Source organism: Neoarius graeffei, chromosome 7 (genome assembly GCF_027579695.1).
Source record: "Neoarius graeffei isolate fNeoGra1 chromosome 7, fNeoGra1.pri, whole genome shotgun sequence".
NCBI lineage: Eukaryota > Metazoa > Chordata > Actinopteri > Siluriformes > Ariidae > Neoarius > Neoarius graeffei.
Genome location: NC_083575.1, coordinates 78,208,086 through 78,271,042, shown reverse-complemented (window position 1 = coordinate 78,271,042; position 62,957 = coordinate 78,208,086). Strand labels below are relative to the sequence as shown.

General features: G+C 42.0%; 2 protein-coding genes across 4 annotated transcripts; both read right to left on the bottom strand.

Moving 5' to 3' along the window:
• Positions 1 to 24,606: 24,606 nt before the first annotated feature.
• On the bottom strand, positions 24,607 to 34,437 carry LOC132888928 (GTPase IMAP family member 4-like). Its single transcript, XM_060925018.1, has 2 exons — positions 34,276 to 34,437; positions 24,607 to 25,469 (listed from the first exon to the last, which is right to left on the bottom strand). The coding sequence occupies exons 1-2, from the start codon at positions 34,298 to 34,300 to the stop codon at positions 24,607 to 24,609; spliced, it is 888 nt and encodes a 295-aa protein (XP_060781001.1). The 5' UTR covers positions 34,301 to 34,437.
• A 3,415-nt stretch (positions 34,438 to 37,852) lies between these two features.
• On the bottom strand, positions 37,853 to 62,624 carry LOC132889695 (GTPase IMAP family member 9-like). Of its 3 annotated transcripts, XM_060926447.1 has the most exons (5): positions 45,317 to 45,372; positions 45,055 to 45,143; positions 40,944 to 40,985; positions 39,488 to 39,524; positions 37,853 to 39,409 (listed from the first exon to the last, which is right to left on the bottom strand). In XM_060926447.1, the coding sequence occupies exons 1-5, from the start codon at positions 45,321 to 45,323 to the stop codon at positions 38,565 to 38,567; spliced, it is 1,020 nt and encodes a 339-aa protein (XP_060782430.1). In that variant the 5' UTR covers positions 45,324 to 45,372; the 3' UTR covers positions 37,853 to 38,564. The 3 variants fall into 3 exon arrangements, with proteins under 3 accessions (XP_060782430.1, XP_060782431.1, XP_060782429.1); XM_060926448.1 differs by lacking the exon at positions 40,944 to 40,985; XM_060926446.1 differs by lacking the exons at positions 37,853 to 39,409; positions 39,488 to 39,524; positions 40,944 to 40,985; positions 45,055 to 45,143; positions 45,317 to 45,372 and adding exons at positions 58,733 to 59,704; positions 59,780 to 59,816; positions 62,111 to 62,214; positions 62,410 to 62,624.
• Positions 62,625 to 62,957: the final 333 nt, after the last annotated feature.

Genomic DNA, 62,957 nt, shown 5'->3' with positions numbered 1-62,957 from the left:
AAGTCTCTGGATGTTGTGGGGCTGTCTTGGCTGACACGCCTCTGCAGCATCGCGTGGCAGTTGGGGACAGTGCTTCTGGAGTGGCAGACCGGGGTGGTGGTCCCTCTTTTTAAGAAAGGGGACTGGAGAGTGTGCTCCAATTATAGGGGAATCACACTTCTCAGCCTCCCCGGGAAGGTTTACTCCAGGGTACTGGAGAGAAGAATTCGTCCAATAGTCAAACCTCGGATCCAGGAGGAACAATGCGGTTTTCGTCCTGGTCGTGGAACACTGGACCAGCTCTATACCCTTCATAGGGTGCTTGAGGGTTAATGGGAGTTTGCCCAACCAGTCCACATGTGCTTTGTGGATCTGGAGAAGGCATTCGACCGTGTCCCTCATGGCATCCTGTGGGGGGTGCTTCGGGTGTATGGGGTTCGGGGCTCTTTGCTAAGGGCTGTCCGGTCCCTGTATGAATGGAGCAGGAGTCTGGTTCACATTGCCGGCAGTAAGCCAGACCTGTTCCCAGTGCATGTTGGACTCCGGCAGGGCTGCCCTTTGTCACCGGTTCTGTTCATAATTTTTATGGACAGAATTTCTAGGTGCAGCCAGGGGCCGGAAGGAATCCTGTTCGGGAACCACAGGATTTCATCTCTGCTTTTTGCGGATGATGTTGTCCTGTTGGCTTCTTCAAACCAGGACCTTCAGCATGCACTGGGGCGGTTTGCAGTCGAGTGTGAAGCGGCTGGGATGAGAATCAGCACCTCCAAGTCCGAGGCCACGGTTCTCGACCGGAAAAGGGTGGCTTGCCCTCTTCAGGTTGGTGGAGAAGTCCTGCCTCAAGTGGAGGAGTTTAAGTATCTCAGGATCTTGTTCACGAGTGGGGGAAGGATGGAGCGTGAGATCAGCAAGCGGATCGGTGCAGCCTCCGCAGTGATGCAGTCGCTTTACCGGTCCGTCATGGTGAAGGAGCTGAGCCAAAAGGCGAAGCTCTCGATTTACCGGTTGAGCTACATTCCGACTCTCACCTATGGTCATGTGCTTTGGGTAATGACCGAAAAAACAAGATCGCGGATACAAGCGGCCGAAATGAGTTTCCTTCGCAGGGTGGCTGGGCGCTCCCTTAGAAATAGGGTGAGAAGCACAGTCACTCGGGAGGAGCTCAGAGTAGAGCCGCTGCTCCTCCACATCGAGAGGAATCAGCTGAGGTGGCTCGGGCATCTCTTTCGGATGCCTCCTGGACGCCTCCCTGGGGAGGTATTCCAGGCATGTCCCCCCGGGAGGAGGCCCTGGGGAAGACCCAGGACACGCTGGAGGGACTATGTCTCTCGGCTGGCCTGGGAACGACTCGGTGTTCTTCCCGAGGAGCTGGCCGAGGTGTCTGGGGAGAGGGAAGTTTGGGCTTCCATGCTCAGACTGCTGCCTCCGCGACCCGGCCCCGAATAAGCGGAAGCAAATGAGATGAGATGAGATGAGATGAGATGAGATGAGAGATGATTTTGTATCTTGTGGCTTTATTTACTTGTGCACACAGTTAACTGTCAGGTGATATGAAAATAAAATGCTGACTAATAGAATGCACTTGAGAAAGTAAGCGCTAGTTTATATCCTTATTTGACAGCAGATTATAAACTCTCTCTTCCTTTCTCAAGCATATCGTTTTCTTCAGCATTTTGCAAAATATGACAATTGTTAATTTAAACCAAACTTTCAGTAATTAATGTGCTAAGTACAACTAGGGCTATTAATGCAGACTCTAAATGTTTCTCATTGTTTGCTCTCTTTTCATTCATTTTTACCTCACCTGGGACGGAGTCCACCAGGGGGCGAGGTATTGTTTTCGGTGAAGTTTGTTTCTTTCTTTGTTTGTTAATGAGATAACGGGAAAACGGCTGGACCAATCTTCCTGAAACTTTCAGGATAGATGGGTATTGGTCTTAAATAGAACCTCTAACATTTCGGGGATCATCCGGTCATGGTCAAGGTTTTTGTGGCTACTACTTCATATAGAAGTGGTCACCACTAGGTTATCGTGCTGTAAGAATGTAAGAGTGTAACAATCGCGCAGTACAATGTGAGAGCAGTACGGTGTGTTCTGATTGGCTGAGAGCAGCAGAGAATCAGAACCAGAACCATGTTTATTGGCCGAGTATGTCCACACACAAGGTCAAAATCAAGGTCAAAGTCACCAAAAAGGTCAAAATTGTTTTTTCATGACATCTTCCTTCACATTCATCATAAGTGCTATCGGGCGAGGTTTGTTTTGCCTGGCAACACTTGTTTTTATTGTATTAGTATTTTTATTGTGTCTTTTGCTTTTTTGTTGCAAAGGAAAATGCTGCTTCCTTATACTGTATCTTCAGTGCATATTTTCATTTGTTGAATTTTTGAAGGAATAATGGTGCAGTATTCTTGACAATTCATCTTTCCAATATAATGTAACATTATGGGTAATTTTATGTTATAGTTGTGTAGTCATAAACAGTACAAATTAATATACAATCACAGTATATGTAAATGCATTGATACTGTACATTAGTAAATGCTGTGTCTAAACTGGCCCTAAACAGCTCATAGAAAATCTGAAATGACATGGTGTTGGTAAAAAAAAAATGCATGAGCTCCAGTGGATATAAAAATGTGTACACTCCCCATTAAAATGACAGGTTTTTCTGATGTGAAAAAAATTAGACCACGATAAATAATTTAAAAACTTTTCGCACCTTCAGTGTGACCTATAACCTGTACAATTCAATTGAAAAAACAAACAAATTTTGTTGGGTGTGTGTGTGTGTGGGGGGGGGGGGGGGGGGGGGACAAAAAATTAAAAAGTACAATAAGCTGTTTGCATAAGTGTGCACACCCTTAAACATACTTTATTGCAGCACCTTTTGATTTAATTACAGCATTCAGTCTTTTTGGGTTCACACCTGCTATTAATTAAAATGACTGATTCACCCCAAATAAAGTTCAGACATTTACTCAGTTGCATCCTCCAGCAAAAGCCAGGGTTCACAGAGAGCTTACAAAGCATCAAAGGGATCTCACTGTTGAAAGGTATCAGTCAGGAGAAGGGTACAAAAACATTTCCATGGCATTAGATATACCATTGTCTTCAAGATATACCATATCTTGAAGACAATCAAGAAGTGGACAAAATGTGGGACAACAGTGACATTACCAAGAACTGGACGTCCCTCCAAAATTGATGAAAAGACAAGATGAAAACTGGTCAGGGAGGCTGCCAAGAGGCCTACAGCAACACTGAAGGAGCTGCAGGAATTTCTGGCAAGTACTGGTTGTGTACTACATGTGACAACAATCTCCTGTATTCTCCATATGTCTGGACTATGAGGTAGGGTCAAAGAAAAACATCCAGGCCTGGCTAAATTATGAAAAAAAAAAACCCACCAACTCTCCCAAAAGCATGTGGGAAAATGTGTTCTGGTCTGAGGAACCCAAGGTTGAACTTTCTGGCCACAATTCCAAAAGGTATATTTGGCGCAAAAACACTGCACATCACCAAAAGAACACCATACCCACGGTGAAGCATGGTGGTGGCGGCATCATGTTTTGGGGTTGTTTTTCTTCAGCTGGAACAGGGGCTTTAGTCAACGTGGAGGGAATTATGAACAGTTCTAAATACCAGTCAATTTTGGCCCAAAACCTTCAGGTGTCTGCTAAAAAGCTGAAGAGGAATTTCATCTTCTGCATGTTAATGACCCTTAAAAAAAAGTTGTAGAATGGCCCAGCCAGAGCCCAGACCTAAATCCAATTGAAAATCTGTGGGGTGACCTGAAAAGGGCTGTGCACAAGAGATGCCCTCGCAATCTGACAGATGGAGTGCTTTTGCAAGAAAGGGTGGGCAAATATTGTCAAGTCTAGATGTGGCAAGCTGGTAGACTCCTACCCAAAAAAGACTGAATGATGTAATTAAATCAAAAGGTGCTTCAACAAAGTATTAGTTTAAGGATGTGCACACTTATGCAACCAGCTTATTGTATTTTTTTTTTATGTTTTTCCTCCTAACAGATTTGTTAGGTTTTTCTGATGTAAAAAACAAAAACAAAAACCGAGACCATGATAAATAATTTCAAAACTTTTCCCACCTTTAATGTGACCTATAACCTGTACAATTCAATTGAAAAACAATCATTTTAACAGGGTGTGTACACTTTTTATATCCACTGTATTTTAGTTATCCATTTTAAGACAAAATTAGTTACTAGTACAAGTTTAAATAGACACCTTTCTGAGTTTCCATTGTGCTCATGTTAATGCCGAGATAAAGGATTTCTCTGTGCTGAACTGATGTCGTTGTGGTAGTCGTTTGAAGCTGCTGTAGTAGCTAGTGTTTAAATAGGGCTGGGTATCGATTCAAATTTCAAGAATTGATTCGATTCCGATTCTGAAGCTTCAGCATCGGAATCGGATTCCAATGCTGAAGCTTCGATCTCAATTCGATTTGATCCGATCCAATATTGATTCGGGTTAGTGTTATTAGAACCATTTTTGACTGTGTAGTTAAGCAACGTTATATTGACATTCAACAGCAAATTAATCAAGTATTGGTAGTTAATGATGGCTGTAAGACTGGTGAAATTAATAGGGGCGATTTGGGCGACGCACTCCCAAACGGGGAGATTTTTTTTTATCTACTCCTATTGAGGTTTTTCACCTGACGTCACAGGGTCACGTGACGCCCCGGTGTCCGCCATTTTGAAGGTCAAGCTAGCTAATGTCAACAACATACTAGCTAGTATGTTACTGTAGCAATGTTTACGTTCAGTCATTTGGATGACTGTTAAAACCTTTCAGTCTCAAGTTTTTCCTTTACTGTATTTACTAGTTTACTGTAATTATGATCCGGCAGCTATTTATACCGGATCCAGTGTAAATAGCTGCTGGAGCGCGCTCCGGCTTGCTCCCCCTCAAATTAAGCAGCGCGCTCCGGCTTGCTCCCGGAGTGCTCCGGCCGAGGTTCCGGAGCGCGCTCCGGCTTGCTCCCCCTCAAATTAAGCAGCGCGCTCCGGCTTGCTCCCGGAGCAAGCCGGAGCTCACTGCTTAATTTGAGGGGGAGCAAGCCGGAGCGTGCTCCAGCAGCTATTTACACTGGATCCGGTGTAAATAGCTGCCGGATCATAATTACAGTAAACCAGTAAATACAGTAAAGGAAAAACTTGAGACTGAAAGGTTTTAACAGTCATCCAAATGACTGAACGTAAACATTGCTACAGTAACATACTAGCTAGTATGTTGTTGACATTAGCTAGTGCTAACAGCTAGCTGCTAGTACACTGCTACAACACAGACACTGACCCTAATAATACAGTTCTTGGTCATTGCCTGGTAACAGCAAATTTATAACGGGCCATGTCTCAACAGACTAAGAAGTTATTTCAATGACATTTAATAACATTTTGTTTATCCTGAGGACCGAAAGTAAATGAAAATGTGAACAAACCTTAGCTGTAATAAGATGGCGACCACCGGCTCCAGGGACGACCCGCTGATGTAGGCATGTTACCCAGCCTGACACAAAATATTTGTAGGCATCCAAACTCTTATACGCTTTCAGATCAATACCTGTGTATGGCGATGGGTTTTTAACGACATAGGTATACAGATCATGTGGGCCGAAGTCAGGTAAAGACGAGGGCTTCGTGTACTTCCGTACGTCAGTGAACAATCCTGGTGGAAGCAGGTAAACGTCGTTCTCTAAGCCTGCTAACCTCAATTTTTGCAAATACCTCTCCCTCTGCTTGCCCTGTAAATGCCCTACATCGCTGGATAGTGAAGGTGTTTTCTGCATCTCGCTCCTTTTTCTTTTATGTTTTTCGTTTGTTGCCTTCCTCGCATTCAAACTGATTCGAGCCGTGACGTCCAAAATGGCAGCCTCACATGACTTGGTCACGTGGGTGAAAAACCTCAATTACCACGGCAACAGTAATGTCATCATCCAATCAGGCTAAGGTCGCGCCTGGTGTAGCCACGCCCTTTTGGTGCGATTTCTGTCAGGTTCAGATTTGCCCTAAAATCTCCCATTGACAGTAATGGTACGTATGTTTTTTTTTTCGAAAAAACCATGCTCCCAATGCATTTTCTATTAGGTTTTATGTGCTAGCACAAGCAGCGTGCTTTCGTCATACGCCTGTTGCGCGGGAAATGTGTGAACATTTTATGAAGAAGATGGCGAGTGTTGAGTGCAACAATACGATAGCGTCTCTGAAAGAAGTTCCCTTTAGTCGTCATACCAATGAGGAGAAAACGGCAATTCAAACAGCTAGGACCTCCTAGACCGGATTTAAACATCAAGCAAGTGTCTTACGAAGGGGGAGAAGACCTACTCAAGAGGTTTTAACAAGAACTGGTACCACCGGGGCGGCACGGTGGTGTAGTGGTTAGCACTGTCGCCTCACAGCAAGAAGGTCGGGTTCGAAGCCCCGTGGCCGGCGAGGGCCTTTCTGTGCGGAGTTTGCATGTTCTCCCCGTGTCCGCGTGGGTTTCCTCCGGGTGCTCCGGTTTCCCCCACAGTCCAAAGACATGCAGGTTAGGTTAACTGGTGACTCTAAATTGACCATAGGTGTGAATGTGAGTGTGAATGGGTTGTCTGTGTCTATGTGTCAGCCCTGTGATGACCTGGCGACTTGTCCAGGGTGTGCCCTGCCTTTCGCCTGCAGTCAGCTGGGATAGGCTCCAGCTTGCCTGCGACCCTGTAGAAGGATAAAGCGGCTAGAGATAATGAGATGAGATGAGATGGTACCACCGGAAAACTTGGCTAGCTGGCTGGGATGTAGTCAATGCTCTTTTTTGCTACCCTTGCGTTCTCTTCCACCCTGGAAGTAGCACAGCAGAGGGTACAGCGTGGACCATAAACGGAGTTACAGATATGCATCATCTCTCCGAGAAAGTGAAGAAGCATGAGAATTCAAAGATTCACATGGACAGCTGTCTGAAAATTTTCAGCCTTTGGGAGAGTAAACATTGCCACACAGCTGGATGAGGGGTATCAGCTAGCAATTCGTCGTCACAATGATGAGCAAGAACCGACACATACTCAATCGGCTCATTCAGTGTGTGAAGTTTTGCGGGGTTTTCGAGTTAGCGTTGCGAGGCACAGACGAAACAGAGGGCTCCACCAATCCTGGTATTTTTCGCGGTTTTGTCGATTTTGTGGCACAATTGGACGAAGTGTTTGATGAACACCTGAAAACTGCAAGCGTCTTCAAGGGCACATCAAAGACTATCCAAAATGAGCTAAAGCCTTTTGTGTTCATTGACATACTTAATAATACTTTAAATTTCCTTTCTAAGGCATGGCTTTCTGGAGGAATTCTTGGGAAAAAAAAACTGCAGAATTTATTAGAATTATTTATTATTTGTTGTTAAAATGGTGCAATTCCATATTTAAAAAAACCACATATTTAAGCTGCACATGTTTATTTGATGGTTATGCTTTTCTTCATCTTTTTCAAAACTTAAATAAACACTTGTTTTGGATTTATATCCTGCCACTTTAATTGCATTCTTTAGAATGAAGAAATTAGAATATGTTTATAATTAAGAATTTATGTGTCTACTTATTATAGAATACTGGAATAATATGAGAAAATAAATGAGTAATGTAATATTAATTGATTGTGATGCCAAATGTTTTGCTTTGAAGGCTTCACAATGAATCTTCCCTAGTTTGCCACCTTTAACTTGTTCAGTGTTCCCACCTAGTGGAGAGAAGAGATATTGTCTATATTGATATCTGAATTTACCAGGCAAAAACAAGTTCGGCCAATTGACTTGCTACCTACTGTAGGTCAATTTACTTCAGTCCTGTGGACATTTATGGTCTGTGTAGACATAACGGGGGAAAATTGCCCCCCCCCCCCCCCAAAAAAAAAAAAATCAGGAGCCGCCACTGGAGTTGAACCACTCTCTAAAGTCTTCTCCAGCACATTCCAAAGACTTTCAATCAGGTTAAGGTCAGTACTCTGGGGTGGCCAATTCATGTGTGAAAATGATTTCCTCATTGCTCCCTGAACCACTCTTTCACAATTTGAGTCTGATGAATCATGCATTATTGGATAGTTCAATAGCAATTATGAGCATCTTTCCTTAGGTTGTGACAATCTAAAACTACCGTGGATCGATATCGATTAGTTCTTACTGTATGTCGATAATATTGGATTGTAACTATATAGTAATGATGTAAAGTGCTGTCCACCAGGCACCCAGCAGAGTCATACCATAATAAATGTCATGGTGTTGTTTCTGGCATGCAGTGTCAAAGAAAGGAATACGGTAAGTACATATTCATAACTGTGATGTGTATCTCATTACTGGTGTCACTGTCACTAGACAATGCAGCAATTTACTGACGCAAAATACACTACACTACACAATTTAATGGTTCATATGCTATAATATTATTATTCTATTCAGGTTTATTTTGTGCCCTTGCAAATATTTTGCTCATACACTCATCAGGAGCTCTGCTTTTAGACATTGACAATATACAGTCATGTGAAAAAGAAAGTACACCCTCTTTCAAGTCTAGGTTTTAAGTGTCAGTACATATAAAAAAAATAATCTGATCCTTACCAGGTCTTAAAATTAGGCAAATACAACCTCAGATGACCAATAACACATGACATATTTGCCCTGTCATTATTTATTTAACACAAAGTAAGCCAAAAATGCAGTAGCAGTGGTGTGAAAAATTACCGTAAGTACAACCCCGATTCCAAAAAAGTTGGGACAAAGTACAAATTGTAAATAAAAACGGAATGCAATGATGTGGAAGTTTCAAAATTCCATATTTTATTCAGAATAGAACATAGATGACATATCAAATGTTTTAAACTGAGAAAATGTATCATTAAAGAGAAAATTTAGGTGATTTTAATTTCATGACAACAACACATCTCAAAAAAGTTGGGACAAGCCATGTTTACCACTATGAGACATCCCCTTTTCTCTTTACAACAGTCTGTAAACGTCTGGGGACTGAGGAGACAAGTTGCTCAAGTTTAGGGATAGGAATGTTAACCCATTCTTGTCTAATGTAGGATTCTAGTTGCTCAACTGTCTTAGGTCTTTTTTGTCGTATCTTCCGTTTTATGATGCGCTAAATGTTTTCTATGGGTGAAAGATTTGGACTGCAGGCTGGCCAGTTCAGTGCCCGGACCCTTCTTCTACACAGCCATGATGCTGTAATTGATGCAGTATGTGGTTTGGCATTGTCATGTTGGAAAATGCAAGGTCTTCCCTGAAAGAGACGTCGTCTGGATGGGAGCAAATGTTGCTTTAGACCCTGGATATACCTTTCAGCATTGATGGTGTCTTTCCAGATGTGTAAGCTGCCCATGCCACATGCACTAATGCAACCCCATACCATCAGAGATGCAGGCTTCTGAACTGAGCGCTGATAACAACTTGGGTCGTCCTTCTCCCCTTTAGTCCAAATGACACGGCGTCCCTGATTTCCATAAAGAACTTCACATTTTGATTCGTCTGACCACAGAACAGTTTTCCACTTTGCCACAGTCCATTTTAAATGAGCCTTGGCCCAGAGAAGACGTCTGCGCTTCTGGATCATGTTTAGATACGGCTTCTTCTTTGAACTATAGAGTTTTAGCTGGCAACGGCGGATGGCACGGTGAATTGTGTTCACAGATAATGTTCTCTGGAAATATTCCTGAGCCCATTTTGTGATTTCCAATACAGACGCATGCCTGTATGTGATGCAGTGCCATCTAAGGTCCCGAAGATCATGGGCACCCAGTATGGTTTTCCGGCCTTGACCCTTACGCACAGAGATTCTTCCAGGTTCTCTGAATCTTTTGATGATATTATGCACTGTAGATGATGATATGTTCAAACTCTTTGCAATTTTACACTGTCAAACTCCTTTCTGATATTGCTCCACTATTTGTCGGTGCAGAATTAGGGGGATTGGTGATCCTCTTCCCATCTTTACTTCTGAGAGCCGCTGCCACTCCAAGATGCTCTTTTTATGCCCAGTCATGTTAATGACCTATTGCCAATTGACCTAATGAGTTGCAATTTGGTCCTCCAGCTGTTCCTTTTTTGTACCTTTAACTTTTCCAGCCTCTTATTGCCCCTGTCCCAACTTTTTTGAGATGTGTTGATGTCATGAAATTTCAAATGAGCCAATATTTGGCATGAAGTTTCAAAATGTCTCACTTTCGACATTTGATATGTTGTCTATGTTCTACTGTGAATACAATGTCAGTTTTTGAGATTTGTAAATTATTGCATTCCATTTTTATTTATAATTTGTACTTTGTCCCAACTTTTTTGGAATCGGGGTTGTACACCCTTACTGCTTCCATAGAAATTATGAAGGCAGTTAGCAGCCAGGTGTTGCTGATCAAATGAATTTGATTAATTGATCATCAGCAAGTGTGGCCACCTCTTAAAAAGCAGAAGTTTTGGCAGGTTGCTGGTCTGGGGCACTCAGGTGTATGTTAACACAATGCCAAGGAGGAAAGACATCAGCAATGATCTTAGAGAAGCAACTGTTGCTGCACATCAGTCTGGGAAGGGTTATAAGGCCATTTCCAAACAATTTGAAATCCATCATTCTACTATGAGAAAGATTATTCAGAAGTGGAAAACATTCAAGACAGTTGCCAATCTTCCCAGGACTGGACATTCCAGCAAATTTACTCCAAGGTCAGACCATGCAATGCTCAGAGAAATTGCAAAAAACCCAAGAACTACATCTAAGACTCTACAGGCCACAGTTAGCATGTTAAAGTTCATGACAGTACAATTAGAAGAAGACTGCGCAAGTATGGCTTGTTTGGAAGGGTTGCCAGAAGAAAGCCTCTTCTATCTAAAATAACATGGCAGCACAGCTTAGGTTTGCAAAGATGTATCTGAACGAGCCACAAGCCTTCTGGAACAATGCCCTTTGGACAGATGAGACCAAAGTAGAAATGTTTGGCTATAATGCACAGTGCCATGTTTGGCAAAAACCAAACACAGCATATCAGTGCAAACACCTCATACCAACCATCAAACACGGTGGTGGAGGGGTGATGATTTGGGCTTGTTTTGCAGCCACAGGGCCTGGGCACCTTGCAGTCATTGAGTCAACCATGAACTCCTCTGTATACCAAAGTATTCTAGAGGCAAATGTGAGGCCATCTGTCCAACAGCTAAAGCTTGGCTGCAATTGGGTCATGCAACAGGACAATGATCCCAAGCACATCAGCAAATCTACAGCAGAATGACTGAAATAGAAAAGAATCAAGGTGTTGGAAAGGCCAAGTCAAAGTCCAGACCTCAACCCAATTGAAAGGCTGTGGCGAGACCTGAAGAGAGCTGTGCATAAACAAATGCCCTCAAGCATGAATGAACTGAAGCAATGTTGTAAAGAACAGTGGGTCAAAATTCCTCCACAACGATGTGAGACTGATAAAGTCATACAGAAAACGATTGCTTCAAGTTATTGCTGCAAAAGGTGGTTCTACAAGCTATTGAATAATGGGGTGTAGTTACTTTTTCACAGATGGATTCTGCATTTTCACTTAATTTTTGTTAAATAAATAATGACATGGTGGAATCTGTTGTGTGTTGCTTTACACCTGAGGTTAGATTTGCATAATTTTTGCATAATAATTACTCTGTGGACACTTTACCGAGCTTTAGTTCCTTGTTTATGTTCTTGGTTACCTGATCTCTGTGTTCTTGTGATAGCCTGTTTGTGCCTCACGTGACCTTTTACTTGTTTACTGTGTTTGATTTCTGCTCGCCGATTTGGATTGTCTGCCTCTTTTCACTATTCTTAATAAAACCTATTCTACACTTACATCAATCTCCTACCCAAACCCCGACATTATAATTGTAGACAAATAAAAGAATGTTCTTCAGTAAGTTCAGGATTCATGTCTCAGGGTTGATTTGGAAAGCTGGCAATTACTTTCAATTTCACTTATATTTTGAAAGGGCAAAGATTTCTCAGGACTTTGTTTATAGCCAAAGCTAAAGACTATGAGTCACAATGATATGAATCATTTACAGTCATATGATTTTCTGGTGAACCAACCAAAGTTCAAGTTATTTCAAAATCCAGAGTAAATAAAAGAGAATTTCCTGTAAGAGGTTGTCATTTTCCTGATTTCACCCATCATGCTTACCTACTGTCTGATAATAGTCACATCAGTTGGGTTTTATCCATTCATCCATTATCCGTAACCGCTTATCCTACCTGTGCAGCATTGCCAGCAAGCTGGAGCCTATCCCAGCTGACTATGGGCAAGAGGCAGGGTATATCCTAGACAAGTCACCAGGTCATCACAGGGCTGACACATATGGCCCTTTTCCACTACACTTTTTCAGCTCACTTCAGCTCACTTCAGCTCACTTCAGCCTGACACGGCCCGCGTTTCGACTACCTCAGAACAGCACGACTCAGCTCGCTTCAGCCCTACTCAGCTCCCAAAACTCGCACGGTTTTGGAGTGAGGCTGAAGCGAGCCAAACCGAGCCGAGTGGGGCTAGGGGCGTGAGGAGACACTCCCCTGTGCACTGATTGGTGAGGAGGAGTGTCCTCACATGCCCACACACGCCCCGCGAGCACGCTGGGATCTGTAAACACCGTAAACCCGGAAGAAGAAGAATTACGAATTACGAGAATTTCTGAAGCCTTATGCACCTCACCTCATCTATACGCTCTTGCCAGTATCTGTTGGCGTTGTCGGTGACAACAAGCCACAGCACCAAGACCAGCAACACTAACGACTCCATGTTTATTGTTTACTATCCGGGTCGTGAGGCTACCGCTTAAAAGGTCACTGATGTCACTGTTTGCGCCGCCTAACGACATCACGTGACGTCCACCCACTTTCGCTAACTCCACCCAATGTGTCCACCCACTTCCAGCCAGCACGGTTGTAGTCGAAATGCAACTCCAACAGCCCGACTCAGCCCAACTCAGCACGGCACGGCTCAGGCCAACTCAGCCGCGTTGGTAGTGGAAAAGCGGCAATAGAGACAAACAACCATTCACACCTATGGTTAATTTAGAGCCACCAATTAGCCTAACATGCATGTCTTTGGGGGAAACCAGAGCACCCAGAGGAAACCCACGCAGACGGGGGGGAACATGCAAACTCCACATAGAACAGTGCCTGTTGGCCACTGGGCTCAAACCCAGAACCTTCTTGCCGTGAGGCACCAATGCTAACTACTACACCACCAGGCCACCTTAGGTTTTATTCATAGTGTATAATATGTTTATAATTTTAGGATTTATATTCATTAATCATTATAAGTGTGTTATGTGCTACATGTGTGTCATCACCATTTCAGAATTAATCCAGAATTGCTTCCACAATAAATGACAAAATTCAAGTTAATAATGTTTTTCAACCTACCTATAAGGAGCATAATATTTTATTTATTTTTTAAATATAGCTTTTAATATTTTCTTTTAATGCTTTATAGCTATGTATAGGTTGTTATTAGTCATAATGGTTGTGCAGTACAATGGTTAAGGGAAGCCATGATGAGGCCTATCTAAAACAGCTTTGGGATCAAAAGGTTGCTGGTTTGATTCCCTGAACCAGCAGGACTGGCTGAAGTGCCCTTGAGCAAGGCACCTAACCCCCAACTGCTTTGGCAAGAGTGGTGGCGTATCTTGTGTCTGATTAGCCAAAGAAAAACTGATGATGTGATTACTGGTTCGGGTAGGAGCATGGCCAAAACTAAAAAACTTGTGTAGTATTGCACATGCCATTATAATAAATAGTGATGCATTACATTGAATCAAAAGGCAGTGTACAAATTAACTGTTAATAAAATAATTCTTCAAACTTTGGATAATTTCAATAAAGCTATTTATTTCTTCTTTGCTAATGTGCCCTTTATATATAAATTCATGTAAATTTATATATACTCGCATATTTATTCAAGGTATAAATATGTATTTAATGTATTACTTTGCTTAATTTTGTTTTCTCAGTTTCTTTTTTCATTGTCAAACTTGTCTTGTTCCAACGATTATTGGCACCCTTTTGTAAAGGTTAGTAAAAAAAACGGGGGGGGGGGGGGGGGGGGGGGGGGGGTTGGAACAATCCACCTTCTGGTGAAGTGGCTTCATCTCACACTCAAAAAAAATGAGAAAAATCCAACTTTTAGTTGAAATTAATTTATTTAGAGAAAAAAAAGTCCCTCATCAAGGGACTTCAACAAGGGACCCATCAACATTTGATGAGGGTGCCAATAATTGTAGAGGGCACTGTATATTACTCTACATTTTACAGTAATTTACTGGCAACCTGGTTGCTAAGATTTAAACACACAACCTTCCAATCTGTAACCCAAAGCCTTAACCACTGACCTAGTTGTGGTGTTACAGATTACGTGTTCAAATCCCAGAACTTCCAAACTGCCATGATTGGGTCCATCAGCTCAGTGTGTCCTGCATCAGCCAAAAGAACAATTGGACTAGATTATATGTTATTTTATACTCTGCAAGACATTACATTACTTTACTGTAATGTAATATCTTGTTTACTGTTTTACAGTTGTTTACAGTAATCTACTAGAAATCCAAGTTCCCAATAAATTGCTGTGTTAATTTGTTTACAGTTTACTGATGATGGCAAGCCATCCTGGCCCAGATGCAGCAAAACAGGCCCAAACCATGATACTACCACCACCATGTTTCACAGATGGGATAAGGTTCTTATGCTGGAACGCAATGTTTTCCTTTGTCCAAACATAACACATCTCATTTAAACCAAAAAGTTCTATTTTGGTCTCATCCATCCACAAAACATTTTTCCAATAGCCTTCTGGCTTGTCCACATGATCTTTAGCAAACTGCAGATGAGAAGCGATGTTCTTTTTGGAGAGCAGTGGCTTTCTCCTTGCAACCCTGCCATGCACACCATTGTTGTTCAGTGTTCTCCTGATGGTGGACTCATGAACATTAACATTAGCCAATGCGAGAGAGGCCTTCAGTTGCTGAGAAGTTACCCTGGGGTCCTTTGTGACCTTGCTGACTATTACATGCCTTGCTCTTGGAGTGATCTTTGTTGGTCAACCACTCCTGGGGAAGGTAACAATGGTCTTGAATTTCCTCCATTTGTACACAATCTGTCTGACTGTGGATTGGTGGAGTCCAAATTCTTTAGAGATGGTTTTGTAACCTTTTCCAGCTTGATGAGCATCAACAATGCTTTTTCTGAGGTCCTCAGAGATCTCCTTTGTTCGTGCCATGATACACTTCCACAAACACGTGTTGTGAAGATCAGACTTTGATATATCCCTGTTCTTTAAATAAAACAGGGTGCCCACTCACACCTAATTGTCATCCCATTGATTGAAAACACCCGACTCTAATTTCACCTTCAAATTAACTGCTAATCCTAGAGGTTCACATACTTTTGCCACTCACAGATATGTAATATTGGATCATTTTCCTCAATAAATAAATGACCAAGTATAATATTTTTGTTTCACTTGTTTAACTGGGTTCTCTTTATATACTTTTAGGACTTGTGTGAAAATCTGATGATGTTTTAGGTTATATTTATGCAGAAATATAGATAATTCTAAAGGGTTCACAAACTTTCAAGCACAACTGTAACATGCTAACTGTGGCCTGTAGAGTCCTAGATGTAGCTTTTATTTATTTTTATTTTTGCAATTTCTCTGAGCATTACATGGTCTGACTTTGGAATAAATTTGCTGGGATGTCCACTCCTAGGAAGATTGGCAACTGCCTTGAATGTTGTCCACATCTGAATAATCTTTCTCACAATAGAATGATGGATTTCAAATTGTTTGGAAATGGCCTTATAACCCTTCCCAGACTGATGTGCAGCAACAATTGCTTCTCTAAGATCATTGCTGATGTCTTTCCTCCTTGGCATTGTGTTAACATACACCTGAGTGCCCCAGACCAGCAACCTGCCAAAACCTCTGCTTTTTAATAGAATGCCATACTTGCTGATGATCAGTTAATCAAATTCATTTGATCAGCAACACCTGGCTGCCAGGGCCGTAACCAGGATTTTTCAAATACCGAGGTCAAACATTGCGATACATCTTATTTGCCAAAAAAAAAAAAATGTCCTAATATGGTTACTTTTCATACATTTTGGAAACGAGTCAAAATCACAAGCCCAACAAGATGAACATGTAGGTGAACATGTTTATTTTAACAGTTTCAAAACTGCACGATCACAAAAGTATTTTGTGTGTGTGCATGAGTGAGTGAGTGAGTGAGTGAGTGAGTGTGAGTGAGTGAGTTAGTGTGAGTGAGAATGAGTGAGTGAGTGAGTGAGTGAGTGAGTGAGTGAGAATGAGAGTGAGAGAGTTAGTGTGAGTGAGAATGAGTGAGAGAGAGAGAGTGTGAGTGAGTGAGAGTGTGAGTGAGTGAGTGAGTGAGTGAGTGAGTGAGAATGAGAGTGAGTGAGAGAGTGTGAGTGAGTGAGTTAGTGTGAGTGAGAATGAGTGAGTGAGAGAGTGTGAGTGAGTGAGAATGAGAGTGTGAGTGAGTGAGTGTGAGTGAGAATGAGTGAGAGAGTGAGTGAGTGAGTGAGTGAGTGAGTGAGTGAGTGAGAATGAGAGTGAGTGAGTTAGTGTGAGTGAGAATGAGTGAGAGAGTGAGTGAGTGAGTGAGTGAGAATGAGAGTGAGTGAGTTAGTGTGAGTGAGAATGAGTGAGAGAGAGAGTGAGTGAGTGAGTGAGTGAGTGAGTGAGAATGAGAGTGAGTGAGTTAGTGTGAGTGAGAATGAGTGAGTGAGTGAGTGAGTGAGTGAGTGAGTGAGAATGAGAGTGAGAGAGTTAGTGTGAGTGAGAATGAGTGAGAGAGAGAGTGTAAGTGAGTGAGTGAGTGAGAATGAGAGTGAGAATGAGTGAGAGAGAGAGTGTGAGTGAGTGAGAGAGAGTGTGTGAGTGAGTGAGTGAGTGTGAGTGAGTGAGTGAGTGAGTGAGTGAGTGAGAGAGAGTGTGAGTGAGTGAGAGAGTGTGAGTGAGTGAGTTAGTGTGTGAGTGAGTGAGAATGAGTGAGTGTGAGTGAGTGAGAGTGACAGCGCAATCTAGCCGAGCCTGAATGGACTTCAATTGCTTTTTAAAAAATATATGCCCTTTTCAATAGCAAAATACTAGACGGTTATTGGACAAAACCGACTAAAACGCTACATTCGGAGACTGAGCCTCACTGGGGATGGGAGTCAATAAGAGGGGCGGGACAAGACTTCCCGAGAGGAGGCTCATCTCCAGCTGGTGATCGGAGGAGGAGCTGTGAACGCGGCTGGGCTGCTCATGATTGACAGAAAGCAGTCAGAGGTGGTACATCATGTTGGAAATAAAATGTGAACATAAGTTTGCTACCCGTTTTCATTTCCGTTCGAAAATACAACCAATGATCAAAACAATAGTGTCTTGGGTTCACGTTAGCCTATAGCCTGGTAAGTTAGCAAAATAGCTCAAGTCTCGTCAGTACCCAATAACTTCATAAACAACAGGTCACGACTGTCCAGCCTTTTCTGATCTGAAACGCACCAAATCAAATCGAGAGAGAGAATAAAAGAGTTTGTGCCGCCTGGAAAACGAAAATCCTATCTAGCTAAGTGGCTTCGACTGTTGTTGCTTGAAATGCTAATTAAAATTACACTGTTAATGATCATGAGCATTCCGGCACATAACTGTCAGTGACTGGCAAAATTAACTCACCTTCTTCCCTCTTTCCTTTTCTCTCACTTGCTGACTTTCCAAAGCTGAGTTTGGTTTGTTTTAGTGTAGTAGACTTCTTCATCTTATGTCAATTTTCAGATTCCACGACTAATTGACAAACTGACTGGCTGCGGAGTCGGACCTTGATGAGAACACTTCTCAGCTCTTGTGTATCCCGTGGTGCTTAGCTGACTATCGCGAGGCTGCCTAATATGAAATGTTTCCAATGTCGGATATTTCAGCTTCGTTTAAAAATGATTATGTGGACTTTATTTTTAGACAAACAAATGAGAACAAGCTGAATTTAGAATTTTCCACCGATCAAAGTCAGAACGATTTTCATCATATATTAATTTCACATTTCTGAGTGAAAAAAAAAACGTGGAAAAAAAATGCCGAGGACATGACCTCGGTGTCCTCAATGGTAGTTACGGCCCTGCTGGCTGCTAACTGCCTTCATAATTTCTATGGACATAGTCAGGGTGTACTTAATTTTTCACACACTGCTACTGCATTTTTTGCTTACTTTGTGTTAAATAAATAATGACAGGGTGAATATGTCATCTGAGGTTGTATTTGCCTAATTTTAAGACCTGGTAAGGACCAGATGATTTTTTATTATGTCCTGACACTTAAAACCTAGACTTGAAAGAGAGTGTACTTTCTTTTTCACATGGCTGTATAGTGCAAGATGGACTTTTCTAGTAGCTCTTTTGAAGTAGCTGACCCACCTCTATGGGATCCTTGTTGTTGTGTGAGGTCCTTGTCCTCAGTATTGTTAATATTGTGTCTCTAGTTACACATTTTGAAGAATTTTGCCAGCTCTGAGTTCTTTATCGGTATGTTTCTCTCACCTAGCTTGCCTCCTTGAGTGAAGAGGCATCTTCCCCAAATACCTTCAGAAATATTTTCACTCTCTTCTTGTCTTCCTCAGGTAACTTTCCAGGCTAAACCATGACCAGGAAGACATGTAGACCAGGAGAAGAGAGAGCTTGATCTTATCAAGCAGAGATGATTGTTAGAGAATATTTCTAGTGTAAAACATCAGTACAGTAAAATCATAAAGTCCCAGTATGTTGATCACTGCAAATTTTCCTCTCACTTACAGGGTGACTTTACAACAGGCTGTTTTCACTGATTAAGCCGTATATCACAATCGAAAGCCTCTTCCCCCAGAATTTTGTGTTGTGAAGAACTTTTCCAATCTTTCCCAAACAGATTGCTAAAATTGGGTGCATATTGTGGTGTTAACAACATTTGGAAATAATTCCAAAAGAACTTTTATTTGACTTTGTTTTTATTTCATTATGAAAGCATTTTCACGAGAGAACACTTTTCACTACAAGTGCTTTAGAATATTGTGTGCTAAATATTCCAAAGTAGACCTTTATGCATGAGAAGAGAATGTGTGAAATATCTTCCACTATGCTGAGACAAAACAATCTGAACAAAAACCTAGAACTTGGAATTAAAAGTTAACAGCCATCTCTTGTAAATCAGTGGTATTAAACTAAATGTATGAGAAGAAGAAGATAAGGATGATCATTTAAAGCCACCATCAGCTATTCATTAGCATATTGAGGTTGATATTTTCATCATTATATTATAGGAGGTATTTCTATAATTTCCTCAGGATCCACCAACCTGCCCATAATCCTATAGCTATAGGAATCAGCCCTGTATAATTAAATTAATTCCCATTCTCAGTCACCTCATGAAGGATAATGCTTGTTAGTGATTCTGGTTGTGATGATGACTCTGCTGGTATGTGCTTCTTGGTCAATATCATGGTAATTGCTAATAAATATGATGATAGTAAAATTAGTAATAATTTGGAAGAACTTTAAATAGTAAATGCTTCAATGGAATATTTTTCCTGTTAAATCTCAGTTTGTAATAATTCTGTAGCAGTTCCTGATGTGGGTGGAGCACAGAAGCACAGCAGGCGAGAGTTGATGGTCACACACAAACGCTTTATTTCACTGATTTCAGCTTTTCAGCTTTCACTCACTCACTCACTCACTCACTCACTCACTCACTCACTCACTCAACACGCACACATGCGTTGTGGTCGGGAGGGAGCCCCTTTTCTCTGCTCTCTCCCTCCTTTTATGCTCCATCCCTGTAACACACACACACACACACACACACACACACACACACACACACACACACAAATTAATTGACAGCAGGTGGAATGACTCAGCCACTTACCTTCCCCGACCCCGCCCTCCATTCACAGGCTGCTGCTTGGCCACGCCCCAGCTGCCACATACCCCCACCGCCCGACTGAGGCCAGGGAGCCATCCAGCCTGAAGCTGACTCCCCCCCCGATGGGACAGGAAGTCTGCCACCACCATCTGTGCCCCCGGCCTCTGGATCACCTCGAACTTAAATGGCTGGAGGGCGAGATACCAACGGATGATCTGCGCATTGGCATCCTTCATGCGGTGGAGCCACTGGAGGGGCACGTGGTCTGAACAGAGAGTGAAAGGTCACCCCAGCAGGTAGTATCAGAGGGCAAGGACCACCCACATGATGGCAAGACACTCCTGCTCAATTGTGCTGTACTTGCTTTCACACATTGACAGTTTCTGGCTGATGTACAGCACGGGGCGCTCCTCGCCCTCCACCTCCTGGGACAAAACGGCCCTCAGCCCCTTGTCCGATGCATCAGTCTGCAGTCTTGTTAATTTGGGGATGCACCTGCCCATGACCCAAGTGGAACCCCAGATACCGTATTTCCACCCACCCAATTGCACACTTTTTTGGGTTAGCTGTGAGGCCCACTCGCCTCAGCGACTTTAGAACGGCCCTTAGGTGTTCCAAGTGCCACGGCCAATCATGGCTGTAGATTATTATATCATCCAGACAGGCGTCCGTGTAGGCAGCGTGAGGGCAGAGGACCCTGTCCATAAGCTGCTAGAACGTAGCGGGCACCCCAAACAACCCAAAAGGGAGCGTGACAAATTGGTGTAAACCAAACGGTGTGGAAAAGACTGTTTTCTCTCGTGATAGAGGAGTCAAGGGGATCTGCCAATATCCCTTTGTTAGATCCAGTGTCGAATAAAAGCGAGCAGCGCCTAACCGATCAAGCAACTCATCAATGCGAGGCACTGGGTATACACCAAATTTAGACACTGCGTTGACCTTTCTATAGTCCACACAGAACCGGACCAACCCGTCGGTCTTGGGAACCAGGACCACTGGGCTGCTCCAGTCACTGTGGGACTCCTCGATTATGCCCATTTCGAGCATGGCCTCGAGTTCGCCCTGAACCACCTTTTTCTTGTGTTCGGGCTAGTGGTAAGGGCAGCTACTCACTACCACCCCCGGGGTTGTTTCGATGTGGTATTCTATGAGGTGGGTATGACCAGGAAGGGACGAGAACAAGTCAGAAAATTTCTACCACTAGTGGCCTAGTGGTAGCGTGTCCGCCTCTCGATCGGGAGATCGGGAGTTCTATTCACGGTTGGGTCATACCAAAGACCATCATAAAAATGGTACCTACTACCATCTGGCAAGGCATGCTGCAATACAGATGCGAGTGGGAAGTTAAACTCTCGTGGTTACCAGAGGACTAACCCCCCACTGTAACCCTAGCTATGTAATAGGCGAGAGGCCGAGGGCTGCGGAAACGGAGATTGGCACCACCCGATGTGCCACACGGCGTGGAAAGGACTTTAACTAACTTAACTTTATTCTATGAGGCGGGTACGACCAGGAAGGGATGAGAACTTGTCGGAAAATTCCTTTTGCAACTTGGCCACCTCTGTGAGTTGGGCCGGTGAGAGGTGGTCTCCACAAGGGACTGGAGTGGTCCGAGATGTTTTCTTTTTCACCTCTGGCCCCAGCTGCGCCTTCTCCGGAACTACCGATGCCACCGCCACAGGGACCCCCTCATTCCAGCCTTTTAAAAGGTTGAGGTGGTAGATTTGCAATGCCCCGCCCCTATCCATTCGCCTCACCTCATAGTCGACGTCCCCGACTCGCCGTGTGACCTCAAAGGGCCCTTGTCACTTGGCGACTAATTTGGAGCTCGATGTGGGCAATAATACGAGCACTTTGTCTCCCAGCATGAACTTTCTAAGGCGTGTGTCCCTGTCATACAGCCAGATTTGACGTTCTTGTGCCTGCTGCAAATTCTCCTGGGTTAGGTGCGTGAGGGTGTGGAGTTTTGCGCGCAGGTCAAGAACGTACTGGATTTCATTTTTGCTAGGTGAAGGTCCTGCCTCCCAATTTTCCTGTAGCATGTCCAGAATGCCACGCGGCTTACGCCCATATAATAATTCACATGGAGAAAACCCGGGTTTCGGCACCACTGTAGCAGTTCCTGATGTGGGTGGAGCACAGAAGCACGGCATGCGAGAGTTTATGGTCACACACAAACGCTTTATTTCACTGATTTCAGCTTTTCAGCTTTCACTCACTCAACACGCACACAAGCGTTGTGGTCGGGAGGGAGCCCCTTTTCTCTGCTTTCTCCCTCCTTTTATGCTCCATCCCTGTAATACACACACACATTAATTGACAGCAAGTGGAATGACTTAGCCACTTACCTTCCCCGACCCCGCCCTCCATTCACAGACTGCTGCTTGGCCATGCCCTCGCTGCCACAAATTCCCAGTTTAGATGCTCCACCTCTACTCTCATTTTGTCATTATGTGATTAGTTCTAGGTCTTTTCTTTTGCCAACTTCTACCCATCCTGACAAGCAAAAGCCTTTCCATGAGAACCCGAGGCAGTATTTATAACATCTGTGTGAGAGGTGCAATGCTATATGCCAGTGAGTGCTGGGCCCTGAAGAAGGCTGACTTTTGTAGATTGCAAAGGAACGAGCAATCGATGGTCAGGTGGATTTGCGAAGTGAGATGAGACAATGACACCCCAACCTTTTCCCTGCTTGAATGGCTTAAAATTGCGGACCCAAAGACAGCCATTTCAGGCAGATGCCTAAGATGGTTTGGGCATGTGCAATGCAGCAATTCGTGAATGGCCAAGGTGACCAGCCTTAGCGTGGAGGGACGGGTGCCTAGGGACAGGCCACGGAAAACCTGGGAGGTCATCTGGAGTGACCTCCGTGAATACAAGCTGGAGGTCAGAATTTAAATTCTGACACATTAGATAGATGGGGATGGGAAAGAAAAACCAAAATTACCATGCAATGTCGTACCTGCCTCCCGGTGGAGAAACTGACATAAAACCGGATAGTAGTAGTAGTTTCTATGTTTGGTGTGTTTTCCATTCTGACATCTGCTTTGATCTTTTTTTCTGCCCCAGTCTGTTTTCATCTGTATCTAACCCCATATTTATTATAACTAAATCTGGTGTCCTTTGTACCCCATTACTTGTCGGTGTTAAGTTACCCCAACTTGTCATTATTAGTCCCCTAGTCCTTGTGTTCTTGTTTTTTTTCCTTCTCTTGAATCATGGATGTTTCTGTTCACATCTGCACCACCTGTCTCATGTATCCCATTCATTTCTACTGAATAAAGTTGTCTGACCCTAACCCACACTGACCCAGTCTTACCATTGGCTCCATCATTTAACAGTCCCCCCAGGATTTCACGGGCCTTTTTTGTGATTGTTGCGGGGGGGGGGGGTTTTCCAAAAAAATTGCGATGAAAATTGTGGTGTTTTTTAGGTTTCTGTTGCGATTACATTGCGGGAGGAAGTGAAAGTTGCGAGAAATTGTTGCGATTTTCTCTTTTTGTGATTAAAATTGAGTGATATGTTAAATATTAAGTTATTACTGAAAAACTATTGATTAAAAAAACAAAGACATTGAGAAATGGTCCTATAAACAACTTTACCAATATAAAAGATTATCAGGACTACAAAAATGCAGAAAAATAGGCTTTACTTATCCAAATGCTCCTGTTGGTTCAAAAGTTAAAGTGCACAGAACCTCACAGCACAACATGAAGTTACCTTAAAATATAATATAAATGCCTCAGCTTTCATGTAAGAAAAAAAAAACTTTTAATACTAGTATTGTGTGCAGGCAGTCTCTCCTGAAGACTAAATTAAACGATAATTATAAACTAATAAAATAAATGGCCCAGGCTTCATAGAAGAAAAAAAAACTATTTGAACAGAATCTCACAGTATGATGCTGAAGCTGCCTAAACAATGGAAAATAAAATACCATTTTGGCAAAAACGTTGGCATCCATTAATTTCTTGTATTAAGTAAAAAAAAATAATGTAAAGTGCACACAGTCCTTCGCTGTAAACATCACACACTTTCAGTAACAGAATTTAAGCCTACATAAACACTGACTCGCACATGCAGTGTTGCCAGATACTGCTGACGTTTTCCAGCCCAAAATATGTTCAAAACCCGCCTTAATGCACTTAAAACCTCCCAATTGGGCTGGAACCGCCCAATCTGGCAACACTGCGCACATGCTGCTTCTCTTGAACGTATACATGGAAGGTAGTTTGTGATGTCACCTCAAGACGACGCCAACGATTGGTCAAATTTGCGGGAAAGTTGAGGTGATTGGATATGATTGCAACACCGCCCTGAATTCGTGGGGATTGGTTGAATTTGCGTTGAAGTTGCAAATCACAACATCACGAAATCCTGGAGGGTCTGATTTAAAACTGTGTCCATATTACACATCCCATGAAATAACATGACATTTGAATTAAGAATTTTATTTTTTGACAGGTAGAACAGAACTTATTCCAAAGTACAACATCTTGTCTTTATTTGTCTACTTTTCTATTTTCTACCATTTTCTTATTCACACACAGGAACAGAGATTACTGGATGACATTCAGTCACAGAACAGAATATTATCAGTGTATTTGTTTGTGTCAGACGATAAGAAAGAGTATCTGAGTAAATGAGGATTACACATTAGAAAAATGCAACAACCCCATTAAATAATGACGCAGATGAATTCTGCTTAATTTTTTCCTGCATTTTGTAATCGCTTCGTGAGGAAGTTCTCAAGGAGACTCCACAAAACCTGTGTGATGATGTCAATATACTTGTTTTTCTTTTCTGCTTGCTCTCTGGCCTCTCTCTCCTGCTTCTCCTGAAACTCTGTGTAAGCTTCAAACAGAGCTTCCTGCTTCAGAGCCTCAAACTGCCTGCATGTCTGCTCTTCACGTTCCTTCAGAAGCTGCTGTTTCTCTTCCTCAATCGCTTGCTCTGCCATCTGCAGCATTTGATTGGTATAATAATTTCCTCCATTTTCTGACAACATTTTGTCAATCTTTTCCAGCAGCTGAAACACCTGTGTAGGATCCTTCACCTCATTGTTGAAAACATGGTGCCTCTGGTTACACATGTTGAAGAATTTTGCCAGATCTTGGTTTTGACGAACAAACTCTTGCATGTTTCTTTTACCAAGCTTGTCTCCTTGGGTGAACAAGACCATAGTGTGGTGAATGGCATCTTCCCCAAATAACTTCAGAAAGATCTCCACTGTCTTCTTGTCTTCCTCAGTGAATCTGCTAGGCTGAACCACGAACAGGAAGACATGTGGACCAGGAGCAGAGAGAGGGATGCAGAACTTGAGCCTATCTATTATCTCCTCTAATGTAAAGTTTGGATCAAACAGGCCTGGAGTATCAATCACTGCAATTTTCCTGTCATTTACTTGTTTGATGTCCTTGCAGCATTCCTTGGTCACAGATGATGCTGATACGTCATATTTGAAGGCTTCTTCACCCAGGATGGTGTTTCCAGCAGAACTTTTTCCAACTCCAGTTTTCCCCAAAACAACAATCCGGAGATCTTCATGAAGTTTCTGCTGCTCATGCACTGTTCAGAGAAAACAGATTGTTGCAACTGTCAAGCTAATCTTATTTATGAGTCCTAATTTACAATGTACGGTAATATCATAATATCTCTGACATCACTGACATTGAATATAGTGCAAACAAGTTCTCAGTGCATGTTGAACAAATCCAAACACACATTTTACTTGATATTGCATTTATTTCACCACATGGATATCTTGATCAGTACATTTTCACTTAATTTACATTTTATGCCATAGATTATGAAATAGACATATAAACAAGAGAACAGCATGTGCCAAATAATATTCCTCTAGAGTCTAGACTAAGACAAAAACAATCTGAACAAAAACCTATCACTCTGATTTAAATTATACAGGCATTTCCTTCTAAATTAGTGAGATTATATTAAATGTTTCATAAGACGAAAATGTGGGTAATCATCATGAGTTATTGGTGATTTCATTAGCAGTTGGACATTGGCATTGCCATAGGCATTACATTGCAGGAGTTATTTCTGGAATTTCCTCAGGATCCACCAAGTTCCTAACCCTATAGCTACAGAAATCAGTGCTTTAGGGACAGCATTCTCTAATGAGGATGACTGTGATTGTGGCTCTGCTGGTACTTGCTTCTTGAGACAAACCATTGTAATTGCTAAGAATGCCACACAAGGCACAGCAATGTAGAATAAGTTTGCCCAAGGATACTGCGCCTTTTTTGCACTCTTTACATAAAATGGCTGCTTCTTCCTTTTCCTGATCATGGTGTCTATCTTCTCCAAGAGCTCACTGACCTGAGCTTTATTTTCTGTGTTAGAATAATTGAACACATGGTACTGTCCCTCACATTTGCCAATCAGTTTCATCAAGTTCTTGTCCTCTTTCACAAACTGATCTATTGTTTTGTTCTTCAGTTTGTCTCCATAAGTAAACAACACCATGCAGTAGAGATTAATATTTGAGCCTAACATTTCAACCAGCATGTCCATCACGCTCCTCTCTTGCTCCGTGAAGCGTCCCAGCTGGATGACAATGAGAAAGGTATGGGGTCCAGGATGGCAGAGGGTCACAGCTTTCTCCATCTCCTGCTTCATCTCTGTATCTGAGAGTGTGCCGAGACCTGGAGTGTCCGCCACCATCACATATTTTCCACATACCAGACCTTCCCTGCTTTCAGTCCGCTGCGTCAGAGCACTGGAGCTGATGTCTGATTGAAATTCTTCACAGCCAAGAATGGTGTTTCCTGCTGCACTCTTCCCGACACCCTGAAGGCCGACCAACACCAGTCGCAGCTGTTCCTCTGTGCCTGGAAAAAAATGGCCTTTAAAAGCTCAAAAAGTTTCTTTTGAGAGCGCACATGGATAAAATGTAACTTACAAACAACGGACACTGTGCAGGAAGTGTGTTCAAATGACAGGAAGAGGAAACAGATTGCAATGTGTGACTTTATGTACTGTTTTATTGTTTTTGACAGTGAATTTAACAAAGAAGAAATACACTCTTGTTCAATTATATCACAGTTGAAACTCAGTGTAGGGCTTCATGCAATAGAGGAAATGAAGATAACTAATTTTGAAATCTTTTATAAAATTTACTGGTCACCCTTCTTATCATTTACCCTGATTATTTTAGATTTCAAATGATGATAGGAATCATAAAGGAAACCACCTTAACCTCCAAGTCAAAAACTTCTCAGTTATACCTTAGCCTCTACTGATAGATAATAAAAGCCTTCATGAACTAAATGCCCTTACATATTAAAGTCAACAATTCAGAGTGTAAATCACTCTGTGATGTTGGCATCCTCAAAAACAGATCATTATTCATTCATTCTTGTCCAATTGACTTAATTTCCGATGTAATCTGTAATTATAAATTACTGTATTGTGCAAAGTCCACGGACTGCCGCAGCAGCGGCTACACCCGCAACTGCTGTAGCCAACCCAACTCCAGCAGCAGTTTTCATGTATTTACTGCTTCTTTCTGCTTTCTCTCTTGCTTGCTCAGCATCCATTTGAGTTTCTCTTTGAATCTTTAACTGTTCCTCTTGAATTGCTCTTTCAGCCATCTCAAGTATTTCATTTGTGTAGTGACTTCCTCCATTTCTTGTAATCAGCTGCTCTATATGTTCAAAGAGTACGATAACCTGGTTTGGATCTTTGTCTAAGTTGTTAAATGTGTGATATCGTCCACTAGTTGTCTGGATAAAATGCATCAGGTGAGGACTTTCTCCAACAAATTCATGAATAGTCTTCTTACTCTTTGCCAGTCTGTCTCCATGTGTGAAGAGCAGCATGATGTACGGTAAAGAACCTTTACCAAAAATTTCCTTGATGATCTCCATTGTGTCTTTCTCTTCTTGTGTGATTCTTCCTAGTTGGAGAACCACCAAAAACACATGAGGGCCTGGTGCAGACAGGAATATGCATGTCTTGATTCTTTTTACAATTTCATCATTTGATATTTCTGTGTCAAAAAGGCCTGGCGTGTCTATTACAGCAACATTTCTACCATTTACTTTTCCTCTGACTTTATCACAGTCTGAGCTCACAGATGAGCTCGACAAGATGGATGAGAATGCCTCTTTTCCCAGAATAGTGTTTCCTACAGCACTCTTTCCCACTCCAGTCTTTCCCACCAGCACGATCCTCAGTTCAACAGTATTCTCCTGCTCCCTCTGCACTGTTAAAGACATGTACACCATTACTTCTAAATTTATTTCACATGCATTGAGCATAAGCATAACAATGCCCTTTAACATTTAGCTTTTCATAGCTGTTATTTATTGATATCCTTATTAATTCCTACAAAATGTTTTACATGCTTTATACCATGCTGTAATATAAACAGCACAGTCCATCACCTCAATATTAAAATTATTTACTTTATTTAGTTTCACAGTTGAATATTGTCTTTCAGGGCTGTATTTGTATTGAGTCTTCAGTAGGAACTATGGTCTTAAGCACGGTTTAGAAGTTATTGAAGAGTTTGTGTAGGTGTAGGATGATGTTTGTGCAAAATCGAGTTGTGATTTTGATCTTGTACTTCAGCCCAATATTCTTGCACAATAGCAGCTCAAGAGAGGATATAAATCACAAGATGCCATGGTTAAAATGTTTTGGGTTTTAAATATACTCAGCAAAACTATCTATTGGACTTTGAGACCAATATTAAATTAATCAGTATGAGACTGTTAATTAATTGATAGTATTGTAGCATTATTTTTTTTTTTCACGTGTGCCAATCATTGTCAGCTTTCTTCCATCTGGAAAAGTTCAACAATCATTCCAATCCCCAAAACAAAAAATCCTGGGCAACTAACTGAGTTTAGGCCTGTTGCTCTCACATCACTTATTATGAAAATCTTTGAGAAAATCATGAAAGATGAGATTGTCTCTTTAGTGTGTGACAAATTAGACCCCTTACAGTTGGCATACCAAGCTGGAAAGGGGGTAGAGGATGCTAAACTCCTCATTCTTGACAAAATCTACAAGCACTTGGAGAAGCTAAAATCACATGCGAGACTTTTATTTGCTGATTTTTCTTCAGCTTTTAACAAGATGCAACCGCATATTTTAATTCAACGACTCTCCTCTTATTTTAATTTACCTGATCAGTTCTTATTGTTGCTTTTAAACTTTTTAACTGATAAGAAGCAGCAGGTTTTAGTTAACGGAGCTTTGTCAGATGTTGTGGTCTCAAACATAGGCTGTATCCTTGGTAAAATTCTCAGACGATACAGCACTTCTGACTCTCCTCCAAGGGTCAGAGTCGGACCATGGTAGTGCCCTGCCTGATTTTGTTAACTGGTGTGATGAAAATTTCCTTGACCTTAATGTGAAAAAAAGAGCTTGTCATTGATTTCAGTAAAACCTAAGGGAAGTTCAATTCATGGGAACGAGGTTGAAATTGTTGAAACTTACAAGTACCTAGGTACTGTGTTTGATTCCCAGTTGAAGTTTGATAAAAATACTGAATGTATTGTCAAATGAGGCCAGCAAAGAATGCATTTATTAAGAAAGCTGAGCTCCTTTAAGGTCTGTAACAGAATTTTGTGTATGTTTTATCAGTCTTTTATTGAGAGCATTTTAACTTTCTCCTTCATCTGCTGGTTTGGTGGTCTGTCTTTCATCTCATCTCATTATCTCTAGCCGCTTTATCCTGTTCTACAGGGTTGCAGGCAAGCTGGAGCCTATCCCAGCTGACGACGGGCGAAAGGCGGGGTACATCCTGAACAAGTCGCCAGGTCATCACAGGGCTGACACATAGATACAGACAACCATTCACACTCACATTCACACCTACGGTCAATTTAGAGTCACCAATTAACCTAACCTGCATGTCTTTGGACTGTGAGGGAAACCAGAGCACCCAGAGGAAACCCACGTGGACACAGGGAGAACATGCAAACTCCACACAGAAAGGCCCTCGCCGGCCATGGGGCTCGAACCTGGACCTTCTTGCTGTGAGGCGACAGCATTAACCACTACCCCACCGTGCTGCCCTAATCTGACAATCAAAATAGCAAATTAAAATTGTGGAAAAATAGCCTAAATCCTGTACACACATTCAGATTTAATGACATTTGATTTTGTATCTCAAATGTCATTAAATCTGAATGTGTGTTCAGAGCATTGCAAACCACTGAGGTGGTTTGCAAGCTCCTCGGTGACAAGGCACCGGGGGTGGATGAGATCCGCCCTGAGTATCTCAAGTCTCTGGATGTTGTGGGGCTGTCTTGGCTGACACGCCTCTGCAGCATCACGTGGCGGTTAGGGACAGTGCTTCTGGAGTGGCAGACCGGGGTGGTGGTCCCTCTTTTTAAGAAAGGGGACTGGAGAGTGTGCTCCAATTATAGGGGAATCACACTTCTCAGCCTCCCTGGGAAGGTTTACTCCAGGGTACTGGAGAGGAGAATTCGGCCAATAGTCGAACCTCGGATCCAGGAGGAACAATGCGGTTTTCGTCCTGGTCGTGGAACACTGGACCAGCTCTATACCCTTCATAGGGTGCTCGAGGGTTCATGGGAGTTTGCCCAACCAGTCCACATGTGCTTTGTGGATCTGGAGAAGGCATTCGACCGTGTCCCTCATGATATCCTGTGGGGGGTGCTTCGGGCGTATGGGGTTCGGTGCTCTTTGCTAAGGGCTGTCTGGTTCCTGTACGAACGGAGCAAGAGTCTGGTTCACATTGCCGGCAGTAAGTCAGACCTGTTCCCAGTGCATGTTGGACTCTGGCAGGGCTGCCCTTTGTCACCGGTTCTGTTCATAATTTTTATGGACAGAATTTCTAGGTGCAGCCAGGGGCCGGAGGGAATCCTGTTCGGGAACCACAGGATTTCATCTCTGCTTTTTGCGGATGATGTTGTCCTGTTGGCTTCTTCAAACCAGGAACTTCAGCATGCACTGGGGCGGTTTGCGGTCAAGTGTGAAGCGGCTGGGATGAGAATCAGCACCTCCAAGTCCGAGGCCATGGTTCTCGACTGGAAAAGGGTGGCTTGCCCTCTTCAGGTTGGTGGAGAAGTCCTGCCTCAAGTGGAGGAGTTTAAGTATCTCGGGATCTTGTTCACGAGTGAGGGAAGGATGGAGCGTGAGATTGGCAGGCAGATCGGTGCAGCCTCCGCAGTGATGCAGTTGCTTTACCGGTCCATCGTGGTGAAGGAGCTGAGCCAAAAGGCGAAGCTCTCGATTTACCAGTTGATCTACATTCCGACTCTCACCTATGGTCATGTGCTTTGGGTAATGACCGAAAGAACAAGATCGCGGATACAAGTGGCCGAAATGAGTTTCCTTCGCAGGGTGGCTGGGCGCTCCCTTAGAGATAGGATGAGAAGCACAGTCACTCGGGAGGAGCTCAGAGTAGAGCCGCTGCTCCTCCACATTGAGAGGAATCAGCTGAGGTGGCTTGGGCATCTCTTTCAGATGCCTCCTGGACGCCTCCCTGGGGAGGTGTTCCAGGCATGTCCCCCTGGGAGGAGGCCCCGGGGAAGACCTAGGACACGCTGGAGGGACTATGTCTCTCGGCTGGCCTGGGAACGCCTCTGTGTTCTTCCCAAAGAGCTGGCCGAGGTGTCTGGGGAGAGGGAAGTTTGGGCTTCCATGCTCAGACTGCTGCCTCCGCGACCCGGCCCCGGATAAGCGGAAGAAAATGACATGAGATGAGAGATGATTTTGTATCTTGTGGCTTTATTTACTTGTGCACACAATTAACTGTCACGTGATATGAAAATAAAATGCTGACTAATAGAATGCATTTGAAAAAGTAAGCGCTAGTTTATATCTTTATTTTACAGCAGATTATAAACTCTATCTTCCTTTCTCAAGCATATTGTTTTCTTCAGCATTTTGCAAAATATGACATTTGTTCATTTAAACCAAACTTTCAGTAATTAATGTGCTAAGTACAACTAGGGCTATTAATGCAGACTCTAAATGTTTCTCATTGTTTGCTCTCTTTTCATTCATTTTTACCTCGCCTGGGACGGAGTCCACCAGGGGGCGAGGTATTGTTTTTGGTGAGGTTTGTTTCTTTCTTTGTTTGTTAATGAGATACCGGGAAAACGGCTGAACCAATCTTCCTGAAACTTTCAGGATAGATGGATATTGGTCTTAAATAGAACCTTTAACATTTCGGGGATCATCCGGTCAAGGTCAAGGTTTTTGTGACTACTACTTCATGTAGAAGTGGTCACCACTATGTTATCATGCTGTAAGAATGTAAGAGCGTAACAATCGCGCAGTACAATGTGAGAGCAGTATGGTGTGTTCTGATTGGCTGAGAGCAGCAGAGAATCAGAACTAGAACCATGTTTATTGGCCGAGTATGCCCACACACAAGGTCAAAATCAAGGACAAAGTCACCAAAAAGGTCAAAATTGTTTTTTCATGACATCTTCCTTCATATTCATCATAAGTGCTATCGGGCGAGCTTTGTTTTGCCTGGCAACACTTGTTTTTATTGTATTAGTATTTTTATTGTGTCTTTTGCTTTTTTGTTGCAAAGGAAAAATGCTGTTTCCTTATACTGTATCTTCAGTGCATATTTTCATTTGTTGAATTTTTGAAGGAATAATGGTGCAGTATTCTTGACAATTCATCTTTCCAATATAATGTAACATTATGGGTAATTTTATGTTATAGTTGTGTAGTTATAAACAGTACAAATTAATATACAATCACAGTATATGTAAATGCATTGATACTGTACATTAGTAAATGCTGTGTCTAAACTGGCCCTAAACAGCTCATAGAAAATCTGAAATGACATGGTGTTGGTAAAAAAAAAAAATGCATGAGCTCCAGTGGATATAAAAATGTGTACATTCCCCATTAAAATGATAGGTTTTTCTGATGTGAAAAAATTGGACAACGCTAAATAATTTAAAAACTTTTCCCACCTTCAGTGTGAACTATAACCTGTACAATTCAATTGAAAAAACAAAATCTGTTGGGTGTGTGTGTGTGTGGGGGGGGGGGGGGGAATTAAAAAGTACAATAAGCTGTTTGCGTAAGTGTGCACACCCTTAAACTAATACTTTATTGAAGCACCTTTTGATTTAATTACAGCATTCAGTCTTTTTGGGTTCACACCTGCCATCAATTAAAATGACTGATTCACCCCAAATAAAGTTCAGACATTTACTCAGTTGCATCCTCCAGCAAAAGCCAGGGTTCACAGAGAGCTTACAAAGCATCAAAGGGATCTCACTGTTGAAAGGTATCAGTCAGGAGAAGGGTACAAAAACATTTCCATGGCATTAGATATACCATTGTCTTCAAGATATACCATATCTTGAAGACAATCAAGAAGTGGACAAAATGTGGGACAACAGTGACATTACCAAGAACTGGACGTCCCTCCAAAACTGATGAAAAGACAAGATGAAAACTGGTCAGGGAGGCTGCCAAGAGGCCTACAGCAACACTGAAGGAGCTGCAGGAATTTCTGGCAAGTACTGGTTGTGTACTACATGTGACAACAATCTCCCATATTCTCCATATGTCTGGACTATGAGGTAGGGTCAAAGAAAAACATCCAGCCCTGGCTAAATTTTGCAAAAAAAAAAAAAAAACACCACCAACTGTCCCAAAAGCATGTGGGAAAATGTGTTCTGGTCTGAGGAACCCAACTTTCTGGCCACAATTCCAAAAGGTATATTTGGCACAAAAACACTGCACATCACCAAAATAACACCATATCCACAGTGAAGCATGGTGGTGACAGCATCATGTTTTGGGGTTGTTTTTCTTCAGCTGGAACAGGGGCTTTAGTCAACGTGGAGGGAATTATGAACAGTTCTAAATACCAGTCAATTTTGGCCCAAAACCTTCAGGTGTCTGCTAAAAAGCTGAAGAGGAATTTCATCTTCTGCATGTTAATGACCCTTAAAAAAAGTTGTGGAACGGCCCAGCCAGAGCCCAGACCTAAATCCAATTGAAAATCTGTGGGATGAGCTGAAAAGGGCTGTGCACAAGAGATGCCCTCGCAATCTGACAGATTTGGAGTGCTTTTGCAAGAAAGGGTGGGCAAATATTGTCAAGTCTAGATGTGGCAGGCTGATGGACTCCTACCCAAAAAAGACTGAATGATGTAATTAAATCAAAAGGTGCTTCAACAAAGTATTAGTTTAAGGGTGTGCGCACTTATGCAACCAGCTTATTGTATTAATTTCAAAACTTTTCCCACCTTTAATGTGACCTATAACCTGTACAATTCAATTGAAAAACAATCATTTTAACAGGGTGTGTACACTTTTTATATCCACTGTATTTCAGTTATCCATTTTAAGACAAAATTAGTTACTAGTACAAGTTTAAATAGACTCACCTTTCTGAGTTTCCATTGTGCTCATGTTAATGCCGAGATAAAGGATTTCTCTGTGCTGAACTGATGTCGTTGTGGTAGTCGTTTGAAGCTGCTGTAGTAGCTAGCGTTTATATGCTCAGATCATGACACACACCCTTATTTTTTCTGAGCTATGAAAATGACTCTACATTATGTCTATGCTATAGACGTTTACTGTGTGGCAGCTTCTCTGGAGTGGATCTCTGAAACGCAGTCCTTTAACCCCGGGTCACAATGGTTCACAAAAGAAAATTAACCGGTTTGTTGGCCCAAACTGGAATGACATAATTTTAATAATGTCTTCTAATCTACAACTGTCAAGCTGACTTGAGGTGTGGCACTTGGCCTGTGTACATTGTTTTGTTTTAAATTAATTTTATTGGAATTGAAAGAATTTATTTTGAACATATGCAACAACTGAACCACCCATAAGCATATCTTAGTTCACAAATCTTAATATATCTTAGTTAATAATAATAATAATAATAATAATAATAATAATAATAATAATAATAATAATGTTTCTACATTAGACATTTGAAGTGCTGCTTTTATCCTTTCCATGGTGTCCCATATGCGTGCGGGAGTGGCGGATGTAAGTGCAGATATATTCAATAACCATAAACAGTGCGATACAAACAAAGTGTGATGTGAACATAAAGTGCATGAAACACACAATAGGCAAACGGACCAGTAAATTGAGAGGTTTGCCTTTTGGCTCAACTCTCTCTTTACCACAACAGACCGGTTTAGTGTCTGCATTACTGCTGACGCTGCCCCGATCCTTCTGTCCAACTCCCGCTCCCCCTTACCCTCACTCATGAACAAAACCCCAAGATACTTAAACTCCTCCACTTTAGGTAGCAACTCCCCCCTGACCTGGAGTAGGCACTCCACCTGTTTCTGGCTGAGTGCCATGGCCACGGACTTGGAGGTGCTGATCCTCATCCCAACCACTTTGCATTCGGCTGCAAACCGTCCCAGCGCATGCTCGAAGTCACAGATTGATGAAGCCAACAGGGCCACATCATATGCAAAAAGCAGAGACGTGATCCTGATACCACCAAACCGGACACCCTCCGCCCCTTGGCTGCGCCTAGAAATTCTGTCCATAAAAGTTATTAACAGAACCGGTGACAAAGGACAGCCCTGGCTGAGTCCAATATGCACTGGGAGCAGGTCCAACTTACTGCCGGCAATGCGAACCAAACTCTTGCTCCAGTCATACAGGGACTGAATGGCCTGCAGTAGTGGGCCCTGAACCCCGTACTCCTGAAGCACCCCCCACAGGGCACCATGAGGGACACGGTCGTAAGCCTTCTCCAGGCCCACAAAACACATGTAGACTGATTGGGCAAACTCCCATGCACCCCCCCAGTACCCTTGCAAGGGTAAAGAGCTGGTCCAGTGTTCCACAACCAGGACGAAAACCGCATTGTTCCTCCTGAATCTGAGGTTTGACTATCGACCGGACTCTCCTTTCCAGCACCCCATAGGCTTTCCCAGGGAGGCTGAGAATTAATACATTTTAATATGGATAAAAATGTATTAAAATGCTATTGAAGAGAAGGTAAGGTCATTTTTGATGATGTTTTTAAGAAGAGGTTTTATAATGTTTCAAGGATCAGCTGGAAAGGTGCTTATATAATTCCTCACTTTATATTTAGTTGTAAAAGTGGTCACACCCATGTTGGGTCAGTGTACAGAATCAGAAAAAAAAAAATCATTGGCCAAGGGAAATTTCATTACATGCAAATTTACTTAACAGTTAACATGAAGGTCACAATAGTGAAAGAAAAAGAATAAAAGTACACAATAGATGGTTTCATGTAAAAGCTGAATGTGACATTTTTGTCCTGCTGCTGAAGTTTATGGACATCCAAAATACAGTCAGCTTTTTATAAGCATTTTCTTCAAGTTTCTTCCAAGACTCTACTATAAATTAACATCAGCCAGAAGATAGTGCTTTTCTGCTACAGCGTCAATACTAGGAAGAGACAGAGAAAAACACATTATTTTAGTTAATGTTTCAGGTTGAATTGCTGCTATTCCTCCATGGCTGCCTATGCTGGCTTTTTGAATAGCTTTAAAAATTTTGCCCATAATTGCTAGTCCTATTTCATGAAAATGTTTCCTTCACCACTAAACACTTGGAAGTGATCCATTTAATTATGGATTTGTAATCACACTAAATTTAGAAGAATAGCTTAGCTTAATTGGAAATGCAATAATCTGTGGCCTCACTATCACACAATCTTTTCTAGTATCATTTAAAAAAATAATTGGCTCTTGGTCCAAGTAGAACTGAGAATATATTATTACTTTAAAACCCTGTGGGGTCTAGCTGTCCCCCACTGGGGACATTTCAATGTGTTCGAAACAAACGCCTGGCTCTCTGTGAGTTTTTATCCTAGAAACATATATGTGGCACCACCAGAAAGCTTGATTCTTCTAGTTTTCAAATATATGTTTTTATTACCATTATTAAAGCTGGAGATTTTGTAAGGGGAATAAAAAGAAATCCAAGACTTTGTCATACCTCAGAGGATTATTTCTCAGTGACGGCCACACCTTTCTCCTATTGACATGCTAACCACACAAGCTATTCAAGACGTCATTCGCCATTTCATAGGTGAGAACACGCCCCACCTCTCCGCTGTAAATAAGCACACATGGCTACTTACAGACATTCACTACTACTACTGACTAAGGCTACATCCACACAACAACGGCAACGAGATGTTATTAAAAAAATATCGCGTCCACATGGGCAACGGATCAGTAAAATATCAGGTACATATGGCAACGCAACGCTTGCTGAAAACGATGCAATACACATGCCACACCTCTAGGGGCGCTGTAAGACGGTCCCTTCGGAGACACCAGAACAATAGAAGAAGTAAGGACGCATGCGCATAAACTATTATGCGCGAGACTTCATATTAGCCACAAAGTCAGAAAAATCTGTTTGTAAAATTACATTATAATGACCAAATACAATGAAAAGTATTTTTCCAGTCTCACCTGTGAAAGGTAATCCCATGTGATCTCGTTTGGACGGCAAACCCGTTGGTACAGTTAAATGCAGCACATGAATGAGGCATCTTTATTCTCCGCTTTGACCCATCCAATATGGCGGCGAGGATGACGTATGATTCTACGCGGAAGGCGGCGTCTTTAATGGTCCGGAATAAATTGAATGCTACACGTTGATGGATTAATTTGTTCTTCTACGCCCTTTTTGAGGAATGTATTGTAGGACTTAAACCAACATCTGAAGAGGTGAGATCGCTCCTTTTTTTCCCCTATTTTTGCTGGCGGGATTGACTCTGTCCTAACTCTCTCTCTCTCTCTCTCTCTCTCTCTCTCTCTCTCTCACTTTGCACCATTACACAATAAATATTCACAGTGAAAATATTTTGTAAGCGCGTTTCATGAACCAAGTTATAGGATTTGTTGACAACTCGCATCGAGTTCGTTACACTTCTACCCGGCGTGAAGCACTCACAGTCATGTGGTTGTGATGTCATCGTAAACAAATCCGTTCTACTCATCCAGATGACTTCACAATGGCAACGTTGCCAGATCTTTCCACTCTGGAACCCGTTCTCAAAAAGATTGCGTTTTGGGCACCCAAAACGCCGGTGCCGTGTGGACGCCAGGCCTAAACGATAAGCAATTGTATCGGAGTCACCTGAATCCGTTGCCGTGTGGACAGGGCCTTAGGCTTTTGTGCTGCTGAGAGCTATTGACAGGAGGGTGTGAGAACCATTGACAGCTATCAAAAAGGGGGAGGTGATAGTTGAAGGTGTGAGACACCCATTTATCAATATGTATGAGCAAGAGGCCAAGAAAAAAGCACATAGTACAAAGATTTAGTAATTAGCAATGTAATCACAAAATATTTTTGAATGTTTTTTTCACTGTTATGCAACCAGTGCTTGTGATCATAAGATACAGGCTTCAAAATCTTTGGCCCTATACATTTATTGTGTGTTTTTGTACAAAGCGTGATGACCTTTGAAAATAGTATTTTGCCCATGTTGTATTTGAACTACATTTAAATAAAAACTACTTTTTATTCACTCAATTTATTCTCATTTTGTTATTGCAGAGGGTTTCCAGATTATAATAATATGTGCCACTTTTGCATGGATGTTTTCAGTTAGATGAAATACTTAAAGAATGTGAAGGTGTAGTGCAGTGCAAGAAAATGTCTGAATGGCCCAGGATCTGTAAGGGTTAAAAGTAAATCTGACCTTACATGTTGTCTAAAACATGTTACGAATCTTTGTGTAAATTTCTTTTACAAAATTGTACATCCTTTCAAAAAGTGAGGGACTTCTCTCAGCTTTCCATCTTGCCTGTCTCTCATGTTCCTCCTGAGCTTTCTTTCTTGCTTTCTCAAATGCTTCCCCTTCAAACTTCACCCTCAGCACTTCTATCTCCTTCTGTCTCTGTGCCTCATTCTCCTTCAGGATCCGTTGTTTCTCTGCTTCTATCGCTCTCTCGGCTTCCTGAAGCATCTCTGTAGTGTAATGTTCTCCACCATTTACAGTGACCATCTTATCAATCTGGTCCAGGAGCTGGATGACTTGTTCTGGATTTTGATCTTCGTTATTGAACACATGGTATCCACCTTTGCATTTCCTAATGAAATTCAAAAGCTTTGTATTGTTGCGTATAAACTGATGAATATTTTTCCCCTTCATGTGATCTCCGTGAGTGAAGAGAGCCATAGTGTAGCTGGATGACTTTTCTCCAAAAATTGCTTGAAACAGCTCAACTGTTTTTTCTTCTTCTTCTGTAAATCTACCTATTTTAATCACAACTAAAAAGACATGAGGTCCTGGAGCAGAGAATGGAATGCACAGTTTAATCCGACTGACCACCTCGTCTGCAGATAACTGAGTGTCAAACAGGCCTGGAGAGTCAATAACAAACACCTTTCTGCCATGTACACTTCCACTGGCTTTCTCACACTGTGTGGTAACAGAAGAAAAGGAGATATCTGATTCAAAAGCCTTTTTTCCAAAGATGGTGTTTCCTGTTGCACTTTTGCCCACGCCTGTCTTTCCGATAAGCAGGATCCGAAGCTCATTGTTGAATTCTGTTACTGTTAGAACATAAAATTAATTTCATGTCTTATAGCACTTCTGGGATATTTTTGCAAATGTTAATATACAGTACATACCTTGTTCACTTGAAGGGTTGCTCTCTTCTTTAAAAATCTGTGGGAAAAGGCATTTAGTGTGGTCTATGTTACATGCACAAATATACCAATACAATGTACAAAAATGATCTAATAATTGACCTCCTCGGTGTCATCCAGGAGCATATACAGTAATTATTTGATGTAGGTGCATATGTGGGGGCAAATATCTCCATGGGTAGTTCACTTATGCTGTATTCATCTCTCTACAAATGCTAATCCATGGTCAGCAAGCAGTCAAAACTTCACATTAGCTAATTATACTGTAGCTATAATGAAATTCTTCTCTGCGAATTATTATCGCTTGGATATGGTTTATGCTGGAGAAAGTATGCAATCATTTTCTTCATGAAAAATCAATCATTGAAGCATTCAGCATCCAATAACTGCTGTATGTTATTTAATGTTATGGTTTTTTTTCTACCTTTCACTTTTGTCATCCTCTAGGCCAGCGTTTCTCAACCACTAGACTGTGACCCACTAATGGGCCATGAACTGCCATCTAGTGGGCCGAGCATTTTTTTTTAAAGTTGAAACAAAATTTTACTCGTAGTAGGGTACAATTGCTGGGTTGCAGCCAAAGTCACATCCGCCTCATTAAACTATGGTCAAAATACAACTCATGATGCTTTGCAATGGGTTATTGATGAAAATGAGGCATTTTGGTGGCAATATACACGTGAGCTAAAAGTTGTGGTCACACAGCAGGTGAACACTTGACTGTCATGCCTTTGCGTGTTTGAGCCTGGTGGCCGCATGCACTCTCTAGCGCGTTGTGTGCGCACTTGGGACCCAGTCATTATAGGAAACACTTGATCCTGAGCGCAAACAGCATGTGCAGATACAGAAGCTGTTTTCACAGAGGCTTTGCGAAGCATTATCATTATCACTGTCATGTTTGTTTCTAGCCATGTTTATAACGCTGTTTAAATCTCATTCTCATTATGTCTAGCCGCTTTATCCTGTTCTACAGGGTCGCAGGCAAGCTGGAGCCTATCCCAGCTGACTACGGGTGAAAGGCGGGGTACACCCTGGACAAGTCGCCAGGTCATCACAGGGCTGACACATAGACACAGACAACCATTCACACTCACACCTACGGTCAATGTAGGACACATCCACACGACAATGGCAACGAGATGTTATTTAAAAAAATATCGCGTCCACATGGGCAACGATCAGTAAAATATCAGGTCCATATGGCAACGCAACGCTTGCTGAAAACGATGCAATACACATGGCTCACCTCTAGGGGCGCTGTAAGACGGTCCCTTCGGAGACACCAGAACAATAGAAGAAGTACAATAGAAGTAGTAAGGACGCATGCGCATAAACTATTATGCACGAGACTTCATATTAGCCACAAAGTCAGAAAAATCTGTTCGTAAAATTACATTATAATGACCAAATACAATGAAAAGTATTTTTCCAGTCTCACCTGTGAAAGGTAATCCCATGTGATCTCATTTGGACGGTAAACCTGTTGGTACAGTTAAATGCAGCACATGAATGAGGCATCTTTATTCTCCGCTTTGACCCATCCAATATGGCGGCGAGGATGACGTATGATTCTACGCGGAAGGTGGCGTCTTTAATGGTCCGGAATAAATTGAATGCTATACGTTGATGAATTAATTTGTTCTTCTACGCCCTTTTTGAGGAATGTATTGTAGGACTTAAACCAACATCTGAAGAGGTGAGATCGCTCCTTTTTTTCCCTATTTTTGCTGGCGGGATTGACTCTGTCCTAACTCTCTCTCTCACTTTGCACCATTACACAATAAATATTCACAGTGAAAATATTTTGTAAGCGCGTTTCATGAACCAAGTTATAGGATTTGTTGACAACTCGCATCGATTTCGTTACACTTCTACCCGGCGTGAAGCACTCACAGTCATGTGGTTGTGATGTCATCGTAAACAAATCCGTTCTACTCATCCAGACGACTTCGCAACGGCAACGTTGCCAGATCTTTCCACTCTGGGACCCGTTCTCAAAAGATTGCGTTTTGGGGCACCCAAAACGCCGGTGCGTGTGGACGCCAGGCCGAAACGATAAACAATTGTATCGGATTCACCTGAATCCGTTGCTGTGTGGACAGGGCCGTAGAGTCACCAGTTAACCTAACCTGCATGTCTTTGGACTGTGGGGGAAACCGGAGCACCCGGAGGAAACCCACGCAGACACGGGGAGAACATGCAAACTCCGCACAGAAAGGCCCTCGCCGGCCATGGGGCTCGAACCCAGAACCTTCTTGCTGTGAGGCAACAGCGCTAACCACTACACCACCATGCCACCCGCTGTTTAAATATTCTGCTTTTTGTTTTGCTTCTGTAAATATCACACCTGCTAATAAACACTCTTCCTGCACTTAGATCCGTCTACCTTGGTGTCCTGATCCCCTGATCTTTAACCCAGCCGCATATAGAATGTTGTATGCCTCCATGCTCTTACAGATTTTCATTTGTTTGTCCATGTAGAATGATGTCTGCAGCACCAGGTAGTTTGAGATGTCGGGGAACTCAACGGATGGATAATTTTCCAACTCAGGAAAAATCCTTCTTTGTTAACGTGTAAGGATCTAATCCCATTGAGTGGTTTCTGTATCCACTTCTTTTGAGTGCACTTGGTTTTAATAACTTGCTTGTTTGCTGAACACAAACATGGCAATAAGTTCTTATGTTAATGGATCAGACTCCAGTTTTAGATCATTAATCCCTTTTGACTGAGAATGCCCTGCATGCAAGGTTTTGTGTTCGCTTCTGGTACATCCATACAGTTTTAAATACAATACCTGCAATTAAAAACAGTTTGTTTTTATTGCACTTATTTAATTCCTGGGATCCCATCTGTAACAGGGACTGATGTTGCATTCTGTTAATACACTTTACAATAGATTATTAGATTCTAATAGAATAGATGAGCCAAAATAATTGGGGAGCTTTTTTTAATGGGCCCCGACTCATTACAAGCATGAATAGGTGGGCCTCAAAGCAGAAAAGGTTGAGAACCCCTGCTCTAGGCTACAACAGTATACATGCATCCATTATCTATATGTCAGGGTAATGGGTGAAGCTAGAGCCAATCCCAGCTGACTTTCCAGCCGAATCCCAGGTGAGAGGTGGGATACACCCTGGACAGTGTGCCAATCTGTCACAGAGCTAACACAGAGACAAACAACCATCCCCACTCACATTCACACCTATGGGCAATTTAGGCTACATCCACACGACAACGGCAACGAGATGTTATTTAAAAATATATCGCGTCCAAATGGGCAACAATCAGTAAAATATCAGGTCCATATGGCAACGCAACGCTTGCTGAAAACGATGCAATACACATGCCACACCTCTGGGGCGCTGTAAGACAGTCCCTTCGGAGACACCAGAACAACCCATACGAAAAAGAACAGTAAAGAACTTATAAGAATTTACCACTGTCTTAGTAGTAAATCCTTATAAGGATTTATAAATAAATATATATGCCATGTATGATTTACTCCTGAAAGTGGCCCATTTTGCATTTTCCTCATACAAATTTTTTATGAAAATCTAGTATGTATGAAGTGAACATTGTGCATGGTTTTTACAGATAATGTGTATGATGAATTACACCGTCTTTGTATGCTTCACGCAATGTTTGTAGTTTTAAATTATATTTTACAGTTTAAAATGTATATGCCTTTTATATGTAAATCCAACACAAACATATGTGGATTTACATATAAAAGGCATATACATTTTAAACTGTAAAATATAATTTAAAACTACAAACATTACGTGAAGCATACAAAGACGGTGTAATTCACCATACACATTATCTGTAAAAACCATGCACAATGTTCACTTCATACATACTAGATTTTCATAAAAAATTTGTATGAGGAAAATGCAAAATGGGCCACTTTCAGGAGTAAATCATACATGGCATATATATTTATTTATAAATCCTTATAAGGATTTATCCTTATATTTATAAGGATTTACTACTAAGACAGTGGTAAACTCTTATAAGTTCTTTACTGTTCTTTTTCGTATGGGAATAGAAGAAGTAAGGACGCATGCGCATAAACTATTACGCGCGAGACTTCATATTAGCCACAAAGTCAGGAAAATCTGTTCGGAAAATTACATTATAATGACCAAATACAATGAAAAGTATTTTTCCAGTCTCACCTGTGAAAGGTAATCCCATGTGATCTCGTTTGGACGGTAAACCTGTTGGTACAGTTAAGCGCAGCTAATCTTTATTCTCCGCTTTGACCTTTCCAATATGGCGGCGAGGATGACGTACGCGGAAGGCGGCGTCTTTAATGGTCCGGAATAAATTGAATACTACACGTTGATGGATTAATTTGTTGTTTCTCACCTGTGAAAGGTAATCCCATGTGATCTCGTTTGGACGGTAAACCTGTTGGTACAGTTAAACGCAGCTAATCTTTATTCTCCGCTTTGACCTTTCCAATATGGCGGCGAGGATGACGTACGCGGAAGGCGGCGTCTTTAATGGTCCGGAATAAATTGAATGATACACGTTGATGGATTAATTTGCTTTTTTGAGGAATGTATTGTAGGACTTAAACCATCATCTGAAGAGGTGAGATCGCTCTTTTTTCCCCCTAGTTTTGCTGGTGGGATTGACTCTGCCCTAAGGGCTATTCTCTCTCTCTCTCTCTCTCGCTCACTTTGCACCATTACACAATAAATATTCACAGTGAAAATATTTTGTAAGCGCGTTTCATGAACCAAGTTATAGGATTTGTTGACAACTCGCATCGCAATGAGATCATTGGCACTACTGGTGTTAAGAATCATAAATGAATATTTTGCTGTAGAGCTGCAGTGTTTGTACAATTGCATGTTTTGCTTCACTATTACTGTCACTATTCTGCTTCTTGCATTACTACTGTGAACTAACACTGAACATAATAATAATAATAATAATAATAATAATAATATCCAAGCTCGTGTTTCACTCTCACTAGTGCTCTGTAAGGCTTTTTCCTGGTGATATTCGTTACACTTCTACCCGGCGTGAAGCACTCACAGTCATGTGGTTGTGACGTCATCGTAAACAAATCCGTTTTACTCATCCAGACGACTTCACAACGGCAACGTTGCCAGATCTTTCCACTCTGGAACCCGTTCTCAAAAAGATTGCGTTTTGGGCACCCAAAACGCCGGTGCCGTGTGGATGCCAGGCCTAAACGATAAGCAATTGTATCGGAGTCACCTGAATCTGTTGCCGTGTGGACAGGGCCTTAGAGTAGCCAGCTGACCTAATCTTCATGTCTTTGGATTGTTGCAGGAAATCCACGCAGGCACAGGGAGAACATGCAAACTCCACACAGAAAGGCCCCATTCAACCACAAGATTTAAACCCAGAACCTTCTTGCTGTGAGGTGACAGTGATAACCACTGCACTACTGGGCTGCCCCAATAGTATACAATAATACAAAACCACAAAACTCTTTCTTGCACATAATCTAACTTTACACTAAACAAAAGAAGTACATTATGAAGTCAGTTCGGACATTTCAACTTACCTGAATCACAAAAGCTGTGACAACCACAAAACATGTCAGCAGCAGCAGCTTAGAAGAAAGAAGCCAGGCCATGTACTGTATCAATCGTCCTGAGGATTTTTATGTTAAAGTTCAAATAAATTCACTCAACAACACAGCCATATGACAGTTATTCATAAATACTGTAATTAAAATGAATGTGTAAACAAAACTAAGTTACTGTAAATATTTTCTATAATCTTAAAACTGATGTATGAAAACCTTTTTTAGATATATGCCTCACCTGCCATCTTGCTTGTGGATGTTGGAGTCTCTCTGATCTGAGTGTGGCACTCACTGTCTCTCAGAGCCTGAGTTTAGTTTTCCCCTGAAAGATTAGTTTCACTTTCATTTCCTCTTCATGAGCAACACTTGCAAGAAACAAGCATGGGCGTAGCGGACACGGGGGACATGTCCCCTGTACTTGCTGTATTTGTGGCCTCTGTCCCCCGCACTTTTTACAGCCATTACAACCACTCAACTCATTTTTAACATGTGGAAACGCATATTGTATGAGTATCTTTGGTGTGATTCAGATCTGGGCAGTGCTTCTGTATGTTCAGCAAACCAGCCAAGAGGCTAAAGACTTTAGACAGTTTTTTCCAAACAAACCGTGTAAGTTGAGTAATGCTGTTGAATGTAGATAATGTTTAGCTAAAAGATGACAAATAGATGTCAATTTAGTTAGTTAAAGGTCTCCTTGCATCGTTTTTTCATTAATTGTGTGGTGGTCTCTAGTATGAATGAATGCCCTGTGAGCCGGTTTTGGTGGAAAAAAATGCTGTGGTTCTCCTGTTTCAGGCTGTTCTAGTTTGCTGGAAGAGTGGGTGGGGAGAGAACGACAGGATTTCAGCTCTTACTCATTAATATTCATGACATGTGAACGTGTTACCTCTGATTGGTTAACAGCACTGTGACGCTACCTCCAGTGAGTCAGAACAAGCAGATGTGGGTGTCTTACTACGGCGAGAGAGAAGGAACAAACCACACGCTGACGTCATTGAGGTGCGACGCGAGGAAATAAGAAAAATTCAACAAATGTTTGGGTTTTTACTGAACAAACAAACGAATAAAATGAACGAGTGACTTAAAAAAAGAATGCGGGTGTCTTTGTAAAAACTGTTTTGATTGGCTATTATGGTCTCGACGTCGATGTTTTGACCAATAACAATGTAGATAACACGAATTTTACATCACATTCAACGAGATTTAAATGAGACTAAAGATGGTGAGTTACAAATAATGTGTAAACATCGTTGGAGTTAATAAAGTTTGAACAGCATGAAGGAACATACCCCAACCCCCCGAAATTAATAAAAAAAAAAAAAATTCTCAACGGATTTGGCATAATATAAAAAGGTCGCTTTTTACTCAGAAAAAGCGGAAAACTCCCATCCCTGCCTAGCTTGTGACCATGTCATGCGTGCTAACGTGGAGAATATGAACATGCTATTTTGTAACAAAAACCTTCGAACAAAAAGTTCATGTTTTACTTACAGCTTGTGAGCCGGTGGTCGATCGTCTTGATGGCACAGATCCAGGGATTAAATGCAACCTCGAAGCAAAACCACTACTGAAGGCACCAAAGTTTGAAAAGTTACTGTGGTTGAAATGATCAGAACACAGTACTAAAGCTGCATTATACTTCACTGGTGGTGTTCCAAAGATAAATTCCAACCATTTATTCTTCACCTCTTCTATCTTGGGCAAGAAATGCAATGTTGATGTCTTACTGTCACAAATAACACAGGCACGAACTTGTTCAGACATGTTTTCAACTTGCTGTTAGGTCCTCTTTGTTAGCTACTGAGGAGATGGGCTCTGCTCAGTGTTGCCAGATACTGCTGACGTTTTCCAGCCCAAAATATGTTCAAATCCGCCAAAATGCACTTAAGTCAAGTCAACTTTATTGTCAAATATGCTATACATGCTCGACATACAGCACAGATGAAATTTCAGTCCTCTCTGACCCACGGTGCAAACAGGCAATGCAATAAATAAAAATAAAAATAGAGTAATTGAAAAAAAAAACAATATAAACAGTATAAACACTCTAGATAGGAACTAGACATAGACTAAACACTCAGACAAACAATATAAACAGTATAAATAAACAGTATAAACACTAGATAAGAACAAGACATAGACTAAACACTCAGACAATATAAACAGTGTAAACACTAGATAAGAACTACACACAGACTAAACACTCAAACAGACAATATAAACAGTATAAACACTCTAGATATGAACTAGACGTAGACTAAACACTCATAGATACACACATAAATTGGTTCAAATAAACAAACAGTCAAGGGCACTTGAGGTATAGCAGGTAAACATGAAATAAGCAGTATAAACAAACTAGCAGCTGTTAAGGTGAGGTAGTGCGGAATAGTGCAAATGAGCGAGGTAAAGTGAAATGTGCGGTCCCTGAGTTCAGTGCGTTAATGAACGATGAGATGTATGTGTGTGTGTGTGTGTGTGTGTGTGTGTGTGTGTGTGTGTGTGTGTGTGTGTGTGTGTGTGTCGGGGGGGGGGGGGGGGGGAACTGTGAGGATGGCATGTCAGATGCTGAAGGGGGGGCAGGGGGGTGTGCGAGGAGAATCTATGGCAGGGGGCAGAGGGGGGAGGAGGGGCAGAACAGGGAGGGAGTTGAGCCTCCTGACTGCCTGGTGAAAGAAACTGTTCTTGAGCCTGCTGGTTTTGGCCCGGAGACTCCGCAGTCTCCTCCCCGACGGCAGCAGACTGAAGAGGCTGTGAGATGGGTGGGTGGGGTCACCTGCAATCCTGATGGCTTTGTGGGTGAGGCGGGAGTTATAAATATCCATTAGAGAAGGGAGAGAGACACCAATGATCCTCTCAGCTGCTCTCATGATGCGCTGCAGAGACTTGCAGCAGGACATGGTGCAGGCGCCGTACCACACGGTGATGCAGCTGGTCAGGATGTTCTCGATGGTGCCTCTGTAGAAAGTGTGCATGATGGGAGCCGGGGCTCTTGCTCTCCTCAGTTTGCGGAGGAAGTACAGACGCTGTTGGGCTTTTTTGGCCAGTGATGCGGTGTTGTTGCTCCAGGACAGGTCTTCAGAGATGTGCACACCCAGAAACTTGGTGCTGCTCACCCTCTCCACTGCAGCACCATCGATAGATAGTGGAGCATTCTGGGTGTGCTCTCTCCTGAAGTCCACAACAATCTCCTTCATCTTCTCTACGTTCAGACGAAGATTATTGTCCTTGCACCACATGGCCAAGCGACTCACCTCACTCCTGTAGATTGTCTCATTGCCATTGTTGATGAGACCTACCACAGTCGTGTCATCCGCAAACTTAATGAGGAGATTAGAGCTGGATGTTGGTGTGTAGTCGTGGGTCAGCAGAGTGAAGAGGAGGGGGCTTAGCACACATCCTTGGGGGGCCCCCGTGTTCAGTGTGATGGTGCTGGAGGAGTTGCTGCCGACCCGTACAGTCTGTGGTCTCCCCATCAAGAAGTCCAGCAGCCAGTTGCACAGGGAGGTGTTGAGTCCCAGCTGGTCCAGTTTATGAATGAGCTGCTGAGGAATAATTGTGTTGAATGCTGAGCTAAATTCTATGAACAGCATTCTGACATACAAGTCTTTTGTCTCCAGGTGGGTGAGGGCTGAGTGGAGGGCAGTGGAGATGGCATCATCGGTCGAATGGTTGGACTGATATGCAAACTGGAAAGGGTCCAGGGCGGGGGGGAGGGCAGACTTGATATGCCTCATGACTAGCCGCTTGAAGCACTTCATGAGGATGGGAGTGAGTGCAACAGGGCAGTAGTCATTGAAGCAGGAGGGAGACGGCTTCTTCAGGACCGGGATGATGGTGGTGGTTTTGAGGCACGTGGGGACAACAGCCTGGCTCAACGAGATGTTGAAGATGACTGTAAAGACATCTGTGAGCTCCTCAGCACAGTCTCTCAGGACACGACCAGGAATGTTATCAGGACCAGGGGCTTTTCATGCATTTGTCATCCTGAGAGCTCTCCTCACTCTGTCTGGGGACAGCATCAACACCTGGTCGCCGGGAGGTGGTGGGGTCTTCTGTGCTGTGGTGCTGTTGTCTGCCTCAAAGCGAGCGAAGAAGTCGTTCAACTGATTCAGCAGAGACGTGGAGTTGTCACAGGTCTGTGGCGAGGGCTTGTAGTCTGTGATGGTCTGAATCCCCCGCCACAGGTTCCTGGTGTCTTAAAGCCCAATCTGGCAAAACTGGCTCTGCTATCTCTCCTCGCGCTTAAATCTGAACTTCCTTCCCATGGGAGGTCGCAAGCCAAGGTGGGCGAGGCCATGAATACTAATTTACAAAGTGACGTAAGCTCGTATGGCTTTTTCAGATCCGCTCGTTTTTCCAACTATTTTCTTTCATAAGCTAATACAGGGAATGGGGGTAGAATTACATTTTCACATGCAGCATGCATATGCAACTCGGAGTGAACTATGGTATTTCAAAAAGAGCCAGTATTAAACATTTTTGGTGGAAGGGCACCTTTAAGCTAGCTAGCTAACTTATGGCCCTTTTCCACTACCCTTTTTCAGCTCACTTCAGCTCGCTTCAGCTCACTTCAGCCCGACACGGCTCGCGTTTCGACTATCTAAGAACAGCACGACTCAGCTCGCTTCAGCCCTGCTCAGCCCCCAAAACTCGCACGGTTTTGGAGTGGGGCTGAAGCGAGCCAAACCGAGCTGAGTGAGGCTAGGGGCATGAGGAGACACTCCCCTGTGCACTGATTGGTGAGGAGGAGTGTCCTCACATGCCCACACACGCCCCGCGAGCACGCTGGGATCTGTAAACACCATAAACCCAGAAGAAGGAGAATTACAAATTACGAGAATTATGAAGCCTTATGTGCCTCACCTCATCTATACGCTCTTGCCAGTATCTGTTGGCGTTGTCGGTGACAACAAGCCACAGCACCAAGACCAGCAACACCAATGACATCATGTCCTCCATGTTTATTGTTTACTCTCCGGGTTGTGAGACTACCGCTTAAAAGGTCACTGATGTCACTGTTTGCGCCGCCTAACGACATCACCTGACGTCCACCCACTTTCGCTAACTCCACCCAATGTGTCCACCCACTTCCAGCCAGCACGGTTCAGCGCGGTTGTAATCGAAATGCAACTCCAACAGCCCCACTCAGCTCGACTCAGCCCAACTCAGCACGGCACGGCTCAGCCCAACTCAGCCGTGTTGGTAGTGGAAAAGCGGCATTAGAGGCAGTAGTAACTAGTTACATTTACTCCATTACATTTACTTAAGTAACTTTTTGGATAAATTGTACTCTTAAGAGTTGTTTTGTTGCTAAATACGTTCTCAATCTCAATCCTTTATTTCAATTACATATAAACATATAATAGACTACACGAGTCTGCAAATAGCGCACTGCTAATCAAGGCAGACTCATGTTTACAAAGAAAAAATATTTTATATGAATTAATATAATACCTAAATATGTATGAAAAAGATAATAAAACATACTTGACAAATTAACAACTATTTGGTAACAAAAAGAAAAAGATGAGACAATACTTGTTATTCGATATAAAGGTACAGTAATATATCATTCAATAACATTGAAAAAATATATATATATAGAGAGAGAGGTATATTTATCATACTGATAATAATAATTCATGCATGGTATTAAATAATATTTAAAGTTAAAACTAAGATAAATAAATGTATATAGCTCTTAATTATATATAGAAATAAAGTTATGTAGAAAGAAAGAGTTTGGAGATGTCAACATCATATCCATATCTACTTAAATCGGAAGAAAGGTGGTGTCTGACTTTTTTCTTCAACGACAATTTAGATGAAGATCTTATAGAAGTTGGAATCTGGTTCCATACCCTAACACCAACACGGGAAAATGAGTTCTTTTGTAGATTTGTACGAGAATACTGAGTATACAAGTTCTTGGAGTAAGATGACCTAGTGTTATAAGAATGGATACTAGAAATAGACGAAAATAATTTACAAATGTTTGAGGGTGCACTTTGATTAACAATGTCATACATTAATTTAGAAATACATTCATAGAAAAGAAGATTCATTCAAAGAAATACATAGAAATACATTCATAGAAAAGAAGATACGTTTTATTTTACTTGAGTAATATTATTCTAAAGTAACAATACTCTTACTTGAGTAATCTGACCAGCAGCCATCATAAAAGTGCAGAATAATACCTTTAAGTCTCATCTCATCTCATTATCTCTAGCCGCTTTATCCTGTTCTATAGGGTCGCAGGCAAGCTGGAGCCTATCCCAGCTGACTATGGGCGAAAGGCGGGGTACACCCTGGACAAGTCGCCAGGTCATCACAGGGCTGACACAGACACAGACAACCATTCACACTCACATTCACACCTACGGTCAATTTAGAGTCACCAGTTAACCTAACCTGCATGTCTTTGGACTGTGGGGGAAACCGGAGCACCCGGAGGAAACCCACGCGGACACGGGGAGAACATGCAAACTCCACACAGAAAGGCCCTCGCCGGCCACGGGGCTCGAACCCGGACCTTCTTGCTGTGAGGCGACAGCGCTAACCACTACACCACCGTGCCGCCCTAATACCTTTAAGTTCCTTTGCATATTCATGATTTCATTTGATTCAGGTAATGCATGTATTAATCTTCTATTTCATCCTGTGAAACTACAACACATGACCTGTTATGTTTGTCAATTGTACTAGTACACGTGGTTTTATATATATTGTTCACATTTCTAACCTAACCTGGCTGATGCAGCTATTTTTTTTTTTGTTGAAATAAATGCACCGACTATGCAAAATATTGTTGCTTCTTCCATGTTTTCTGCATAATATTACTCAGGTTTTGTAAGGTAGTAGAAAGGATGTGAAAATGTAAGGTAGTGAGAATGTGCCCATATGAGTGTGAAAGTACCCATAGTATAGTGGGAAGGTCCCCATAGGGTAGTGGGAAGGTGGTGGGTACGTAGTTTCTCTATGTAACTTTACGACGTAGTAAAAACGTTGCTGGTAGTCCAGAATTTTATGTAGTAACTACATAAAAACACTACGTAATATCTACCAAACCACTACGTTGTATGTAGTTACTACGTAAAATTGTTACCTAGGATGTTACTATTTTGGCTACTTTAAGATTACTTACTCACTTCTGGGTAGAAAATAAGAATATAAATGTATTTGTGTTCCTTTGACTGTTATTTTTGTAAAGATTTAACTTATTTTTGTGGTAGTTAAAGTTTAAAGTACATGAATTTGCTGATTATTATTACTGTATTCTTAATTCTATTTCAAAATGTTGCTTTCCACGTATTTTTTAATCTTTATTGCCACAATAGAAAGAGCAGGGTGAGAGAGGAGACAGTGGACCAGAGGCCAACAGGGATGATTATGCAGGCTCACAGGTGAGAAGAGAATATAACTAGCTATGTCACTACTACTATTCTTAATTCTATTTATAAATTTTACTTTGCACATTTACTATCTATATTATTGCAGGAGAACTTGTAGGAGAAATTGTAACTGGCTAAAGAAATGTATATAAGATAAGAGTGACTCTAAGATTAGCATTTCCACTGCTATTTCAGAACTAGTTTTATTTATACTAAATGTTTTTGTCTGTGTTGCAATAGGCAGCACAGGGAGAAGGTCATGTGTCAGGGGAGAGACCAGGCTGCAGCACTGACAGGCAGGGAGAGGCTTCAAACAGAGTTATCACAGTTATTTAACTGTAGAGCAGGCATCACCAAATGGCGGACCTCGGTCCGGATCCGGACCCAGTGATGGTTCTGTCCGGACCCGTGACCAATGGTAAATTCACGAGATTAAGTAATTTTCATGAAGCATTATTTTGGACGGTCGTGGCAATTGACAGCGGGCGCTGCTACTCCAGTTAATACGACAACAGCTTCACTCAGTTGAGCCAATAAAATCGTTAGTTTACCCAGCGCACCACAGCAGAGCAACAAGCAGAGAGGAAGAGAGTTAAGTTAAGAGACAACTGACCGAGACAACATGGCTTGCTCCAAAAGGCGGCGGAAAGTAGACAAGTCAAATCGTTGTTTTAAAGATGAATGGACGGAGAAATATATGTTCATTCTTCCGGCGAACAGTTCAAAACCAGTGTGCCTCATATGCTCCGAAAACGTGGTTTAAAAGTGGCAACGTGAAGCGCCACTACGAAACGAAGCACAGCTCTTTTGAGCAAAGTTATCCCCTGAAGTCCGAGCTGAGGGCATGCAAAATAACCCAACTGCAAGCACAGTATGACAGGTCTACCCGACTCATCACACATACATTTACAGCCCAGCAACGTGTGAACGAATGTTCCTTAAAAGTAGCGTGGATTTTGGGGCAACATAAACACATTGGAGTGTTTCCTGGTCTAATCAAAGTAGCACTGCACACCTTGACTATGTTTGGATCGACTTACAGCTGTGAGTCAGCTTTTTCCACTGCATTGTCAAAACCAAGTACCATTCTAGGCTCAACAATGAACACCTACATATCTGCATGAGAATGGCACTAACTCCATTCCAACCAAGATTTAAATTACTGGCAGTCAGCCACATGCCCATTTTTCTCATTAAGAAGAGTAAAAGAAGAATTAAAAGAGAAAAGTTCAAAGAAAAATGTTCTGTTTGCATTCCCCCCCCCAAAAAGCCACTTGTTTTCTGAAGATTTGGACTTTTTTTTCTTGAAAAGTAGGCCCTCATTTTTTTAGGCTGGGACCTCCTTATTTTAAGAACAAAGAAGAGAAAATGTTAAGTCAATGCTCTGTTTGCACTTTTTAGTGAATGTTTTCTGAGTTGACTTTTTTACTTGAAGTGTAGGCCTTCAATTCTTCAGGTTGGGACCGCTTTAATTTAAGAGAAAAAGGAGTTATTCCACTCTGTTTGCACTTTTTTATTTATTTTATTCTGAGGTTTCTGTTTTCTTTAATCTGAAATAAAGGCCTTGACTTTATTTTCCTGGGACTACTTTTATTTATGGTAAAAGAGATAGTTGTGCACTCAGTTCATTTCCTGCACTGGAAATCCCCATTCTCATTATCTCTAGCCGCTTTATCCTGTTCTACAGGGTCGCAGGCAAGCTGGAGCCTATCCCAGCTGACTACGGGCGAAAGGCGGGGTACACCCTGGACAAGTCGCCAGGTTATCACAGGGCTGACACATAGACACAGACAACCATTCACACTCAATTTAGAGTCACCAGTTAACCTAACCTGCATGTCTTTGGACTATGGGGGAAACCAGAGCACCCGGAGGAAACCCACGCGGACAACATGCAAACTTCGCACAGAAAGGCCCTCGCCGGCCATGGGGCTCAAACCCAGGACCTTCTTGCTGTGAGGCGACAGCGCTAACCACTACACCACCGTGCCGCCTGCATTGGAAATGAACAATAAATATTGTTGAAACCATATGAAAATGTGGACATAGGGGAAGGCTATAAGACACAAGCTGGACTTTGGTTCGGACCTTCTACTTGGACAAAATTTAATAACTGGACCTCAGTGACTTTTAATTGAATACCCCTGCTGTAGAGGATCATCAACAAAGAGACTTAGTTACTTTTTACTTAATACAACTGTTTTATTATGATTATATTATTGTTTCTGCTTGGGTCTAAAAGAAATCTAGAAGTGATGATATTATTTTGTAATATCGTTAATCAGGAGAGCCTGTAGCCTTTGATTCCCTTAGTTCAAAAGGGAAATACTGACACGGATGTTTAAAGATGTAGTTTATATGTAATTTCAAAGAGACTTTTTGTTTATTTGTTTATTATTTATTTATTTGCAGATATTATTTGACTACTGTATTAGGCAGCAGGCATAGGTCCGACCATTTTTTTAAATTGATTAATCTTAATGTTGATATGTTTATTGTTGTGTCACTTTCACTTGTCACTTCTTGACATTAAAATAAATTATGTGGCTTGTTAGCCTGTTACCTTGTCACTTCCACTCAATTTTGGTGCTGATCATTTTAAACAGGAATGGTGTTTTACAGAACTTTTGGTGTTCAGTGTTGTCATTTGGCACTTAAGTATCTGGCTGTAGATGCTCCAGGGTCATTCTATGTCAACTCAACCAGAGTTTGGCAGCTTTAGATTTTGACTTTAGATTTTGATAGTATATCATTTTAAAGAACTAAAGTCGGTTCCCTGGTGCTGTGCTGTTTGTGGTTATGTGGTTCTTTAGCTGCTAAGGAGAGGTGCAATTGAATGCGAGAGGATGATAAATCACTCACTAGACCTCTGAACAATTTGTCCCCCTCACTTCTAAAATGATGGCTACACCCCTGGAAACAAGTGCCTTTGTTTTAGCACTTTTGGCACTAAGCCATGAACTAAGCTTGATTTTAGTCTGCTTTTGTTCTCATCTCATCTCATTATCTCTAGCCGCTTTATCCTGTTCTACAGGGTCGCAGGCAAGCTGGAGCCTATCCCAGCTGACTATGGGCGAAAGGCGGGGTACACCCTGGACAAGTCGCCAGGTCATCACAGGGCTGACACATAGACACAGACAACCATTCACACTCACATTCACACCTACGCTCAATTTAGAGTCACCAGTTAACCTAACCTGCATGTCTTTGGACTGTGGGGGAAACCGGAGCACCCGGAGGAAACCCATGCAGACACGGGGAGAACATGCAAACTCCACACAGAAAGGTCCTCGCCGGCCACGGGGCTCGAACCTGGACCTTCTTGCTGTGAGGCGACAGTGCTAACCACTGCACCACCGTGCCGCCCATCTGCTTTTGTTGTGTGAGAAAAACTATTACCTCTTAAGGTTGTGGTGAAGCAAAGCTATGGCAGGCTTTTAGTGTAGCTTTAAATTTTAAAACATTATAAACTTAAATTTTCAGCTGATAGAGATACTCTAATTGCAGCAATTCAATTACAGCTTTAAATTTTAAAAAATTGCTATGTCATTTACCGGCGGCACAGTGCTGTAGTGGTTAGCGCTGTCACCTCACAGCAAGAAGGTCCGGGTTCGAGCCCCGTGGCCGGTGAGGGCCTTTCTGTGCGGAGTTTGCATGTTCTCCCCATGTCCAAGTGGGTTTCCTCCGGGTGCTCCGGTTTCCCCCACAAAGACATGCAGGTTAGGCTAACTGGTGACTCTAAATTGATCGTAGGTGTGAATGTGAGTGTGAATGGTTGTCTGTGTCTATGTGTCAGCCCTGTGATGACCTGGCGACTTGTCCAGGGTGTACCCCGCCTTTCGCCCGTAGTCAGCTGGGATAGGCTCCAGCGTGCCTGCGACCCTGTAGAACAGGATAAAGCGGCTAGAGATAATGAGATGAGATGTCATTTACCATTATCTGCTTGTAATTTCATTATATTTATCTCAAATAAATTCCTAAAATGTGTTAATTCACAGAACTAGGCAATACAGCAGATCCTATGTGGTTGTTTCCTTGGAATTATTATTCTTTTTGGCAAAAAATAATTGTAATATTATTTTAATGCGGCAAAGTACCATTGTTGATGTGTGAATTACAATAATACTGTAGTTTTCTCACGAAAACAGGGGGATAAATAGATCATGTACAGTATATATAGTGCCTTCCACAATTATTGGCACCCCTTGTAAAGATGAGTAAAAAGGCTCAGGAAAAAAAAAACACCTTTTGGTGAAGCCGCTTCATCTTTATCTCATCTCATTATCTCTAGCCGCTTTATCCTTCTACAGGGTCGCAGGCAAGCTGGAGCCTATCCCAGCTGACTACGGGCGAAAGGCGGGGTACACCCTGGACAAGTCGCCAGGTCATCACAGGGCTGACACATAGACACAGACAACCATTCACACTCACACCTACGATCAATTTAGAGTCACCAGTTAGCCTAACCTGCATGTCTTTGTGGGGGAAACCGGAGCACCCGGAGGAAACCCACACGGACACGGGGAGAACATGCAAACTCCACACAGAAAGGCCCTCGCCAGCCCCGGGGCTCGAACCCAGGACCTTCTTGCTGTGAGGCGACAGCGCTAACCACTACACCACTGTGCCGCCCTGCCGCTTCATCTTACATGGGAAAAAAAGAGAAAAATCCAACTTTTAATTGAAAAATGTATTCAGAGAAAAACAAATCACTCATCCATAAATAATTATTTTCAACAAAAACAAATGTGCCACTATTACTGGCACCCCTGGAAATTATAGTGAACATAATGTAACTGAAGCATGTTTCCTATTTAAATTGCACATTTTTAGCTGATTGGAGTGTGTAGGAACTTTCAAGCTGTAATCCATGACTTCCTGATGAACTGGGGGACAAATATGAGGTGATGCAGAAGCCAAATTCCCTTAGTCATCCATCAACGTGGGAAAGATAAGAGAACACACAAACCAAATGAGGGAGAAGTGTGTTGACCTTCATAAGTCAGGGAGTGGTTATTAAAAAATAGCTACTCACCTGAAAATGTCCATTTCTACTGTTAGGGCAAAAATAAAAAAGTGGACACTAAATGGAAGTGTTACAAACTTGCCTGGAAGAGGACCCACGTTTATTTTGCCCACATGTACAGTGACAGGGCTGATAATTTAAAAAAAATTAAAAATCCCCAAAGATCATTGTTGGTGAATTAAAAGCAAAAGTCCTTTTGAGGTTCTTGATTTGACTTGGGAAAACCCCAAGTCAAATCTTGGGGTTTCCAAGTTTCCAAAACCACCATTAGACTGTGTGTGTGTGTGTGCAGTGTATGCACAAGTCAAAATGACGATAAAATATATCTTATTTGTAAATTTCTCAAGTAAAAGTTAAGTAACCTAAGAGAAAATTACTCTTCGACTTTATATGCACATAATGGTCAATTTCTTTTTTTCATTTCATTTTTTTCATTTATTTATTTGCACAAAACAGGAATAGACAATAATCATGAAATCTATGTGCAGGAGGAGGGGAAAAGCCTAAAAAAGCTTATACTAATCCCTCCTCCTTTAAACTGCTTAAGTCAATAACAGTGATATTAATCAACTAAGAGCATAAATAAAACAGAATTCAAACAAAATATGACATTAAACACTAAATTACAAACATTTTATCAAAAACTCAGAAATGGCTAGGGTAGGAGAGGAGATGTTTCTTAAGGGTCTGTTTAAACATTATTATGGAAGTAAAATTTTTCAGATCATTCCATACATTGACATATTTATATTGCACACTCATTTGAGCCATAGACATTCTCAATAGGGGAATGTGTAATTGAGTGCTTTGTTGAGTTTGATATTGGTGAAACTGTGAATTAATATTAAAAAAAGTTTTCGAACATATCAGGAAAATTGTTATTAAGAAATTGAGCTGTGAAAAGAGCGAGTTGAAATCTATTAATATCTAAAATATTTAAAATTTGAAACTGTTTAAACGATGGTGAAGAATGGGTGGACTATCTGGAACCCGTAGCATGGTTGAATAAAACAAACAGAGAAAAATTGGTAGCATCTTTCCAGGTTGTTGAATATCCATTATTATGTTCCTCTGAATTTGATGATGATTCCTCTGACACTAGTAGGAGTTTATTTTTTTTTTTTAAAGTGAACTGTATATAAATGTTACAACGTAAAATCTTTACTGTTACATTGAACAAATAACCACAAGAATTTACATGTTACATTTAAAGAACAAACATAAATGACGTAAAGGCTCCAGCCTTAACACAGAAGATGAAACAGAAAACAGACATTTTTGTGATGTTTTTTTGGTCAGACATTATGATTCTATTTAAAACTGCCATGGAAATTATTAAAGTGGAAATTTGAAACATGGCCTAGTGGTTTGAGTCCAAAATATTGCAATATAATGTCAATTAAAATCTGAAGAAACTTTTCAAAATAAGAGTAACCTTTTTCAGCCTCTTCTCTTGCGTCCTCTTCATGTTGCTCAGTTTTCTTCTTTTTTTCTCTCACAAATTCTTCTCCTTCATACTTCACCCTCAGCTCTTCTATCTCCTTCTGTCTCTGTGCCTCATTCTCTTTTAGGATCCGTTGTTTCTCTGCTTCTATCGCTCTCTCAGCTTCCTGAAGCATCCCTGTAGTGTAATGTTCTCCACCATTTACAGTGACCATCTTATCAATCTGGTCCAGGAGCTGGATGACTTGTTCTGGATTTTGATCTTCGTTATTGAACACATGGTATCCACCTTTGCATTTCCTGATGAAATTCAAAAGCTTTGTATTGTTGCGTATAAACTGATGAATATTTTTCCCCTTCAATTGATCTCCGTGACTGAAGAGAGCCATAGTGTAGCTGGATGACTTTTCTCCAAAAATTGCTTGAAACAGCTCAACTGTTTTTTCTTCTTCTTCTGTGAATCTACCTATTTTAATCACAACTAAAAAGACATGAGGTCCTGGAGCAGAGAATGGAATGCACAGTTTAATCCGACTGACCACCTCGTCTGCAGATAACTGAGTGTCAAACAGGCCTGGAGAGTCAATAACAAACACCTTTCTGCCATGTACACTTCCACTGGCTTTCTCACACTGTGTGGTAACAGAAGAAGAGGAGCTATCTGATTCAAAAGCCTTTTTTCCAAAGATGGTGTTTCCTGTTGCACTTTTGCCCACGCCTGTCTTTCCAATAAGCAGGATCCGAAGCTCATTGTTGAATTCTGTTACTGTTAGAACATAAAATTAGTTTATTGTCTGGTATTTTGAAATATTTTTGATTATATTACTATACATACCTTCTTCACCTGATGAGCTGCTTTGTTGCTTAAAAATCTGTAGAATAATGGCATTTACAGTGGTCTATGTTAGATGATCAATATAAATACGAAAATAACAGAATTGTTCTCGAAGTAATCTATGCTGGCTAAAACACAAACTAGATATTTAGTGCAGACATGCAGCAGCATAAACTAAGTATTATATTTAGTTTATTTTCATGTGCAATTTTGGGAGCAAAAACCTCCATGTGTATGGCATTCATGGTTTATTCACCATGCTCCATTTGCTAATTATAGCTAATCTTGGATTCACGGTCAACCATCAACATGTTTCCTTTCCTATTTAAAATAAAGAGCTTTATTTAAGGCGGCACGGTGGTGTAGTGGTTAGCGCTGTCGCCTCACAGCAAGAAGGTCCTGGGTTCGAGCCCCGGGGCCGGCGAGGGCCTTTCTGTGTGGAGTTTGCATGTTCTCCCCGTGTCCGCGTGGGTTTCCTCCGGGTGCTCCGGTTTCCCCCACAGTCCAAAGACATGCAGGTTAGGTTAACTGGTGACTCTAAATTGACCGTAGGTGTGAATGTGAGTGTGAATGGTTGTCTGTGTCTATGTGTCAGCCCTGTGATGACCTGGCGACTTGTCCAGGGTGTACCCCGCCTTTCGCCCGTAGTCAGCTGGGATAGGCTCCAGCTTGCCTGCGACCCTGTAGAAGGATAAAGCGGCTAGAGATAATGAGATGAGATGAGATGAGCTTTATTTAACTTCTTGATGGAAAATGGATAAAAATCTTTCGTGTCCCAATCCTGAGCTTGGGTTACTATCTGTGTAAAGTTTCTGTGCATGTCTTCCCTGTGTCCACATGGACTTCATTTGGGGTCTCTGGTTTCCTGCCACCTACCAAAAACATGCTATTATATGAACTGGCTGTGCTAAATTGCTCCTGGGTATAAATTAGCATGTGAAGGTGTATGTGCATGGTGCTCTGCACTGGACCAGCACACCATCCAGGATGCATTCCTAGCTTTATCCCAAGTGTTCCTGGGTTTTCTGTTTTGTTCTCTTTCTTCTTACACAATGTGGTCTTTGCAGGCAGTCAGTCAAGGCAAGGTTAGAAAGTTTCATCCATCCATCCATTATCCACAACCGCTTATCCTGTGCAGGGTTGCAGTCAAGCTGGAGCCTATCCCAGCTGACTATGGGTGAGAGGCGGGGTACACCCTGGACAAGTCGCCAGGTCATCACAGGGCTGACAGATAGAGACGAACAACCATTCACACTCACATTCACACCTATGGTCAATTTAGAACCACCAATTAGCCTAACCTGCATGTCTTTGAACTGTGGGGGAAACCGGAGCACCCGGAGGAAACCCATGCAGACACGGGGAGAACATGCAAACTCCGCACAGAAAGGCCCTCGCCGGCCACGGGGCTCGAACCTGGACCTTCTTGCTGTGAGGCGACAGCGCTAACCACTACACCACCGTACCGCCCCCGGTTAGAAAGTTGTTTAAATAAAAACAATTCACATTAAAAAATACTGTATATACTGTACATGACCTATTTAGTCCTTGGTTTTGTGAGAAAACTACAGTATTAATGTAATTCACACATCTACAGTGGTACTTTCTAGCATTAAAATTAATAACATTAATTTTTTTTTTGCCAAAAAAATAAATAATTCCAAGTAAATAACCACATAGGATCTGTTGTATTCCCTAATTTTGCAAAACATGTCATTTTATAAAATACAATATATTTAATATAGGGCGGCACGGTGGTGTAGTGGTTAGCGCTGTCGCCTCACAGCAAGAAGGTCCGGGTTCGAGCCCCGTGGCCGGCGAGGGCCTTTCTGTGCGGAGTTTGCATGTTCTCCCCGTGTCCGCGTGGGTTTCCTCCGGGTGCTCCGGTTTCCCCCACAGTCCAAAGACATGCAGGTTAGGTTAACTGGTGACTCTAAATTGACCGTAGGTGTGAATGTGAGTGTGAATGGTTGTCTGTGTCTATGTGTCAGCCCTGTGATGACCTGGCGACTTGTCCAGGGTGTACCCCGCCTTTCGCCCGTAGTCAGCTGGGATAGGCTCCAGCTCGCCTGCGACCCTGTAGAACAGGATAAAGCGGCTAGAGATAATGAGATGAGATGAGATATTTAATATACTTTCTCAAAGTAGATGTGTCATGGTATGGCATTAGCAGAAAAACTAATTAGAACCCCCCCACCCACACACACACACTTTAGTCATAGTAGTATCTGATGGGTTTTCCAATAAGCAGGTCCTTTTTTTTTTTTGCATCGACTGTAACTTTTGGCTTAATAGCAGAACTATTATGTCAGTCATGACATTTCAACCTACCTGAATCCCAACAGCTACCACAAAAATAAAACCTCCCAACAGTTTAGGAGAAAGCAGCCAGGTATTGTGCTTCTTTAATTGTCCTGTGTGCTCACATTTGGAAACTGCATGAGAGTCAAAGGAATTATGTGTACAGGTCCAAATAAAATATGATGCTGCAATGAAATTATACATGGTAATAACAATAACCATATGACAATTCAATTAAATTAAAATCAATGTTTAGACACAATTAGGCTATTTTAGCTGTTATCTATATGCCTATACTTGAATAACATTTGTAGAAATGTAATTCTGACCTGCCATTGTACTTGTGGAGCTAGTCGTCTCTCAGCTCTGTGAAGCACACTAACTCTCAGAGGCAAAGTTTTGTTTTCCTTGAATGATTACTGCGACCCTGTAGAAGGATAAAGCGGCTACAGATAATGAGATGAGGGAGATTACTTTCACTTTCATTTCATCTCCAGAAGCAGCATTTACACAAAAGAGGTCAAGCCAACGAATAGATGTGATTTCTGCTTGTCACGCCAGCTTTCGAATCCACCCGAAACTCCACTTCCCTGAACACAATGCAGACAGAGTACAACCCCAGTATCACATTACATAGGCACATTCACCTGAATACTAATCATGTGTACCTGTTCACAATCACACCTCTCACTATATAAGCAGACTTTGGACATGCTTCAGTTACCACCAATGCTCAGAGTGTATTTACCTTACTTACTAAGCCTTGCATCCTGGTTTAGACATCCTGGTTTGACCTGGTTATGCTGTTTCACAAGTTTGGATTTCTGCCTTTATCTGTGTTGTTCTGTTTGCTTATTGTCTGACCTTAAGCCTGAAC

What these genes read in the sequence shown, in the direction of transcription:
- LOC132888928 (XM_060925018.1), bottom strand. Translation starts at nt 34,300, where the DNA reads ATGAGCACAATGGAAACTCAGAAAG. An exon ending in CACAATGGAAACTCAGAAAG is followed by an intron (nt 25,470 to 34,275) that starts GTGAGTCTATTT and finishes TTCTCTGAACAG; the next exon opens with TGCATGAGCAGCAGAAACTT.
- LOC132889695 (XM_060926446.1), bottom strand. An exon ending in TGGTAGCTGTTGGGATTCAG is followed by an intron (nt 59,817 to 62,110) that starts GTAGGTTGAAAT and finishes ATTATTCTACAG; the next exon opens with ATTTTTAAGCAACAAAGCAG. An exon ending in CAGCTCATCAGGTGAAGAAG is followed by an intron (nt 59,705 to 59,779) that starts GTATGTATAGTA and finishes TAACAGTAACAG; the next exon opens with AATTCAACAATGAGCTTCGG.